The sequence below is a fragment of the Mirounga leonina genome, unplaced genomic scaffold (assembly GCF_011800145.1).
Source record: "Mirounga leonina isolate KUSES-001 unplaced genomic scaffold, KU_Mleo_1.0 Mir_101414, whole genome shotgun sequence".
In the NCBI taxonomy this organism is placed as follows: Eukaryota; Metazoa; Chordata; class Mammalia; order Carnivora; family Phocidae; genus Mirounga; species Mirounga leonina.
Window position 1 is genome coordinate 1,974,340 of NW_023270121.1, and position 65,792 is coordinate 2,040,131.

General features: G+C 45.2%; 2 protein-coding genes across 2 annotated transcripts; one reads left to right on the forward strand and one right to left on the reverse strand.

Moving 5' to 3' along the window:
* The first annotated feature begins 8,176 nt into the window (after nt 1-8,176).
* On the forward strand, nt 8,177-23,068 carry TAF7L (TATA-box binding protein associated factor 7 like). The gene is made up of 12 exons (XM_035016587.1): nt 8,177-8,264; nt 9,083-9,161; nt 10,508-10,641; nt 11,308-11,434; nt 11,681-11,736; nt 14,824-14,865; nt 15,666-15,813; nt 16,152-16,265; nt 16,692-16,964; nt 17,161-17,273; nt 18,448-18,507; nt 22,276-23,068. Exons 1-12 carry the CDS (start codon nt 8,199-8,201, stop codon nt 22,315-22,317), a joined length of 1,254 nt encoding a protein of 417 aa, XP_034872478.1. The 5' UTR covers nt 8,177-8,198; the 3' UTR covers nt 22,318-23,068.
* A 6,338-nt stretch (nt 23,069-29,406) lies between these two features.
* On the reverse strand, nt 29,407-58,925 carry DRP2 (dystrophin related protein 2). Its single transcript, XM_035024184.1, has 23 exons — nt 58,889-58,925; nt 56,979-57,155; nt 52,785-52,948; nt 51,050-51,206; nt 49,104-49,224; nt 47,621-47,889; nt 47,107-47,253; nt 46,594-46,672; nt 44,881-44,941; nt 44,508-44,569; nt 43,406-43,480; nt 42,572-42,773; nt 42,264-42,349; nt 40,494-40,651; nt 40,004-40,170; nt 37,496-37,607; nt 35,972-36,108; nt 35,607-35,672; nt 35,287-35,352; nt 34,290-34,433; nt 32,476-32,713; nt 30,552-30,672; nt 29,407-30,228 (listed from the first exon to the last, which is right to left on the reverse strand). The coding sequence occupies exons 2-23, from the start codon at nt 57,093-57,095 to the stop codon at nt 30,104-30,106; spliced, it is 2,874 nt and encodes a 957-aa protein (XP_034880075.1). The 5' UTR covers nt 57,096-57,155; nt 58,889-58,925; the 3' UTR covers nt 29,407-30,103.
* Nucleotides 58,926-65,792: the final 6,867 nt, after the last annotated feature.

The window sequence follows — 65,792 nt, forward strand, 5'->3', positions numbered from 1 at the left end:
ATGGGGTAACTAGGTGATGGACATTAAGTAGGGCATGCAATGTAATGAGCACTGGGTATTATATAAGACTGATGAATCACTGACCTCTACCTCTGAAACCAATAATACATTATATGTTAATTAATTGAATTTAAATTTAAAAATAAATAAAATAAAAACTAAAAAAAAAAAGAAAAATTCCCTAGAGGAGAGAGTTTTGAGCAAGATTTGGGCTAGCAGAAGAAAGAGTCAGTGAAACTGGAGATAGATCAATCCAGATTATCCACTCTCAGGAGCAGGAAGAAAAAAGAATGAAGAAAAATTAATAGAGCCTAAGGAACTAGTGGGACACTATCAAACATATTAACATATAAATAATGGGATTTCCAGAGGGAGAGAAGAGAGAAAGGGGGGAATAAAGAATATTTGAAGAAAGTATAGCTGATACCTTCTCAAATTTGATGAAATACATGAATCTACAGGCCAAGAAGCTAACAAACTCCAAGCAGGATAAACTCAAGGGACCCACACAGATACATTATAGTCAGATGGTCAAAAGCCAAAGCCAAAGAGATAATTTTGAAAGCATAAAGAAAGAAGTGACTCATGATGTACACGACAGACTCAATATGATTAACATTCTATTTCTCTTCAGAAATCATGGAGGCCAGAAGGCAATGGGGTCACATATTCAAAGTGTTGAAAAAAAAAACTTGTCAAGCAAGAATTCTGTATCTGTCAAACTACACTTCAGAAATTAAGTAGAAATTAAGACATTCCCAGATAAACAAAAAACTGAATTTGTTACTAATAGACCTGCCCTACAAGAAATGCTACAGAGTCCTTCAGGCTGAAATGAAAGGACATTAGACAGTAACTCAAAGCCATATGATAAAATAATGAACAAAACAAAGGTAGCTACAGAGGCAAATGCAAAAGCCAGTATTATCGTATTTTTGGTTTGTAACTCCTCTTTTCATCTTCTACAGTATTTAAAAGACAAACACAGAACAATAATTATAAGTCTATGTTATTGAGCACACAATTTATAAAGGTGTAATTTGTGACATTGAGAACATAAAGGGTAGGACAGAGCTATAAATAGAATTTTTTATACAATTGAAGTCGAGTTGGTATCAATTAAAATTAGATTTTTATAACTTTAAGATGTTATATGTATTCCCCATGGTAACCACTAAGGAAATATCTATAGAAGGAAGGGAAGGGAACCAAAATGTGTCACTACAAAAAAGGAACTAAACACAAAGGGAAATCAGAGACAAAAAAAAAAAACCACCCTATAAGTCATGTAGAAAACAAATAGCAAGATGTCAGAAGTCCTTCCTTATTAGAATTTACTTTAAATGCAAATGGATTAAATTCTTCAATCAAAAGGCAGAAAGATTGGCAGAATAAATAACTATTGGGCAAAAGAAGAAATCACAAGGAAAATTAGAAAATAACTTGAGACCAATGAAAATGAAAACACAACATAATAAAACTTATGGGATGTAGCAGAAGCAGTGCTAAGAGGGAAAGTTTTAGCTAAAAACACATTTAGAAACATCTTAAATCAACAACCTTACTTTACACTTTAAAGAACAAGAAAAAGAAGAACAAACTAAACCTAAAGCTAATAGAGGGAAGAAAATATTAAAGATTAGAGCAAAGATAAATAAAATAGAGAATAGAAAAACAATGGAGAAAATCAATGAAACCAAAAGTAGATTTTTTGAAGTTATCAACAAAATTGAAAAATCTTTATCTAGACTAAGACAAAAAAGAAGACTTAAATCAATAACACCAGAAAAGAAGCTGGGGACATTACTGTCGATTTTACAGAAATAAAAAGGATTACAAGAGAATGCTATTAACAATTATATATCAGCAAGTTGGAGAGCCTAGATGAAATGGAAAGATTCCTAGAAACACACAGCTGCTGAAACTGAATTATAAAGAAATAGAAAATCTCAACAGATTTATTACCAATAAGGAGATGAAGTCAGTATCAAAAACCTCCCAACAAAGAAAAACTCTCAATCAGATGGCCTCACTGATTAATTCTACCAAACATTAAACATATTAACTCCTACATTTTTCAAACTATTCCAAAATATACGAGGAGAAAATACTTCCCAACTCATTGTATGAGTAAGTGAAAGAATCCAGATACAAAAGGACAAATATTATGACTCTACTTATATGAGGTACCTAGAGTAGGCAAATTCATAGAAGCAGAAAGTGGAATAGAAGTTACTAGGGGCTGGAGGGAGCAGAAAATGGGGGAATAACTGTACATCTAATTGTGTAGGGGAAGTCTTTGTAAACATCAACACAGTCAAGGGACCTGGGATTACATTACGTATTGGCTCCACCATTTACTACATGTGTGACATGGGTCAAGTTAATTAACCTTTCCAAATCTCAGTTTATCTGGAAAAAAACCCCAGGTTCATAGTCACACCAAACTCACAGAGCAATTGTGGGGGTTAGATGAAATAATACATACAAAGTGCTTAGTAAGGAGCTTAGCATCTAATAAGTGCTCAATGAATGTTAGCTATTATTAACCTTAGAGTGGTTTCTGGCACATAACTGAATACGTTTCTGTTGAAGGAATACATGCAACTGCATACTTGTTATAATGATGAAATTGATCAAAGTCACAGTTGGGGGAGAGGATGGGGTCCAGAATAACTTATTGGAAAGACAGCAACATGACAGAACAGAGCCCAGAAATATATTCTGTATCTATTTGACAATATGATAATATGCATATGACAGGTTTTTTATCTGTACATCAGTGCTACTTCTTGGATCAGCTCTCTTCCAGCAAGATGAACCACAATTTTCATGCCCTTTTCCTTCTTGCACATTTCATCCCCTTCTTCCTTAAGAAGGGGCTGGAAATCTGGCAATAGAGGAAAAATTACATACATGTATGCCTGTATCTTAAGGGTAATTTTTGCCTCCTTCCATGAAACTCTTAGCATATTTTAAGCATCTAATAAATGTTTAAAATCTAGTCTGGCACGTGAGATTTCCAACTAACATTTGTTGGATGATTGAATTTATATGTGAGCAGTTACTATGTTCCCTTCCTATAGGGATGTTCCCCATAACACTTGTCAGAGTACTATTTTTATTTATCTACTATTTATATCTGACTCTCCTCTTTTAATGTTTTTAAAGTGATTAAAGTGATCTCTACACCCAAGTGGGGCTTGAACTCAGGACTCCCAAGATCAAGAGTCACACACTCTACTGACTGAGCCAGCCAGGCACCTCTCTGATTCTCTCTCTTTTTAAAAAAATATTTTATTTATTTATTTGACAGAAAGAGATCACAAGCAGGGGGAGCTGCAGGCAGAGGGAGAGGGAGAAGCAGGCTCCCCGCAGAGCCGAGAGCCCTACATGGGGCTATCCGTCCTAGGTCCCTGGGGTCATGACCTCAGCCCAAGGCAGAGGCTTAACTGACTGAGCCACCCAGGCGCCCCTCTCTGATTCTCTTTTTAAAAAAGTTTTGAGGGGTGCCTGGCTGGCTCAGTCAGTAGACTCTTGATCTCAGGGTCTTGAGTTTGAGCCCCACAATGGGTGTAGAGATTACTTTAAAAAATAAAAAATAAAAAGCTGGGGCACCTGGGTGGCTCGTGTTGGGCCCGTGTTGGGCCCCTGCTGCTCAGCAGAGAGTCTGCTTCTCCCTCTGCCTGCTGCTCCTGCGTGTGCTCTCTCTCTCTGTCAAATAAATAAATAAAATCTTTAAAAAATAATAAAAAAAAAACGTTTTGAAGCAGCCGTCAGTGTTACTGCACAAGATAAAAATAATTAGGGGATTGGGAGAGAATATGGTTATTTATTTATTTTTTTAAAGATTTTATTTATTTATTTGACAGAGAGAGACACAGCGAGAGAGGGAACACCAGCAGGGAGAGTGGAAGAGGGAGAAGCAGACCCCCCGCTGAGCAGGGAGCCCGATGCGGGGCTCGATCCCAGGACCCTGGGATCATGACCTGCACCGAAGGCAGACGCTAAACGACTGAGCCACCCAGGCGCCCCAGAGAGGATATGGTTATTTAAGATAACAGAAAGATCAGCATATGCCAATAAAGTTCACAGTGGTTCGAGGTGGATTGTAAAATTGGTTCTGAGCTTCCCTAGCAGCTATCACAAGGCAAGTTAATTACATAATTCACATGGTCTATATGATTCAAAACACAATTACTCAGCTATTTCAGTTACCAAAAAAGGAATTTTTCCTTTGAATTATTTTTTTTTAGATTTTATTTATTTACTTGACACACACAGAGAGCGAGAGAGAGAGGGAGCGAGAGAGCACACAAGCAAGGGGAGCCGCAGGCTGAGGCCAAGGGAGAAGCGCGCTCCCGCTGGGCAGGGAGCCCTAGGTGGCGCTGAGCACGCAGGACGCCGGGATCATGACCTGAGGTAGACGCCTAACCCACTGAACCACCCAGGCGCCCCCCTCCTTTGAATTATTAAAGAAATACTGTGCGATATAAATGCCTTCAAGAATATAGTACACTACATGAAAAATGAGTTTCATTGGTCTATTTTGTATTACAAGCCTTGATATAAAGATCAGTGGATGGATTCTAAAAGGGACCAAAACAATTTTGTCTAGGTCTGAAACTTCGGATAATTTAGCTTCACTGAATGAAAATCTTACCCAGAAGAAATGACTGTACAATAATGAGTCTTCCAAAAATATTTATCCCATATGATTAAGTTTAGATATGTATTAGGCAGTAGAGATTTCACCGCCATCTTCTTTAACAGGCACCGTTAATGTCCCTTAATATTATCCCTATGTCTTTAAGGAGGATACCTTTGACATCATTTTATGAAAGTTCTGGAACCTTCAGGGTCACATGACTAAGTCGGAAGCCATTTTACAACCTCAAGGAGTAGACCATGGAGCACCCTGAGGGACTGCCTCCGGATCCGTTAGAAAATGATTCCACACCGAGAGTTTCAACATCAGAAGTAACCAGCTCGCAAGATCCCCAAATTTCTGTCGACAACGGGGCGGAAACCGTCGGCGTCCAGGGCGCCGAAAATGCCAGGTACCAAGTCACCCAAACTGCTGCCGACCATGTCATCCAAGCGGATGCCGACAGCAGCACCCAGGCTGGTGCCACAGCTCCTCCGGAAAACTTACCAGAAGGGAAAGGTAAGGGGCTTTATTTATTTATTTATTTACTTACTTACTTACTTACTTACTTACTTACTTATCCTCACAGGTTAAGGATATTTGGGGGGAGAAAACTGCTAAAAGTTTATTTGAACTGAGACTCCCTTTAGGAGAAATAAGCCGTGTCACTGGTGTCCCTGTCTGAAAGATGTACAGTGGTGACTCTCTTGAGGAGAAGAGAGTGGCTAATTAGGTGAGAGTAGTTTGGGCGCGGATTCCAGTTATTTAATGGCTTTGCGCGGTGGCGTATTTGTCACCAGGCGAGGTCGTCTCGCCAAGGAACAAATCGGTCCAACCTAACGGCTTCGAGGAGCAAGCCAATGTACCCGCCCCTTTTACAAATACCACTGTGTACCGCTAAGACTCCCGCGGCCGCCCCGAAGGTCGCCTCCCTGTAAAAGGAGTTTGTTTGGAAGCTTTGCTCAGCAAGGCCCCCGCCGCGCTCAGCGCCTTTCAAGCCCCCCCGCCCTGGCACGCGGTGAACTGGCCGCCTCCACGAGGCCACCCGCGGGTCCAGTCGGGCCGCGGCCCAGGAGGCGTGGCTAGGCGGGGAGGGGCGGCGCGCGCGGCTCCTACCTGTCGCCGCGCCGTCGGTCCGCAGCCCGCCTCCACGCCCGCTGCCCGTGAGCCCACTCACGCCCTCGCCGGAACCCGCCCCCACCCCCAACCCAGAGAAGAGAGGCGGGTCCCCCCCCCGCCCCCCTCCCCGCGCGCAGCCTTTCCGGTCCTGGCGCGAGTCAGCGGAGCTGCGGGTGAGTCGGGGCCGGCAGAGGGTTCCCCAGCCGGGTCAGCGCCCAGCTCCCGCGCGCCGCACTTCCCTCCCCAGCCCGCCTGGACGGCGAGGCGCGAAGGCTCGGGACCCTGGGCCCCGCGGGAGGTTTTCCAGGGAAATTGGATCGGGGCCTAGGAGCTGGACTCTTCCTTGGAAGCTGAGTGCCCCTGGGATAAGGATGGGGTGGTCATTGCCTCCAAATTGCAGCCAGCGGCTATGAACTTGAGAAAATACCAATTTACGCTTGTGCTGACTTGTGCTGCCTGGAGCATGCTGTTAGGCACCCTCCAGCTAGCTGTAATTCTAATTCCAATTCTGATTTCGCTGAAACGAGATGGAGCTGGGGATGAATGGTGGAGAGCGGTCCTGTTAGTTTACTTATCGAAGAGTGCTTGTCTGAAAAAAAAAAAAATGGATGCCTTTTCTTAAAAGATATACGATACACCGGGTTCATTGGGTAAATGAAAGTAAAAGGTAACAAATTTTACAAATAATTAAAACTCCTTTCACCTAGGGTCGTCCACCTTCTCTGAAATAGTTTGGATTCTTACATTCTTTCTCTAAGAGAGGAGTTGCCAGAAAGGCATTGAAATGAACAAAATGCCCTAGTCTTAGTTCTGCTGAAAACTCTAAAAGTTACTTCTGACCTGATAAAATCTTGCTTAGCAGCTAGTTCTTCAAATAATCTGTATTTCTGCCCCCAACCTTGTATTCGCTACTTTTCGTTCTGTTAGGCAGTGTGCCCAGCCCCAAGATTTTTATTTAATTTATTTTAATTAATTTTTTCCTTATGTTCACAGTTTCTTTCTCTCTCTCTCTCTCTCTCTCTGTGTGTGTGTGTGTGTATATATATATATATATAACTATATAAGCAGGAAGAGAAGAATTGACTATCACAAATAATCAATCTCTCTCTCATCCTGGGTGTCTCCTTTTCCACGGCTGACCTCTCTTTTGCTTTCAGTGCCTTTCTGGTAGTTTCCGAAGTCATACTAAAGGACTGGTGAATGATTTCACCATAATAGGATCTCAGACTCACTTGCATGTGTTTTTAAAAATGGTTCCAATGCTTTAAAGTGAGATTCATATGGTTTACTGTGTATTGGGAGTATTGGGAGCTGTGCTTAACTGGAGATTTTAATCTAATTTAAGGTATAATATTTTATAACTTGGTGTATAGCATAATGTCCTTAGAGCATAGGAAGACCTTATCAGGTTTCATATATGTATATTGCTTTCTTTCCACCTTTTGAGAAAAAATTTCCTCAGAAGTGTGAGCCCAACATGTAAGTCACTTACAGATATATCCCAAATAGATGGAAAGTAAAATTAAAAATTAAGATGAACGTTGATGAGATTATTCACTTTACAGAAGTTTTTTTTTTTTTTTTTTTTTTTTTAATAAAGCGATCCATCTTAAGATTCCTTTAAATAACTTTTAGGGGCATTTCAAGTAAGTGGTGGTTATGAGGATTAAATGAAATAATAGACCTAATGCACTCAGTGAAGTGCCTGGCATATAGAATGTACACAGTAAATGATAGTAATGAATTGATTAATTGGGTTTTCTGATCTTTCATATGACCCCTTCAAGAAAGTGTCTATTCCGTGAACTTAAGTGTACTCATATAGATGGCCTAGCCATAAGAACTGGACTCCTAACTTTTCTCCAAGATAGCCCAGAGCCGTTGATGCTGACTTTAGAGTTGTAAAAGCTACCTGCTCTCCCATGGGCTTAATTCCTACCAATCCATTAAGGTGAATGAAATATTAAAAATTATGCTCTTTCCTTCAAATCATCATAGAACATTTCTGCCCGTGGTTTTGGTTGATTTTGGCCTTTGGTTGGCACTCTTCCCTCAGAGGCATGTAGTTTGCTTCGGTAGCCACCACTGAGTTGATGAATTGTGGTCCTTTACCTAAGAGTCTAAGAATATCATTAAGAAGACTAAATCATGTTTCATAACAACTATTACTTCATTTGTTATCATGTAATTTGGACTATCCTTGGAAAGTCTGCATATATTAGAGGGGAGATAAGGTGACTTTTAGAAATAATCACATTATGTCAAATAAGATACTTCAGAGCTGTGCACACATCATTCCAGTGAGGGTTATGGGCAAGATCTTGTATAATGTAACCAGTGCTACCAGAAGTGGTCAGCAGAGGGAGCAAGATGAGTTTTTGGTCACTTTCTGTCGATTTTGTTTTTGCTTTCATGAACTCAAAAACAAGAGATGAGTGAAAGCCAGGATGAACCTCCTCACGAACTTGAGAACCAGTTTATATTGCGTCTGCCTCCGGTAAGAAACCCTTGTATCTCAGACCAAATATCTTCAGTGCATATGTATTAGCTCTGCTTGGATTCTGTGGTATTTCTATTTAAGGTATGCTATAAAAACTAAGGACATTTGTTTCCCAGGAATCACATTCTATTCAACAGTCCTATCCTAGTGTGTACTCTTTTAGCAGAATTTCTTTCATCCTGTACATGCTGCCTATCATGTGGGCTGATTTCCTGGCAAACGGCTGTGACAGTGAGGGATTCAGTCACTTACCAGAGGTGCTAACAGCCTGTTCACTGGACAGCCAAGATAAGACTCTTTTAAAATCCTGTCACCTCCAAAGGGGCAGTGAGAAGGACCATCACTATTTCCTCAAATTTATCACCATGCCAGGCTGTTGAAGCTCATCTTAACATTGTGTTAGGATCTATTCTCCCTTTGATACCTGGATTCAAGTCGTATTTAGTCTAAGAAAGCTATATTAAAGACGGGTTTCAGAAAGATATTTTCCCAATTAGGGCTACTTAATATACCCAGTAAACTGCAGCTAAGCCTTTCCTTAGCAACTACAACTGAAGGGCAGCCATGAAAGGCAGGAATGTAGAGCTAGAAGAAGGCATTAACTGTAGCTACTAAGAAACAACACTGAGACTAGAGTCAGCCTCATCCTAACTTGTCTTACACAGTGCACGGTATGCCATGGTGCATGGCATTGTTCTTAACATTTGGCAGGTTTAAGGCTTTATTTAAGGGAGGACTGTCTGTGACATATCTCTTCTATTAGTTGCCAAGTAGACAATTCATCCTTCTGATTTTTCAACCTCCCTTCTTTTTAGGAACATGCATCTACTGTCAGGAAGATACTACATTCTAGAAGTGTTGCCATGAAGGATAAACTCAAAATTGACTTATCTTGTAAGTAGTGACTGTCCATTTACCATACATGGAACAGTAATTTATTCTGGGATTGCTATGTGCCAGACACTATACTAGATACTAAGGATATGACAAAGAACAGAATATGGTCTCTGCCTCGATAGACTCTAAGAAGTCTTAAGAAGCTTTAAGTCACTTTCATAGCTTCTTACTGAGGAAAGGAAGTAGAAATTATGTAATTTGAGGTAATTATTATAGTGTGTATAAGGAAAAACATGGGGGCCAACTGTGCCATTTGTCTACTGCTGTTTGGCTTTGTGATTTCTAACTGTCCAGGGGAATGACAAATGAATGCTGTTCTTTCCTTGTTTATAAAAGTGACATATCTTTCTCTCTTTTAAATAATATTTATTAGGTGTTTGTTTTAAGTACAGAGAAGTATATAAAGAAGAAAATTTAAAATGGTCTATAATACCATCACTCAGGTAGCCCTTATTAACATTTTTAAAAAGGTAATACAAGTTCATGGTTAGAAAATTCAAATAAAACAGAAGAGTTCAAAAAGAAGAGTGAACCTCTCCTTTGCAGTGCTCTAATGTTAATGCCAAAGATAACTAATAATAATTGTTTCTCCTTGTGTTTCCTTACAGACAAAATTTTTATGCACAATACCAACATTTAAATCATCTATATCTTTAAAGTTACTTTAAAGAATTAAAGACACAAAAAGAATCATGTCCAACATCATTCTGCATTTTTTCTTTTTCACTTACTATTAGAAGATTTCACTTGAATCTTCTTGTGTTAAAGGACATTCATGTTTGAGACATCTGGGCAGGAGTCAGGGTTGTCAGTATATGAATATATATATATATATATATATATATATATATATATATATATATATATATATTCCTACCGTATATGGATATTGTGTAGACTAATATCTTTGTGAAGGTAACTAGAGATTGTAACTTCAGATTTACTAGCACCATTCTGGGATCAACCCTTCCTTCACTCAACCCTTCACTCGACATACCCATGTGCAATGATTTAAGTGAGTGCTTCTGATGGTGTCAAAATGAATGGGTTTGAATGGAGTTTGCCCTTCAGGAGGAGAATGAAGCACTTACCACTTCATCTGCATTTAGTTCACAGTGATTACGAAGAAACTTAGCTACTTTTGATCAAGTAGCATAAACATAGACCCTGCCTTCTTTTCTCTGGGAAGTTACTAATTACATACACAATTCTAGCATTATGAGAAATAGTAGGGTTCGCTGAAAGACTAGTCTGCCCCACGTAAGTCTTCATTACTCAAGCTCTAGGAAGCTTAAGAATGCATTGGGAAGAAGTCAACTTTGATTTTTCCTACCTCTCTTCAGCTGATGGACGTCATGCAGTTGTTCAGGTAGACGATGTCTCACTAGCTGCAAAGGTGGTTGATTTGCCATGCGTTATTGGAAGCCTGAAAAGTCTTGATAAAAAAACTTTTTATAAAACAGCAGATATTTCTCAGGTATGGACGAGTTTTCTTAATCTACTAGCTCTTACATCGTTCAAGGAATCCCTTTCTCCCTACTTTTCTCTTTCTTTCAGTGCTCCTTCCCACTTGGTGAACGGCTGCTTATCATTTCTAATTCCAGCTCAATTGCACAGGAATACAATGTCGTGTTCTGGTTTGGTGTTTGAGCCATAACTTTTGACTACTTAATTTTATCCAAATAGCTTTTAGATAATAAAGGTTTATGTTTGCCATTTATAATGATTTTCATCTGAAAAAATGAGGATCTGGGATCTTTTGAACTTTTTGCTAAAGCAAGATGCTGTGAACTCTGGAGATTATATTTGTTCTTTTCATCATCTTGTTGTTGATTTCTTGTCTGTCTTCTAAATCAAAATGCTAAGATGTATTTGTTTTGAACATATTTCCTCTGCAGTGGTAAGCATTTGAGCTAAAACAAACAAACAAATAAAAAGAAAACCCAGAATCCATATACAATGCTGCCGAGACAGACAGAGAGAATGAATATATATGTATATTAATACTTGGTTTTCTGGAAATGCCAAGTAACATTCTCCTTACTTCTGTGCTCCAGGATTTCTGGTAGTAAAAATGATCACAATTCATTACTAACCCAAGATTTGTGGCTGTAATCAACTTCTTTATCTTTGTTAAATGTAGATGCTTATGTGCACTACTGATGGTGATCTCCACTCTTCTCCGGAAGAACCAGTTACCTCTACTGATCTTAAAGTAATCAGGAAAAATGAAAAAAAGAGACAGAAACAATACGTCTGGAAGCATGGCAGTAAGTCACCAGCCCCTTGCTCATTCTGGCTGACTACATTTATCTGCTGAATCCTAATTACTCATGAGCCAGGGACCTGTTACCACACTTAGGTGTTTGGTTCGTTAGGCATCCAGACACTCTTAAAGGAACAGGTCATGTCATGAGCTAGTGGCTTATAGCGTGACCTTTCTCTTTATCAAATTCAGATAGATGTGTGACTACCAACAGTCATATATACATTTCACCATGTTGAATTTATTTTAGTTACTCCACCACTTAAGAATGTCAGAAAGAAAAGGTTCCGCAAAACAACAAAAAAGGTTAGTTGCATGCTACTTCTGTGTCTACTGGGTGGATTGGAAGAGGATTATGAGTGGGGAGGAAAGGGAGACAGTCAGTTGGGGATTAATTTGTTCATTCCTTTATATGTTCAGTATGTTATTGTGAGCTAAATGCCAGGCACTGTGTGGTAGCAGTTGGGATTCTATAGTGAACAAAAACCAGACCTGATCATTTAGGGATCTGGATGTGTCATGAATTTGAAACTTCTGCTAATGCTTTCAGTTTTCAATTGCAAGACCTAGTTTTACGGTGAACCCATCTAGAACCTGAGAATTGAGAACTGTGGTTATATTCCTAACCTTACCTCAGACTTGTAGAACCTTGGGCAAGCTACAGGATTACTGTGGCTTGGCTTCTTCTTTTTTAAATTAACTTTTGATTTTGAAATAATTGTAGGTTCACATGCAGTTGTAAGAAATAAAAGAGAGATACCATGTACCCTTTATCCAGTTTTCATCATTGTGACTTTTTGCAAAACTATGGTACATTATCACAAATAGGAAATTGATATTATACAATTCACCAATCTTATTAAAATTTCTCCAGTTTTACTTGTACTTGTGTTTGTGTGTGTGTGTGTATGTTTAGTTTTGTGCAGTTTTATCCCATATGTATGTTCGTGTATCTGCCTACACAATCAAAATACTGTGCAGTTCTGTTACCACAAGGATCCCTCATCTCACCCATTTTTTAAAGATTTATTTATTTATTTTAGAGAGAGAGAATGAACGGGGGAAGGGGCAGAGGGAGAGAATCTTCAAGCAGACCCACCGCTGAGTGTGGAGCCCAATGCGGGGCTTGATCTCAAGACCCTGAGATCATGACCCGAGCTGAAACCAAGAGTCAGACGCTCAACCGACTGAGCGACCCAGGCGCCGCATTGCCCTTTCATAGTCACACTCATCTCCCTCCTACCCCACTCCCACAGTCTGTAACCCCTGGCAATCACTGTTGTGTTCTCCATCTCTGTAATGTCATCTTCAGAATGTCATATAGATGGAGTCATACAATGTGTAACATTTAATACTGGCTCCCCCCCCCCCAACTAAACATAATTCCCTTAAGATCCATGCAAGTTGTTGCATGGATCAGTAGTTCGTTCCTGTCAATGCTGAGTAGTATTCCATCGTACGGATGTACCACAGCTTGTTGAACTGTTCACCCATTGGAGGACATTTGAGTTGTTTGCAGTTTTTTACTATTATAAATAAAGTTGCAAGCAGGTTTTTGTGTGAACATAAATATTTGTATCTTTGGGATAAATGCCCAGGAGTGCAATTGCTGGGTCCTCTGGTACTTGAATGTTTAGTTTTATTTTGTTTTCAGAAGGGGGAGGGGCAGAAGGAGAGGGTGAGTGAGAATCTTTTTTTTTTTAAGATTTATTAGAGAGAGCACGGGCGGGGGGAGGGGGGAGGAGCAGAGGGAGAGGGAGAGATGCAAGCAGGCTCCTCACTAAGTGTGGAGCCTGATGCTGGGCTCCATCCCCCGACCCATGAGATCACAACCTGAGCCGAAACCAAGAGTCGGATGCTCAGCTGACTGCGCCACCCAGGCACCCTGAGAGAGAGAATCTTAAGCAGGTTCCGTGCCCGGTGCAGAGCCCGACCGTGGGCCTTGATCTCACAACCCTGAGATCCTGATCTGAGCCGAAATCAAGAGTCAGACGCTTAACCGACTGAGCCACCCAGGTGCCCCTTGAATGCTGAGTTTTATAAGAAACTACCATACTGTTTCCAAAGTGGCTTTAACATTGTACATTCCCACCAGCAGTGTAGGTGTGATCCAGCTACTCTACATTCTCATCAGAATTAGGTGTCTGTCACTATTTTTTTATTTTAGCCATTCTGATAGATGTAGTGATCTAATTGTGGTATTAATTTGTATTTCCCTGATAGTTAATGGTGTCAAATATCTTCTCATATGTTTTTTTGCCATCCATATAGTTCACTTTAGTGAAATGTCTGTTCATGCCTTTTGCCCATTTTCTAAATGGATTTGTTATTATTGAGTTTTAAGAGTTCTTTTAATATTCCAAATACTAGTCTTGTCTGTAGAAATTTGTAGATATTTGCAAATATTTTCTCCTAGTCTATAGTTTGTCTTTTCATCTTCTCCACAGGGTCTTTCAAAGAGCAAAAGTTTTTTGTTTGGTTAAGTCCAAAGTATTGATTTTTCCTTTTAAGGATCTTCCCTTTGCGTCAGGTTTAAGAACTCTTTGCCTAGCCCAGATCCTGAAGATTTTCTATTTCTTTTTTTCTAAAGTTTAACATTTTACATTTAAGCCTGCAATCCATTTTTGAGCTAATTTTTGAAGGTTTTTTAAATTTATTTGAGAGAGATAGAGAGATTGAGAGAATGAGTGAGGGGAGGGGCAGAGGGAGAAGCAGACTCCCCACTGAGCAGGACCCTGGGATCATGACCTGAGCTGAAGGCAGATGCTTAACCGACTGAGCCACCCAGACACCCCTAGTTCAAGGTTCATTTTTTTCCTTGCATTTTGCATGTCTAGTTCCTCCCACACCATTTGTTAAAAAGACTATCCTTCCGCCATTGTATTGCTTTTGCACCTTGTCAAAAATCACTTGAGCATATTTGTGCATGTCTGTTTCTGGGTTCCCTATTCTGTTCCATTGATCTATATGTTGATCCTTCTTCTGATATCACAGTGGAGCTATATAAGTCTTGAAATCAGCAAGACTGTTCTTTATTTTTCTTTGTCAAGATTGTTGTAGCCATTCTAGAGCCTTTACCTTTCCACATAAATTTTAGAGTATGTTTGAAGTTTAGAAAAAGTTTTCTATGTCTATAGAAAACCTTGTTGGAATTTTGGTAGGAATTGCATTAAACCTATATAGAGATCAATTTGGGGAGAATTGACAGCTTTATTGCGTTGATTCTCTCACTCTATGAACACAGTTGCCTTGGCTTTTCTACTGTCAGTCAACAGCATGTACTGAGTGCTTACTAAATATAAAACTAAGTTAAGAATAATTTTACAATTCTTTAAGCTTTAGTGAAGGAGAACAATCGTAATATAACTTCATTGTTTGTGTTTTATTTCGTAGCTCACTGATTTCAAACAAATTGAAGAAATCAGCTTTCCGGAGGTAGAGCAATCATAATATAACTTTATTGTTGACCCTTGGTGGGTTTTATTTCATTGCTTATTACTTTCAAGCAAATCAAAGAAACCATAAAGGTTACTTTTAAGCCTGCCTTCTTATCTCTAACTGCTGCTGTCATGCACAGACACTGAATTTGATTCACTTAAAAATGGATTCATTGTTTAATATGTGATAACTCCTAGAGGAAAAGATACAATTTGGCTAGTGACTCTATATTCTAATCTGCTTTTTTTTTCCTCTGGTACTTATTTTAAAAGCCATTTCTTGGAAGCCAGGGTTCACTTTTACCAGCAGTTTTTTGCAATTGCTTATTCCCCCTCAAAGTTCTAATTTCTATTTGTGTCATGACAAATTGGTTGCTGTGGAGATAATTGTCTAAAATTGGATTTAAGGGAGAACATGTAGCTAAGACCCAGTTTTTATAGGAAAATCTTTAATAATAAAGATGTGGAGAAGTGAACCTTGGGAATTTGGATCTTTAGACCAAATTACTGTTAAATAACAAATAAGGAATTGTAGTTCTTTGCCAACATGGGCCAGGGCAAATAATTAATAACCGAGACCCAAGGGTTGTGCCTCTGAGAGAGGTCTTTAACACAGAGTTGCAGATTGAAAAGATTAAATGTCTCAAGTAATTTGTTTGAATGGGGAAAAAAATAAGCTTATCGTACAAAAACCTAGACCCTGGTCAAAGATTTCTTCGTAAATAGCATTATTTAAAGTTGAAATTTGGTTGTATGCATGTTGAAGAGGCCTAATTATTTGAATTCATTTGTACGTAGGTAAAGGACATTCCTGCAAAACACGGGGTGTTAAATGACCTTACTGTTATTCCCCCTTCCCCCACTTTGGTTCAGTACATCGAGTCTCCCGATGTGGAAAAGGAAGTGAAAAGACTTCTGTGTTCAGATGCTGAAGCTGTCAGTGCTCGTATCCTTTTATACTAAATATTTTCCATGTAGTCTCTTCCACCCCACGTGCACTTGCTGACCAAGCCCTCACTTCTGGTATTTGTGTGTGAATTGTGATGTGTGGAACTTAAGATTTTTTGGAGATGTTATTTCCTAGCTAGGAACAGTAAATTCACATGATAGAAATGTATTTACTTGTGTAACTCAGTATAAGGTACTTCTTCATACTAGGAATTCAGATACAAATGGCCTGAAGTTGGACTAAATTAAATAGCATTTTCAGCCAGAGAGCTTCTTCCCTTTCAACTGGGCCTTCTCCTTTCTTTCTGCTTGTTCCTTAACTGACCCACCTTTCAGGATGGGAAGTAATTGCTGAAGATGAAACCAAGGAAATAGAGAGTCAAGGCTCTATCCCAGGCTTTGCAATATCCTCAGGAATGAGTGACTATACACAGGATCGTGTCTCATCAGGTATGTCTATAAAAGCGAAACAAGAGCTTCAGAAAGCGCAGGTGTTGACTGTGTGAAAGGCCAGTCTCCATAGACTCACAGGCCAATCACAGAAAAAGGAGGCCTTTGCCCTTCTTTCCTCTTATTGGTCCCTCAGTGCTTCAGGGGTTTTAGATTGGTGTTCTAATCTCCCACCCATCCCTGGTATCCTAAATTCCTAGAGGCCCTTTGATACTCTAAATGTCTTGATCATTGAATATATGAATGAATGTTAGTGTTTTGCATTTCCTGTCATTGTTCTAGGAAGGGAATAATCTTCCGTCAAGAAAATTATTTATAAAATTCATCGGTTGAGTGAATTTGAGGGGAGGGAGTATAACTACAGCTAGAGTGGGAGTCATTTGAAGATTCATAGAGTTTTAACTTCCTCTTCCTTAAAACCAATAGATTATGGTATGCTTCGGGAGGTGTTCAGTGATTCTAGCAGTAACAGTGATGATGATGATGAGGATGATGATGAGGAGGAGGATGATGATGAGGATGATGACGAGGATGATGATGAGGATGAGGAGGATGAGGATGAAGAGGATGACTATGATGATGAGTACGAAGTTGAGGAAGAGGAGGAAGATTATTATGAAGAGGATCTGGAAAGGGAGCTACAAGCCAAGTTATTTGCATCTGGCCAGTATGAGGCAAAGGAAGGAGCCAGTTCAATAGGTAAGTTACAGAGGAAAAACCAAAGGGATGGGACAGAGTGGGTGGCAGTGCTGAAGATGGCCTCTAAACACGTGTCAGATGCAAGGCTAAGTTTGAGAAGTTATTGCTGAAATGTGTAGTGGAGTTTTAGTTGATTTTGATCTCGGTCCACTAGTTTAGGCTATGTTTAGATAAAATTTCTGTCTATCTCTGTTAGTCATGGATATTCAGAAGCAGATTCATTACATGGAGAAAAAGCTCCAAGTGATTCGATGCAAAGCACAAAGACAGAGGCATCTCATAATGAAAGTGGAAAACCTGATGCTCAAGGTAAATTCCTGTTGGCTGGGATAAAGATATCTTGAAATCTTACTTTCAAAATCCCATCTTTGTGTTTCTACTCATGTTATCTCTGTGCAGCATTCTTAATTCATTTGCACACCTAAAACAACCTCTTAGAAACCCCTAATAAAACAGCCCTATTCCTTTTACCTGAGTAATTTTGATCATCTCGCATAAGCAATTTTGGGAAGAGACCAGGAGACCTGAGATAATAATTACCGATACTGAGCATTTGTTAATGTGAAAGGCACATAAAGAGCTAACCATTTTCCACGTATCATCTCATTTCATCCTTGCATTCCTGAAACACAGGTACTGTCACTAGTCCTATTTGATAGGTAAGGAAATGGAAATTCAAAGAGGTTAAGTAACTTGCCAAGGACCACAGTAAGTGGTAAGACATAGATTGAATCCTGTTGTTTGTACCAAAATGTATTCATTGCAGTGAAAGAAAATTAACTAAATTCATTTTTAAATGTTATGATGCATGCCTTAACAAGAATAATTATCTTGCTTTATTTTTGTTAACACATATTTCAACCAAAGGAAAATGTATGTTTAGGCCATGTTTGCATCCTTTTTTATAGTGAGGGAAATTCTGAAGAATCTGGAAAATTCCTTGCCAGATTTCATTTTCTGGAGAGCTGTAGTCATCAAAATGGAGCAACGTGACACAGAACTATACCTCTTTAGAGTGTTGTCCTTTAGAATAACCAAGTAAGATGATAGATGTGGACACACTTTGGAAGATACAGCTGTATGGTATTATTAGGATGTTGCATGAAGTACTAGTTGGGAATAGTATTCTTCTGCCCTAGTGCAGGGAAATGAATGAGTCAGCATCACATTCCAAGCCAGCTTTTTAAATAGTTCACCACAGTCAAAGGATTTGTGCTAAAACTAAAGAAAGGTACGGTGAAGGCACTCCAACCATTTATTTTAGGGCAAGAAAAAAAATGCTGTGTGTAGGGTTATAAAATCCAATCAGATGGTTCTGTAGTTAGGGGGGTACAAGTTCTTAGACTCTAAATCCTTTAAAAAGAGTGCTCTTGTGTTACAACTGACCATTTTCTTATCAAATTATTTGCTGAACTCTTTGTCTCGCATGGTTCTCTTTTCCCTTGAGACTCAGCATTCATCATTTATACAATTTGTTTTCCAGAATCATTTAAAGTCTGTCCTGGAGCAGCTGAAGTTACAGGAAATACAAAAAAATGAGCAGGTGAGAAGCGTGTTTTCAAATCACCCGGGAAACATTTGATACAAAGACTTCCCCACCCCCACCCCCAGGGTCATTTCTGGCCGCTCCTGTCGCAGGAGTAGTAATGGCCATATCTTCTAAATGAAGGGTAGCAGGTTGGAACAAGGTGTTTGTGAAAATTCACTCATTCAACAGATATCGAATGTCTATTAAGTGAAAAGCACAAGATGTACAGACAGCGTTGAATAAGACAGAGCACTTGTCCTCATGGAGCTAACTGTCTAGCACAGAAGACTGGCAGTGAACAAATTAACAGACAGATCTAAACGTGCAAATCATGAAGAAGTGCTGTGAAGGAGAAAAAAAAAAAAAATCCGTGGTTCTATTTGAGTAAAAAGAGTCGTGCATTAAATTGAATTAAATTAAAATGATCGGCCTTTCTGAGGAAGTGGTATTTCAGCTTTGACCTACAGGATGAGTCCAGGTAAAGAGGGAATGGAGAGCCTCTTGGGTGAAGCATATGCCAGGTCCCATACTGGGGAAGAACCTGGCCTCTTGGAGGACCTCTGGAGTATTTAAAGCAAGGAAGAGAGTGACTTAACATGAGGTTGCCGAAGTAGGCAGAGGCCATAGCGTATGGTCCCTTGCAGGCCACGGTGAGGAGGATGGGTTCTCATGTGAAGTGTGGTGGGAAACCCATGAAGAGTTTTAAGCGGGAGAGTCACGTTTACACTTGATCCTAGCCAAAAGGCCGAGAAGCGATAGGAGGGTCACATTTAATTTAAGCTTTTTAAAGAACACCCTGATTATTATCAGGAGAATAGGTTATAGGGGGGAGGACTAGAAGCAGGGAGGCCACTTAGGAGGCTGTGTGGTGGTCTCTCATAAGAGGTGGTGACAACTTGAACTAAAGTGGTGGTGGTGGATTTGGAGAGAATATAATATTTTTTAACTGCAATAAAAAGGTTTCTATGACAGCTTTGTTGAGATATAACGCACATACCACACATTTGAACTGTACAGTTCAGTGGCTTTTAGTGTATTCACAGAATCATGCAGCCATCACCCCAATCAATTTTAGAACATTTTCATCACCCCAGAAAGAAACCTGTACTCACTAGCAGCCACTCCCCATTTCTTCCGGATTCCTCCCACCTGCCGGACCTAGGCAACCACAAATGTACTTTCTACTCATCTACTGTCCCTAGTCTGCTTATTTTATCTAAAGGGAAACACATACTATGTGGTCTTTTGTATCTGGTTCTTTCTCTTGGCGTAATGTTTTCAAATTTAATCCACGTTGTGGCATGTATCAGTAGTTTATTCCATTTTGTGGGTGAATAATATTCTAGTATTCCATGGTGTGTGTGTGTGTGTGTGTGTGTGCATACCATACCACACATACCATGTTTTGTTTATCCATTCATCCATTGATGGACAGTTGGGTGGTGTCCCCTTTTTAGCTATCATAAATAATGCTGCCACAAACATTCATATATGAGAGAATGTATTTTAAAAATAGAATTGATGGGACTTGGGTCAATTAGTGGGTGTTGAAGGAAGTGTTAAGGATGCATGCCAGATTTCTAACTTGAACAACTCTATTATTTAAAGCCACAAGAGAATGAGCAGAGTGCAAAGAGAAGAGGGTAACTTGGGATAAGTGAGGGTCAAGTAGCTGTACAGAAAATGTATGCTGACTTCAGCCCTAGAAAATTGAGGGTAACAGTTTTAAAGGAACCGGAGGTCATATGCTGATGGGCTTAGCATGAGGCTCTGAAGGTAGAGACACCATCCCTCATCCCCATTCCACATGCCAACAAGGTGAGGGGAATTCTTCCATATATTCCCTTCCCCTCAGCAGATCACTTAACCAAGTACTGCTTATAAACAACCATGTGAACAATTAGTGCCAAATTGCTTTAGCACCCACCAAACGTCTTTGTTTTCATTCACATAAATAGTATTGGGGAAGTGCTATTTTCAACGCAGAAATGTAGCTGTAAACTTTATTCACCCACAGTCCTTTATGTTAGTTCATTTAGTCAGCATAGATGGATGCCTGCCTTAAGCTAGGTTCTGCAGGGAGGTACAAAATGCTTGCCACCCAGTCTCTGCCTCCATCTGGGGAGAGATCCATGAGAGGGACAGGAATTTAAAGGAATGAGGGCTGGGGCGCCTGGGTGGCTCAGTTGGTTAAGTGACTGCCTTCGGCTCGGGTCATGATCCTGGAGTCCCGGGATCGAGTCCCGCATCGGGCTCCCTGCTCGGCAGGGAGTCTGCTTCTCCCTCTGACCCTCATTCTCTCTCTCTCTCAAATAAATAAAATCTTAAAAAAAATAAAATAAAAAAATAAAGGAATGAGGGCTCGCTTCTGTCCATAGAGATTAGGGAAAGACTTCATAGAGAAATGGTGTTTGGCTGGAGCCTTCAAAGGTGGGTGGGGTTTTAAGAAGGATATAGGGAAAGGAGGGCGTTCTCTACAGAAAGCACAGTGGCTCAGAGGGGCAGGCTAGAGTTGAGACTTTTGGCATAGGGCATAATGAGCCATCAAAGCTTTTCTATCCGGGGAGTAACTCAGGAAGACTTCTCTGCCAGCAGTAGGTAGGAGAAATTAAGAGTGGGGAGAGACTAGAGGAAGATCCAAGTGACAGAAGGAATCAGAGCTTAACAATTGATTGGATTTACGGGGCAAAAAGGAGAACAAAGAGGAGTCCAAAGCCTGAGCACCTGGAAAATGGTATGGCACTAACAGAAGACACCAGAAAGGGGATTATTAGGGGGCGTTGTGGGGGGTTGGTGGAGAAGGTGATGAGCTAAATTGGAAGCACGGTGCATTGGAAGCACTTTTGAAAATGGGAGAGCAGAGGTTGGCTCATGCAGAGAAATGATCATTGAAGCTGTGGGGATAGATGAATTAGCCAGGGCGACTGTTTAGCAAGAAGTCTGAACCTGGGGGTGGTGAGAGAAAGAGCCCACAAAGGGGAAAGAACTGGAACAGTCAGTGGTTGTAATCATGTCAGCATTTGAGTGTAAAGAGCCTCCAAATTACCGTAGGGAGCAATTCTAGTAATTCGGTAGGTGATGTGCAGCATAGAATCATTTTATAATGTTCCGTTCCTTTCATTTCACAGAATGAAAATCTACACTTGGTATGGAGTAACCTAAATTGAGTAACACTCAGAAACAATCTTTGCCTCAAAGATAGTATACCTCTCTTAATGTTATTGGTCACTTTGCCATTTCAAGTAAAAAAAAAAAAAAAATTTAAATCCTATGCCACGAAAGGTTCAGGACTTCTGACTTAGAACGACCGCAAACAACTAGAACATCATCAGGCTCCTGACTGGTCGGGTCTCTGGCTCAGTTTCTCAGTGTCTCATAACATGGCAAGAAGCAGCAGCTGAGACTAGTTTAAGAGTCAGCGTGTTCAGGGAGACAAAAGGCTATCCCAGCTGCTTTATTTTCTGACTCTTTGAATATGGCTACAGTGATCCCCCTGTACACTCTTCCCAGAAGCCCAGAGTCTTAACAGCAAGCATATTTCATTTTTAAGCAGATTCAACTTTAAAGCTTCCTTTTATAAGTCTGGCGCAATAAAAACCGCACTCAGCATTGTACATGCATTCTCAACCACGTGCTGTGCTTTGGAACATTGCAAGACTAAGATAACCTTATAAATACCAAGTCACAGTAGTTTTTTTTGGTTCCTACAAGTAAATTCTAGATCAAGTAATGGAACTTAAGATTTCAGATGACTTTTTCACGTTTTCCCGCCTCTCCCTACAGCTCGTTTCCCTACGGGAACAACTGAAATATTTTTTGAAGTGAGAGAGCATTCAGCCTGGCCCACGAGCCTGGGATTCACTGTCTAGACCGCTGAAGACTGGATGAATTGTACGTGTTTCTGCCCCTTTTGTTGCCTTATGTTGAGTCATTTGTATTTGTTTATCTGAATCTGTTTGCTAGTCAAATTTGGAGTTTAGCAGGTTGCGTAGAAAGGGACAGAATATAAAAAAGTAGTAGACCTAAAAACCCAACTCAGTATGGAAATTTGCGTCTCTTTATCAATTTGAGAATTGCTTATATTGCTTCTGTTCTGTTGGTGCCATCAAATGATTCAGCCACGCTTGCCAAAGCAGATAGTCCCGCTTGAAGGCCACACAGCTGGTTTGCATATGTTTCCAGTTCCCTTCTCCTGTTAATTTTAAATATTTCCTAAGACAGAATGAATAATTTCTACCAAAGGCTAGGACCTGCCACAGTGAATTGAGTGCCTACCTCGCAGCAGTTAACGCTAGGTTTCGTCCTGTCTCTGTTAAGGTAATAGGAGCTGCTTTCCTGCTCAGGGATGATTTCTTGCTGCTGCTATCTTTGTTCTGTTGCATTTTTAGGATTGTGTCTGGTTATTACTTGCCAGCTAAGAGAATAGTTAGAGCAGAGATGAAATTCTGAGCTGTTATCCTTATTCTGAGCCTCTTCATCCTAACCCCTGCCAGAAAAGGTTAGGAAAAATCAGATGCCTATGAAGCCTCCCTTAAAAACCCTGGGTGGGTTTGTTTTCTGCTGTATTGTTAAAGTTTTCTGGTTTGTGTTCTTTAAGCAATAAATGAATTTCTCATTTTAAATGGATTGCTGTCACTTTATGAAACTGCTCCCATGAGGAGTGCACTCCTATCCAAAAGGAAACTGGAGAGACAGGCAATAAACTCTACCATTAGGAAATGACAGAAGATGGTGTCCGTACTGGGGCATCCTTCTAAAGAGCCCTTGGGATAACTCCTAATGAACCAAGCAAATCATCTCCTATCAACCATCTAACACTGGAATTTCGAGAAGGAGTATAGAGAAGTGATAAGAATGGCAGCTCCCGTATTCGCGTCAAAGTACGTTGTAGTGGAAAGAACACAAGGTTGGAGTCCTGGCTCTGCCATTCACCTTGGGCAAGTCCCTCCACCCCTTAGAGCCTCTGTTATTTTCTCATCTGGAAATCAAGGGTGATAATGCTTATGACCAAGAGGCATCTGGGGGTTTTCTGGAGGTCGTTCAGCTAGACCCAGGTCTGGTCCCAATTGATGGAGTCAGTGCTGCTCTAGGAAATGTACTCCCAAGTTTTCTGTGCCACTTTTAGTGCTCCCGTTCCAAGTTGAAGTTAATAAGCCAGGGGCGGTGAAGAGCAGGTCAGTGTGTATGGGCAGGGCCCGCGGAGGAGGATGGAAGACGGAAGGAATGCTGGGGGCAAATGCAGGGAAGAAGTGGGACTAAGGGGGCTAGACATGTTAAGGGCAAATGAAATGAAGTTAAGATTAGGAGAGAAGTTAGAGGACAGCTTAAAAACCAAGATGATATAAAAACGTTTTTTTTTCAGGGGCGCCTGGGTGGCTCAGTCGGTTGTGCGTCTGACTCTTGGTTTCCGCTCAGGTCATGGTCTCAGGGTCATGGGATTGAGCCCCACGTCAGGCTCCATGCTGAGTGTGGAGCCTACTTGGGATTCTCTCTCTGCCCCTTTCCCTGTGCTCTCGCAGTCTCTCTCTCTCACTGTCGATTTTTTTTTTTTTTTTTCAGAAACCCAGGCTTTAAAAGATGAGAAGGAGAGTGGGGGAAAGGAATTGAGTGTCAGAGGCAGAAGGTGTGGGGGAAGAAGCAAGGTTTGCAAAGAAGACAGGCCTTCCCAGATGAAGGAAGGCAGGGGACTGGAGCAGAAACAGATAGCCCCCTGGGGACATGGCTGGAGAGACTGAGGCTAGCGAGGTGGCACCTAGAGGTGAGAGAGGTAGAAGCGCCCTAGTTCAGCATCTTGTCCGATACTACAGCCCAAGAGCAGCCAGGACTGTGCTGCCGAGAGGCAGGATGGAAGGGAAGACAGCAGCCAAGGGGCACGGGCAAATCCACGCTTCGGCAGTGACCTTCCATTCCCTTTGCTGCCGCATCTCACTGTAACCCAGGGTAACTGCTTCACCACTGCCCTCCAGTCCCCCAAGGCTTACTGCCGCCCTGACTCCCCACCTTACCCCCCTCCCCGCCCCCACACACGTGATACCTCATGAGGTGTTCTTTTTCTACAGTCCCGTGATTCTGAATTCTGCATGGTACAGACCTGCGCTGGCCAATATGGTATCCACCAGCCACATGCAGGCTTCAAGGCCTTGGCGTTTGGCTAGCTCGAACTGAGACATGCAGTGAGTGTAAAATACACTCTGGGTTTCTGCAGGGGGGCTGCTCCGGGCTGGGGCCCTGCCGTCCTTGCACTATTAACACAGGCCACGTAGGCGAGGCTCCACTGCAGGCTGCCCCTGGCCTTGGCAGAATGCCCCGTGATCCTCCCGCAACACAGGAAGATAGGCCGTCTCATGAGAAGTCGCTGCAAGACCATTTCTCACTCACCTCCCTATCTCGAGGGAAGCTTCTGGGAGGCTGTTTCTCATCGGCCTCCCTCATTCGGGTGAGGCACAGAGCTTTTGGCCTGCCACACCACCCGCAAAGGGTGCAGGGTAAAGGCCATAAAACTGCTTAGCGGCAGTGTGGAATTGGCCACTCAGCAATAGGATGTCCCACCATTCATGTTGCGTGTCCTTGGGCCCCTTCTGTTGCGGCGTCATCCCGTGGGACGAGGAATGCAGGGAGGTGATACCATTGCTGATCTTGCTTTTGCTGTCTATATGAGTAATAAATTGTCGGGATATATGTGGGTTTCTTACTTTGTTTTGTTTTGGTTTTTTTCCAGCTGAATCTGTCAGCCTGCTTGGCAATTTCTAAGACTTAGTAAAAAAAAAAAAAAAAAAAAAAAAAAGGATTACAGAGTATCTTAATAATTGTTTTATACCAATAACACGTGGAAATGATGTTTTGGATATACTGGGTTAAATGTTAAAATGAATTTCACCTGTTTATTTTTTTTTAAAATTTGGCTGCTAGAAAATTTGTGTACATGGCTCGCATTATATTTCTCTTGGGCAGTGCTTTTATAGATTGGTGAGAAAAAAACTGGTGGTGGGGAAGAGGGACTCACAGGGTTTTATTTTGCCAGAAAATGGCATTTTAAAAAAACTATGTTCATAGTTTTATTCCCATAGTTACAGGGACATTTTAACACTCCAAATATATGTAAATACCCATAATGAAGGACAGACCTTTAAATTGAATAAATGTAACTCTATGGAAACTCACTGCATTGTCCTGATTTTTCTCATATTGCTTCAGGCTGGTGAAAAATCCCTCAGATTGTTGAGGATGGTATTTAAGTACTGTTGGTGTAGAGAGCTCCACCTAGGAGGGGATAACTGGCTAATTTGTGTGGGACCTTGAGAGGCAACCAATCCAGGTAACAATAGTGGATGGGGCTAGTGCAGGCGGGTTTCTTTTTTCTTTTCTTTTATCTTCTTTCCTTCCTTCCTTCTTTCTCTCTCTCTCTCTCTCTTTCTTGTCCAGCAGGTGTTGAACTCATCTGGTAGCCTATGTTTTTTAGTATTCCTGTGGCTTCTTGGCCCACGCTCTCTTCCCACACCCAAATAAGGGAAGGGTGTGGAATATCAAAGTATAACTGGAAGAACCAAAGTAAACAAGTACAAATTTATTATTTTCAAAGCAGAATTCCAGGGAAAGGGGAAAAGCACCACGGTGAGTGGCAATCAAAGTTAACCAGTTTGTTCCCAGCCCCGCCCCTTTGTCCCAAACTTTTCTAGACTTGTGTGCTACCCTCGCCACCTCCCTGTCCCCTGGATCCCTTCCCCAGCTTCCATTGCTTCCATTCCCGAGACCAGTTCTTGCAGCCAGCGAGCAGCAGAGCAGGCTCCACTCTGGCCTCAATACTGCCCTGGGGACAGCAAGGACATTCAGCAGGTCTCCCCCAAATGCAGCAGCTGTGGGAGGAGATGGAGGCAGGGAGCTGAGCCCTGGCCTTGAGGCTTTCCCTCTCCCGCAGCCGCAGCCGGTGGTGGTAAAAGAGTAAGGAGCTGAAGTATTCCTTTGTTCCCAGGGCAAGATTTCGGCAGGGAGGCCTAGAGATAGAGCTGCCCAGCTGAGCAGCTAAGCTGCCACGACCCTAGGGCAGGGCCCCCAGGCTCTCTCCCGGGACTGTTTATCTTAAGGCAGCTTACTTTTCTGGACTAGCTGTCACCCATGTCAAGGGAACTTTAGTGAGATTCTTGGCCTGAAACCGTGTCAGAGGCCATGAGCCGGCCACTGAGAATGCGTGCTGAAGGAATGTTCTGGCATGAAGCTGGACATGGATGGAGCCCAGATCCCAAACACACACCTCAGGCAGCATGGGTATTCCTTAAAATTAACCTGGAGGGGAAAACCTCTCCCAGCACAGGCCTCTGCCTGACCTCCGGGTTTCTCATTACTGTGGCCTGCCAGCCCAGTTCCTGGAGCCCAAGAAACTCAACAGCTTTCTCTACAGGGACATATTTCCAAAGTTTGGGCCTTGAAGGAAATGGGCGCTTGAGAGCCTTGATCTCAGCCTTGCCATCCTGGAGGGAAGGGCACGTGTCCTCCCGGGGAAGGGCCCCCCTCAGGGAACCGCACAGCAGACAGCTTGGTGTTCTGCAGCCAGTCAGCCTTTTCTGACAAGTTCCCAGTCAACATGACTCCACTCTGCCCTCATTCGGAGCAGAGGCCCCCTCGTAACGGCTTTCTTGGCCTCTGTCAGATTCCATCGAGAATCAGGCGCCTCTCGATTCTACCTATTCCCTGATACTATTTGACAACCACCCCGGCAAACACTCACATTCCTTCGCATGGATGCTGATCTCACAAATCAGAGGTTTTCTTTAGGCTGCCTCCCCGGAAACCCCCTTTACCACTCCTCCAGCACAGGGCCATAAATTAATGCAGCATCCCAAAAGATACCTCTAGGAGACACGATACAGGACAGATGCCTCACAACCTGCCACACATCTCAGTAAATCTCACCCTGATTTGGATTCACGGTGCCCAAGGATCCATTTACCTCACTGTGGGCAGACGGCCCACACATGTTGCAGCGACTGTCACTGGACCCTTGAGTGACATACCTCGGGCATACACACAGGTACACACGGGACCACACACAGAGTGTCAGCGGCTCCACTAGTGAGAATTCAACTCTTACCCTGCTGCTTCGGTCCACCCACAGCACAAATCCTACATAGCAAGATCTACGTCTTCCCTACCATGCCTAGCCCACTGCGGCTGCCACAGGCCCTCAGCAGCCCAAGATCTCTTGGGTGAGGTGCGGGGGGGGGGGGGGGGGCGTATAGAAAGGGTTTTCTAGGACTTCCCTGGTAAAAGATTGTTTCATAACATCTGCCCTCCTAAGGCTTGGGCAGGATATGCTTCAAAGACCCTGAGCTCCCTGACCTTTAGCACATTTCTTCTATCCCATTCCTGCCCACAAAATAGGCCCCTACAAATATGGCCTCCTTCCGCCACACCCACACCCACCCCCAACCCCCCACCCCCGCCATGGACAGATGCCCATGGTCTGTGTCTGATGCCTGCCTACTACCTGTTCACCATACATCCAGATACCCAGTCCTCCCATCCAGACACCTCATGAACACTGAGGCAGATGTCATGGTTAGGTCTGATACCCCAGACCTGTGGCCTAGTGCTCCCTGGCCATTCGAGAAGGAAGCAATCCTAGGCTTCTGGACCCAAGCTACTGCCCTCCCTCCCCTGCAGCAGAGAAATCTAACTTCCCAGCAGTTCTACCCATGGACGGATGCACTACTTGATTATAACAGAGCACCCCACCTATCTCACACCCTCCTGACCTTGGTGGCAGCCACTGCTTTCTTTAAGACCCTGAGGCAGACTTAGGACCTGGAAGGGGCTGGAGGGTGTTCTCTGTGTCTTAGCCTGGCAAAGGCCAACAAAAGCCCATCTGTTCCTTCTTGTCTGCATGGGATGAGTAGAGCTTGCCTTTGTTCTGTTTTGGCACCTGAACCGTTGTTTAGGGGAAGCCCAGGAAAAGTTCATCCAAGGCTCAGGTCTCAAGGGAACAAGATTTGGAACGAGTGAAGAGAACAGAGTGACTCTTCCCGTTAGATCCCACTGTGGCCACAGGCTTCTCTTGCTTTGGTCTGGAGGACAGCTCACCCCAAACATGAATGGAGAGACATCCTAGGGGAGCGGCCAGGTTGCATGTCTCTGTCCAGCCAGAGGCTGGGGCTAACAAAGAGCAAGGCAGAACATTAATACTTTAAGAGGTATTAGAATTTAATGTGTGAGTGAGGCCAGGGGAGTACCGCTGTACAGTACCTCTCTGCAGGACAGATATGTATGTATATAAACTTAGGCAAATTAAATCAGCTGCAGGGCTCTGGGTTATAAAGCTTCTTTTGCAGAAAGCTGCCTAAGTGGGCTCTGACTCTGTTCAAATTCCCCAAGCCCACTCCCCCCGCGCCCCACCCCCACCCCCTGCTATCTACTCTGAACGGTTTCTGGATAAAGGGATTATGGTCTAGGCAGCCTAGCAAGAGTTAGTTTACTTTGAGGATCGGGTTCACCTTCCAGAGTTGGAAAGAACAGTTTTATGCAAAGGAAGGCCTTGCTGTTGTCTGGGTGGGAAGTGGCCAGCTTCCTGATTTGTGGCCAGCTGTTCCTGGGAAGGGACCACTATTTAGGGCTGCCGCTTGCATCTGCCTTGTGATTAGCTGGGGACAATCAGCCGCCTCATCTGATTCCGCCTGAAAGAAACAAGGGCCACAGCCTGCAAGAGTGTTGGGCAGTCACACTCCTCCAGGCTAGTGAGTGGCTTCCCCTTCCTCACCCAAGGAGAGCAAGACCCCCTTGCTGAGCAAGCAGCTGCCCCTGCCCCAGGGCTGTGAGGGCAGACCCGGAAGAGCGAAGGGTGGCTTCGGCTGGATTTCCGGAGCAATTTCTGGTGTCTCAGGAGGCTGAGGCCTTCAGGAAGGAGGAGGGTCGGGGTGGGGGGTGGGGTGGGAACTAAGCCCATAAGTATCTCTTTAATGTTTCCAAATGTATGGTGTAAGTAAGAATCAGAATGAACTTAAGCAGGGGCGGCCAAGGCCTGAGGCAGAAGGAACTGAAGATATTCAAAGGGGAAACAACATCTAGGGAGCATCAGGATGGCTAGAGACGCCGTCAAACTAAAGTAATAGGACACATGCTGCCCAGACATTTTCAGGGGCACTTTTTTTTGGGGGGGGGTTGTGTCTTGGGGATACCCTTCTGCCTCCCTGAGTTGGGCCAGAGAGTAGGGCTAACCCCTGTGGGTTCCTAATGCTGGAACCGTGGGGTCATGCGGCTTCCTTATCTCCATAATGCCATGGAGAAGGGAAAGGGGCCAATGGGCACTGCTTAGTTCTGCAAGGCAGCTTCTCTGCTCCCCATCTGCCTGCACCGCGACAGAAACATACGTAAGGGACTGGTCTCAAACTTGAGGATTAAAGGGCACGTTTCTAGAGTTGGGGGAATCATGCCTCTCCTTCTCCCAGCCCTGAAGCATCCACTTCACACATGGGCAGATCCTTGCTGCTGCCCCGAGCCCAGATAACTCTGGCTGAGGAATGTGGGCCCGGGAGGGACCAGAAAGGTTGGGTGAAGGCGTGAAGGAAGACTTGGACCAGAACCGGGAGAGGACTGTGGATTATAGGATGGGGATCTGGCTCCATCAAGAGGCCAACAGGGGGTTGGCAGTCCCATCAGAGCTTTGCACACCGGGGAAGGCGTGTCGGAGCTTCTCCATAATGTCCTCCAAGCACAGGCTGACATCGTGGCTCTTGGACCCCACATCATCTAAGTTGGAAAAGAGAGATTTGGGGAGAGAACTAGGGATTCCCTGCTGAGGCCAAGGGGCTGAGGCGGGAGGCTGCCCGCTGAAGGACGAAACCCCACAGCGTTTGTGTCTTCCCAGCACAACGCCTAGAACATAGGAGGTGCTCAATATACACGTGTAGAATAAGCAAGCAAACGCTTCAGTCGATAAGCCAGTCATCCCTGACACTAAGCTCAAAGCCACGAGGGGAAACCCATGGTCCAGCCCTAGCAGGACCTTGGGCAGATCTGGGGCAGGATGAAGCCATGGAGGAAGGGGCTGGGAGGGGCCAGGGGGAACTTACCTGCAGCTTCAGTATCTGGAGTGGTCTGTCCCTTCTCCTGGGGGTGACTGCCTTCTGACTGCTGCGGAGAGGAAGCTAGGGACGAGCCTGCAGAACCATTGCCATTTGATTCGGTGGGTGGCTGGCAAGAGGTAAGGCATGACTTAGGTGGCTTTGCTTTTCTGACCTCACTTTAACAGACTCCTGAGCTTAGAAGGGGTTTTAGAGACCTTGTGCCCATCCCTTTGCCCTGGGACTTTAAGAAGTTTTCAGTAGTGCCCCAAACAGTGGCTTCCCCTTTGAAGAAACTTCTTAGAATATTCAGTTACCAGTTACCCTTCTTCCTTCAACATGTGTCAAAGGCTCCCAGTTGCACCTAAAGGTCTCTTGCTGTCCATCTCAGCTATAATTAAGCTATTTAGAAACCGGATCTCCCTGAAAATATAGAGTTGCACACCTGATCCTCAGTTCATGATATATGTTAAGACCTTTAGGAATTCATCTAGAGGCTATCCCTCAGAGGATCTGGGGAAGAGGCATGGGGTGGTATTACTGGTACATATAGTGATTATACAGTTGACCCTTGAAAAATGTGGGGGTTAGGGGCACTGACCCCCCCCGTGCAGTCAAAAATCCACATATAATTTTGACTCCCCCAAAACTTAACTGCTAATAGCCTACCATCGACCAGAAGCCTTACTGGTAACATAAACACTAAACAAACATATAGTTTGTATGCATTATATACTACATTTTTACAATAAAGTCAGCAAAAGAAAATATTATTAAGAAAATCATAAGGGGCGCCTGGGTGGCTCAGTCAGTTGAGCGTCTGACTCTTGGTTTTGGCTCAGGTCATGATCTCAAGGTTGTGAGATCAAGCCCTGAGTTGGGCTCTGCGCTTAAGGGTCTCTCTCTCTCCCTCTCCTTCTGCCCATCTCCCTCACTTTCCCTCTAAAAAAAAAAAAAAAGAAAAAGAAAATCATAAGGAAGGGAAAATACATTTACAGTACTGTACAGTAAAAAATCCGCATATAGGGGCACCTGGGTGGCTCAGTCAGTTAAGCATCTACCTTCAGCTCAGGTCATGATCCTGGGGTCCTGCGATCCAGCCCCACATCCCCACATAGGGCTCCCTGCTCAGCAGGGAGTCTGCTTCTCCCTCTGCCTCTGCCCCTTCCCCCCCCTCGTGCATGCTCACGCAATCTCTTTCTCAAATAAATAAACAAAATCTTTTAAAAATCCACATATAAGTGGACCCACATGGTCCAAACCTGTGTTGTTCAAGGGTCAACTGTAATAGGTAACGTTTACAAAGTATTCCCTACATTCCTGGCATCGTGCTAAATTCTTTAAATACATTATCGCATCTTAGGTTCACAATTCCACGAAGTTGGGATGTTATTATCCCTGTTTTACAGATGAGGGAACTGGGGGTAAGTGAGGCCAAGTAACTTGCCTAACACCTGACAGTCAAGAATTGGCACAGTCACATTGGAACCCAGGGCTGTCCGACTCCAGAGCTACACCATGCCATATATACGACCCCTCAAGGAGGAAAGGGACAAACAGGAACGAAGAGCTCCCTTCCCGGCAAACATGGTTGTCTCCCCCAGCATGTCCAAACCTGCTTCTTTCCAGCAAACATCACGGTAGCGAAATCAATGTTTTGGATGATTCTTTGAGCTTCGTCCTCTCGATACCAGATTCAGATGGGTCGTGGGGAAGTGAGCACTCAGACTTGGCCAAGAGCACACCGGCCCCTTCCCGAGTCCCCTTCCCTAATCGTCGTCAGCCCAGTTCTCTTCAGAAAGTCATCCAACAACAGCCACCGCCAAGGAGCGCTTTCGTTCCTGCCCTTTGCTGCACTCCCCAGCTCCCCACGTCCAGGAGGTGGGGGGGGGGCAGTCAGCAGCTCTGGTCCTCCCCCCGACTCCAGCCTCACCTGCAGGAGCAGCTCCCTTAAGCGCTGCAGCTGAGACTCCAGTTGCTTGTTGTGGTCCTCGAGGATCTGCATGCGTGTCTCCAGGCGGCTCTTGTGCTGCCGAAGGATCCGGGCCTCGGCCAGGAGCTCCTCGTTGCGATGGTCCTGTGCTACCTCGGCAGAGCCCTCAGCCAGGGTGGGGGTCTCGGCAGCCTCCTCATGCTGCCACTTCAAGCGCTTCAGCTCTCCCTGGAGAATCCTGCCAAGGAGACAGGAGCCAAGACCTATGGCCCTAACAAAGTACTGACTGTCTGGGTCCCAGATGTCCCCTCCTACCTAGTGGTGTGCGGTCCCTTTGCTCTCCCAGCCCCACCCCCACCCCAGCCATGTTCGGGCTCGAATGGCCATATCCATTCTTCTCCAGCACACATGTCATTTACTCTGCCATCCTCGGGCCTCAGCAGAGAGAGCTGACATTTCATCTAACAAAGGTCTCAGGGCTTTGATGTGCTGCTTCAGGGATTAATTCTGACCTTAGAATCAGGCAGAAACATAGTCTGCAAATAAATGAGGCATTAGGGCCACAGGTTCACCTACTCCATGTTTAGATTTTTAGATTCCAGCGGAAGACAAACAAAAGATCACCCATCTTGCCTCTTCTCTCCACCTACCCTCCTCTTTGGCCCCCTTTGAACACCCCTGTGGAGTCATCAGGAAACAGAATCGCTCTCTCACCAGTGCTTCCCCCGGGCCTGCCCACTGCTGATCTAACGCAGTGCTTCTCAAACCATCCGTAGCAGAAAACCAGGGGAGGTGGGGGTTCAATCACTGTGGACCAATAAGTGGTCCAAATGCCTAGGGCCAGCACACAGCTCCCATCACACGTGACTTGCCACACAAGTTCAACAGCACGCAAATGGGTCTATGGCTGATTCCATGAAAAGTCCACTAATTATGTGCCTGGAACACACGGCCATGTCAAATTGCTCTAAAGGTTTCTAGAAGCTGACTTTCTATGTCTGTATTTATCTTGTCTTGAACCAGTTAGCGAACACTTGGCAGACCGGCCCTGTTCTAAGGACTTGCCACTCCAAGTAGCCTGGGGGCCAGCACATGGGCATCCCCTGGGAGCCGGTTAAAAATGCAGAACTCAGGCCCCACCCCAGACCTGTGGATCAAAATCTGCGTTTTACCCAGCTCCCCAAGTGACTTGTATGCACACTAAGGTCCGAGAAGCACTGGTCTGAGGAATCCTTTGGGTTTTATCGAATGCCTCCAAAGTGGCTTGGACCCTTTGACACAGGCCCCTACCAAAACCCGTACTTTATGGAGATTAATGTCATCCTCATAATCTTCACCTTCCCTCTTCCAGTCCTCACATACTCCATGCAATGTCACCCTTCTCTTGTTTTATTACTTTCAGTGAGTGATAAGTGCCTCTTTCCATTTCCAACACTGAAAGTTCCTCGAGGGCAGAGACATGCATTCTCTCTTCTGTATTCTCTGTGTTTGCACTCTCTCCGCTTGCATCTACTGGGTACTTGAAAATATTTGGGTTGGGTTAAAAGGATTCCAATTATGATTAGAATTGCTAGCATTTATTGAACCCTACGATAAGCCAGGTACTGGCTAATGTGTTTATATGCCTGATTTCACTGGAAATTCACAAGTGACCCTAGGAGGTAGATACTATTATCATCATCCTTATTTTATAGATGAGGAAATGGGGGATCACTGAGTAGAAGTCACATAGCTAGGATGTGGAAGTGTCAAGACTCGAAATTAAACTGTCTGACTCTCCCACCCGCACTGATCTGTGCCATCACCGCACCCACCGGTTCTCATCCTCTAAGTGGGCCAGGATCTTCTCTAGCTCCCCCTTGCTTTCTGTGGCCATGCTGCATGGAGCCTGCTGTCCAAAGGCTGGCTCCCGGTCTGTGATGGGGCTGGAGTGCCGCAGCAGGTACTGGTCCTCATCTCTGCGCGGGTGTGGGGAGACAAGAGGAGGTGGCCAGGCAGTGAACCAAGAAACATCTCAGGGCAGGAGTTCTCAGCTCCCAGCTCAGGCCCCAGGAGACATAGGCTGGAAGATTCACTTCTAAGTCACATAGAGAGGGGAAGCCTATATATTCAGGTTTAAGAGGGATAAAGGTGTTTAAAGGTGGCAGAGGTCGTGGTTGAGGGTAGAGGAGGGAGTGTTTTCGGGATGCTGGGGCTTCTGGGTTCTACCTAAAGCCCCCTGGGAAACAATGAGCAAATCACTTCCCGGTGTGTGCTGTTCCCTGACCTCGTCCTCCTTCGCTTCCTCACCTCCCCCCGCCCAGGGGGCTCACTGCCTGTCTAAGTTCCATCGGGGCCAGCCTCATCCATTGGCCAGTAGCTCCTAAGCCCCCTGAGCTTGTCAGGGACCTCCCTAGGGATAAGGGGCCCCTTCTCTGAGCTACAGCACCAAGGAATCCCTCTGGTCACACTTCAGTCAAGTCCCTGGTGTCTCCCCAGGGTGTGGCACTGGACGGGGCTTTGGCACCTTGAGCAGAGATAATGGCTCATTTCTGCAACTTTAGATGAGGGCATATTCTCCTTCCTTCAGAGTTAGGCATGGAAGGACGGGGTCTTGCAAGAGGAAGGGACCTGGGCAGACAGTGGCTCAGTCAGTCGATAGAGGGCTTCTATTACTAAACACTGTGCCCAGAAAGCAGCCTTCCTTCCTTGGGGCCTCTGGGACCCTGGCCACCACACATCCCTCTCCCGGAGGATATCTCCTTCCCAAATGGTGGCAGAGGGATCCTAAGGAGAACTCTTTCTGGAAAATACGCAGCTGTGAAAACTTACATGCTGTCATCTGGGGACAGGCTGTCATTAAAGAAGGAACAATTCTGACTTTCCATCTCAGCAAGCCTGAGAAGAAAAAGCAGGAACAGAAGGGAAAGCAGGATGTGGGGGCTTGCTTTCATCTCAAGGACTCTAATCCCACAATAGGATCATTAGCTTTGGGGGGCTGCCCCAACCACCCTGGAGTGTTGGGCCTCGCTGGCTGCCACATACCCCACTGTGCACACCCCTCTGGTCTAGACGCCATTCTCTTTGCCCTGACTGAAGACCCCCTCCCCCTTAGACTCTTTAAAATCTCCCTCCCCCGAACCTGGTGGTACCTGCTGGCAAAATGCTCAATGCGGGAGTGTGTGTCGGCGTGTGGCAACATCGGGGAAGAAGCCAGCCTAGAAGAAAGCAGCGGACTCAGAGGACCAAGGAATGGGCAGCTGAGCAGTCTGTTTCCTTATCACCACCCCCCCCCCCCCCCCCCACTAAACTAGGCAGATGGCCAAGAGATGATGGGAACAGGATGCAGGGACTGGATTCTAATCTATTTCTCGGGCCAGCTCCCTAGTCAGGCCCAAGCTGACCCTCCCTGTTGCTAGTGGGGTTTGCCTCGGAATACTCCTCCGCCCCTACACAGTGCATCCCATCCCCAGCTCGGCAGGGCCCACAGCCCCTCTGCTCAGCCCCTGGTACTCACGTCTCACTGTAGTCAGCCTCCAGCACCGACTGCACAGGCAGATAACCTCGCTGAGGGTGTCTGCTGAAGTAATGCTTTGAGCGGAATTTGTTCTTTAAGGTCGTAGCAAAGTCCCTCATGTTCTCACTGGATGTGGTCTAGGGGGAGACAGGGCAGAGGGACTCATCTTAATGGCTTCGGGAGGCTGGGGAAGTGGGGATGCTCCCCTAGAGCAGGGAACATGACCAGTCATCTACTCTTGTTCATGCCCACCACTCTCCACTCCCAGAAAAAGGTCAAGAAGGATATGCTGCCAAACTGTGAACACTGGTTGCTTCTGGGAAGTTGGACTGGAGAGGTGGGGGCGAGGCTGAGGAGAGAGGGGGACTTTCGTTTTTGACTTTATACACCTCTAAGGAATTTGAATTTTTGCAGTAAGCATATATTTGTTAATTTCTAAAGGATCTTTATATAAATCCTAGGGGTGCAGAAGATGAGCAGGAGGTAGAGGATTATCAGTCTACCATCTCAAGCCAGTTTTCTCTGTATGTTTATTTTGAAATGATAATAGAAGAAAAATAAAGGCAAGCCCCCTGCTCCCACTGGGTGACACATCCAGTGAGAACATGAGGGACTTTTTTTTTTTTTTTTACCTCCAAGAGACTGATTAATTGATTTGAGCACAAACTTGACTAGCGGGAATGGAAGAAATGACAAAGTAGCCGGTGAAGACTAGGTTGCAGGAATGCTCAAAGCTATAGCCAGGAATCCCCCAAACTGGTGAAACTCTGCCCTTCATAGCTACCTGAGCCCGGGTTGGTCAGCATTCCTGAAATCCACTCACAGAATTTGTCCTTTGCTGTGTTCAGGACCCAAAACTCCAAGCTTAGCTCCCTGAGCGGACTCTACTCCCCAAGCTCTTTTATCCCTTTCTGCCCCACAGATACTCCCAAGTCCCAAGCATATTGCCAGCTCCCCCCAATGTTCTCTCCCACCCCACCTCCCCGCCTTCCAACGCGGTTCCCCATAATCCATCTCTCCAAATCGTCATCTCTTCTCCAATGAAAACCAAGTTAATTTGGGGACCCGGGTAAAGAGCATACTCTTTTTTTTTTTTTTTTTTTTACCTCCAAGAGACTGAGTAATTGATTAGAGCACAAACTTTGGAATTGACTAGGAGGGATGGAAGAAATGACAAAGTAGCAGGTGAAGACCAGGTTGATGGGAGCAATGCAGGAAGCTAGGCAGGAAAAATTAAAGTGAGCAATGGAAGGAAGGCCAGTTGCCTGGAACTGTCTTGCTCTCTCTACTTTTTTTTTCCTGAGACTTTGCTCTGCAGGAAAATAGTAAATGCCTTTTAAATGGCCATGAGTGTCCTGGGCTGCTATAGCCAGGAATCCCCCAAACTGGTGAATCACCAGGACTGCTGGGAGAATGCTCCCCAAAGGAGAACAGAATATAGCTAGTCCATGCTCGGCCAAGCGGATCAAGGGCCTAGAAGCTGACTGCTGCCTCCCCGTCCTGCTCCGCCCAGAGGCTCCGTACCGGTGTGTAATACTCCATGATGGGGTAGTGAAGCTTGTTGCCTTTGCTGGCCCTGCCTGTCAGGAAGCAGGTCTGGCAGATGTCCACGTTAAATTGTTTCAGACTCCGGTACCTTGGGGAGAGGAGAGGTGGTAGGACAGAGAATCCAGCGGACCGTAGTGACCTCCCCATTTCCCTAACTTCCAGATATACACACACGTTAGAAGGGGGCGAGGCATGGAGTCATAATGGGCTCAACCTCCCATACGTAACAGTGGCTGCATCCTCACTAGATGACTAGCCTTATTCTTTTTTTTTCTTTCTTTCTTTTACATTTTTTAAAAGATTTTATTTATTTATTTGACACACAGAGAGAGAGAGCACAAGCAGGGGGAGCGGCAGGCAAGGGAGAAGCCAGCTCCCCGCTGAGCAAGGAGCCCGTGCGGGGCCCGATCCCAGGACCCTGGGATCATGATCCGAGCCAAAGACAGACGTTTAACCGACTGAGCCACCCAGGCGCCCCGCAAATAGCTTTCTAAACGAAGATGTCTCCGAAGGGTCCCATCTCACAGGTAACACCATCTACGTTGGAGAAGTTACACTTCCAATACGAAGGCTCTTATTCTACCAGCCTTGGGCAAGTTGGCTAAGTTATTTCCAAAACTTGTTTATAATAATAACTCGGAGTGCCTGGGTGGCTCAGTCAGTTAAGCGTCCGACTCTTGATTTTGACTCAGGTCAGGATCTCGGGGTTGTGAGATTGAGCCCCGAGTCAGGCTCCGCTCTGGGCTCCGCTCAGGCGTCAGCCTGCTTAAAGATTCTCTCTCTCCCTCTCCCTCTCCCTCTGCCCCGCCCCCGCCACTGCTCATGTTCTCTCTCTAAAAAAAAAATAATAATAAATAAGTATAATAATAATTCTATTATTACTGAATATTGACTAGCCCTTCAGATCCAGGTCCAAAGCCTGGCTGAACTGCCCAGACCTAGTAGTACAGAAAGGTGAAATGCCTAGACTTACGGAAGTCAGAGGAGCCAACATCTAGTCCTGGATCTACACTCACCAACTGTGTGAACTTGGGCAAGTCACATGCCACCTGCGTGCCTCATTTGCTTATAAAAAGCAGGGCCTTTAGGGGCACCTGGGTGGCTCAGTCGTTAAGCGCCTGCCTTTGGCTCAGGTCATGATCCCAGGGTCCTGGGATCGAGCCCCACATCGGGCTCCCTGCTCCACGGGAAGCCTGCTTCTCCCTCTCCCACTCCCCCTGCTTGTGTTCCCTCTCTCACTGTGTCTCTCTCTGTCAAATAAATAAATAAAATCTTAAAAAAAAAAAAAAAAAAGCGGGGCCTTTGTAAAGAGAGTGCCTTCATGCTTTCAAAAGTTGAAAACTTGAGCATTTTATGATGAAAGCCAAATTCAGGGTAGTGGGAGGAGAAGGGGGATGTAACCAGGGAAACTTTAAATGTATTGCGATCGTGCTTTCTTTCTTCGCCTTGGTGGTGGGTGCACAATTCTGCGGGCTAGAGCTGGCTCAAACCAGCTCATGAGAGCCAGTTGTTAAAATTTCAGGGATTTTTTCCAAGCCAGTTGTTAAATACAACCATTACAAAAAATATATATAAACTCACAATTAAGTAAATGATATTAAAAACAAAGGTAACAATTACTCAGAACTCATCACCTCCTGATTATTTTTCTATTATCTATGCTCTTGAGGTTCAGTCTATCGTATCTGTAATGTGGAAATGCTGTCAACAGTATACAACCAGGGACGATGCCTGGGTGGCTCAGTCGGTTAAGCATTTGCCTTCAGCTCAGGTCATGATCTCAGGGTCCTGGGATGGAGTCCCACATCAGGCTCCTTGCTCAGCAGGGAGTCTGCTTCTCCCTCTGCCTGCTTCTCCCCTGCTTGTGCTCACTCCCTCTCTCTCTCTCACTCTCTCTCTGACAAATAATAAATAAAATCTTTAAAAAATAGTATCCAACCAATGCATCTCTTCTCAACCTCTTGTGGGTAGCTGGACATCAGCCACGGTGAGAGTATTTACGTCATGGAAATTAGCAAATACTACAAATCAGGTTTGGGTTTCTGTTTGTTTCTCTTGCTTTCTGGGGAGTCCCTTGTGAACCATTTGCCAGCATATCATTTGGTACAGAAGTGTTCTTATATGTCAGGATGCTGGGGCTTCTGGGTTCTACTTAACGTTCCCTGGGACACAATGAACAAACTACTTCCCTCTCTGTGCTGTTTCCCCACCCCCACCCCACCCCCTTTTCACTTTTCTATACATTCTTGGTAGGTCTGGACTACTTTGTAATATAGACGAAAAGAAAAGAAAGTATTTCACCATTGCCGATTTTTTTAAAACGTCGAACATTCTGCAGTGGAAAGGATTAAAACAACATAGAACAGTGTGCTGTAGATGAGCTGTAATTATATAATTACGGAATACGTTGTTTCATAATATGTGCTTCTATATGTAACGTGGCCCCTTTATTATTATCAGTCCAGCAGGTGTTGCCTTCCTTACCTGAAGCCCTTGATGGGGCACTGCCTACAGATAGAGCACTTGGTCTGATGCTTCACTTGCTCAGCAATGGTGACCCGATGCAGAACAGCTAGCCACACCATGGACTGGGGCTCCAAGTTGACCCACTCGAGGAACTGTGAAGCTTCAATGACTGGCTTCCCAGTGCTCTAGGGAAACAAGAAACCCAATGACAATGACTGAGGCCCTTGTCCCCAGATTGGCAGCCTGCAGAGGGGCAGGAGAGCCAGCAAGACCTGGGCTGGCCTATGGCCTATTCTACAGAGGTGTCCACCTTCTGCTAGTTGAGCTGGCATCACTCCCCGCCCCCGCAGGACTCTGGCCTTAAAAGCCCAGAGAACCTTCTGCTTTGTTATTCCATCTGAGCAAACTCCCGTACATCTGAGTAGTTCAGATCGGAAACCTCACTCTTAGTTCTCCCTCCCTTCCTCCCACCCTCCCTCTCATCATCCTTCCCCAGTTCCATACTCACAAAACGGAAGCAACTACGGACACTGGGCTCCACATTGCTGCCCCCAAAGGCTGCCACTTCCCCCAGCTGACGGGGCACCTGAATGGCCTCGTGAAGCAGGACGCCGAGGTGGCGCTGGTCACACTGGCTGCCTGAGTTGGCTACTTGGCTGAAGAGGTCTGTGGGCCACACCATAAGTCATGGCCCACCCCGAAGCAGGAATGGCCAGAGAATGGTGTAAGGAGAAGGAGCAGAAAAGGAAGACAGGGAAAGAGCACATCGACTTAGCTAATGACTTTCGAAACTGGAATACTTAAAGGTCCATCCCTGACCTTCTAGAAGCCCATGAGTTCTAAAAAGAGCATTCTCTGAGTTCAGAGAGAAAAAGACACAGAGAGAGGGAGAGAGAGGGCACATCAGAAACAGAGGGAGAGAGAGAGAGATGTAGACAGAGAGCAGGTTGCATGTGAGACCAATGCCAGACACAGATATGACACTGCTGGGAAAACAGACTCAAGAAGCAAGATGAAGGGGCATGGGGTTTAGGGGTGCCTGAACATGAGTCCCCTCCTGCTCATGTAGCTCACGGAGCCTGACACTGCAGTAAGCTCTCAACTCTCCACTCAAATGGAAAGAAACACTGGCACGGATAATCCGCAGACAGGAGATGATCATCTAAGAATTACCTCTAAGTGATTGTGGAATAGACTATGGTACTTATATTTGAATCGGGGCTCTATCTGCCCTGTGCGAACTACCCCCATCCTACCCCAACCTTAGAAAAGCTCCTTCAAAGGTTCTTGTCTGTTTCATACATCGCCTATGGCTTAGAAAATACTCAGAAGTAGAAGGCAGATGGCCTGAGTTTTAGTTCTGGATCCATTACTGACTAGCTTGGAGGACCTTGGGTAAGTGAGGAACCTCTCTCTGCTGCAGTTCCCTTACTTGTAAACTTAGGAGAAATAATCCCTGCCCAGTCCTTCTCAAAGGGATGTTGGGAGAAATCAATAATATCATTGCTATGACCTTGCTTTGCTCTGTCTCCTTCCCTGCAAAGCTTTCCCAGACCCCTGTCATCCCTCTTCTGTGATCTGATATAGCACATACCCTTTGCCATTCAGATTATTCTAATTAGCACTTTCAAAAATGCTTTCTGTGGACTTCCATCACCACCTCTGGACCGTCAACAACTTGAGCAGGGACCGTGTCTACTTGCACCTTGTACTCACCGCACTTAGCACAGAAAAGCACAAAATGCTGTAGAGAAGATGGAGGATGGAGGGAAAAGCAAAGGTACTAGAAACCAGAGAGGTTAAAAACTACAGGCGTACCTACTATTCACCTCCCAATAATAATCCCGATGGGGATTAGTGTGCGCCCCCTGCCCGCCCCGTGCAATCACATGGGAAGTCTCCAGTAGAATGTGTGACATGGCTTGAGCTTCAGACTGGGAGAGGGCTAAGCCCGATAGGCCACAGGAGAAGGGCACTAGGAAGTCGGACCCTTGGATACCCCAGGATGCCAACTCAGAACTTGGTCAACTAATTACATTAGATAAGAAGAAGCCAACCCCCTTGGAGTGACACTGGAAATAGTAACAGGCCTTAGACCCATCTTAGCCTTTGGCTGTTGTGCGTTCTTTGCATAGCCTGGACCACCATTATAATGTAGCCCGAGTTGTACTCTGCTGACTAGTCATAAGACCTACCTTCTGCTTATTTTCACCCTTCCTCCTCCCACTACACCTCTCCCTCCACCCAACTCCACTCCAGACTTTGGAGCTGTACTCACACTGCAATTTTTCCTTCACTTCCGTGCCACACAGGCATGCAATGCCGGTCTTAAAGGACAATGCCCGCATCTTCCCACTGCGACCACTAGGTTTAAGAGAAGAGACTGAGAACATGACTATACGGAACGAGTTAACATCTTGGCATTAATTCCCCTCACAGAGTTGATCCCAGCAGGGCTCTGTGCCAACCATGCCCCAAGCTGAACTAAGTCTGAGTCCACTGTGGGAGCAAGCCCTTCTCACCATGCCCACTTCTGATGTCCCATTGGATTTCATCCTGGAGGCTTCCAGGGGTACAAGCCCTCACCTATCAAAAACATTGAGGAGCCAGTTGAGGCTCATGTCCACACAGAGTGGCACGTTGACCAGGATGCCTCTTTCTTCCTCCAGCCGTTCATATAAGGCCGTCAGGCAGTGAATGACCTCTACCACATCCATCACATGCTCACTGGCCTGCAGATCATGCTCATTGAAGATCTCCAGGGCTGTGGTTAAAGTTACCAGGTCCACTGGGAAGGAAAAGAGACAGGGGGAAAGGATAGCCAAAAGTAGAACTCCAAGACTAGTCAAGGAGTTAACACACCACCATCACCAAATTTGACTCCATCTCCAGACCCACCATTTTTAAGTAGGATACAAGATTGCCCTTCACCAAGACCCTTATCCCAAAGAGGGGGATGGCAGCGAAAGGCCCCCTAAATTAACCTAAAATGTGTATATACCCCTACATTCTTTGACATCAGTTTCAAGAAGATGGTAGGAGGTGAGTAAATTCACCTCCTTTGTTGTATGAACTCCTAAGGGGTCAAGTCCCATTTCCAGGCGCCTTCCATTGTCCCCAAACCCCAGACTTGTTTCCAAAATAACCATAATCCTCCTCCTCCTTGTCCCTTCCCTGCCCAACATGGAGAGTCAAGCAACTATTTTGTGGCCAGAAGTATCCCAGTCCAAGGTTTGGAGCCATCAGGGGTGCCTGGAAAGAGCAGGTACCCACAGCCAGCATCTCCCAGCCTTTGGAGAATTCCCACCAAGCCAATCAACACCCCGGGCCTGAGGTGGGATAAAAATGGAGAACAGGAAACAGATGAGGAAGAGTGGGAGTGGGGGTGAAGGTCATGGAGAGATGTGAGGGGAAACTTACAACGCAGTGCCTTCTGGACTCTGCGTAGCTTCATGGCAGTGCGGTAAGCTGAAAACTTAATGTTGTTCAGATCAGCTGCAAAGAATGGAAAGAGCCACACTCAGATCGGGGAAATGCACATTAAAACCACCAGAAGATACCGTATCACACCCACCAGCTTGGCAAGAGATTAAAGTCTGACAATAGCAGGTGTCAGAAAAGACGTGGATAAATGAGGAGGGCTGGTGGAAGCATGAACTGATACAATCACCTCAGAAAACAACTTGGCATTACCTCTTAAAATTGAACAGTCATGTATCCTGCAACCTGCTGGCTGTGTATCCCTACAGCAGTGATTTTCAAACATTTATTGACTAAGACACATGGTAAGAAATTCATTTGGCATCACGGTCCAATATGGACACCCATGTGTGCATGTATAAATAACTGAACGAAACATTTCAGGAAACAGTGCCTTGCTAGATTTGGTAAAGTAAAAACATAACAAATACCGAGCAAATAGGACTCTTGCTAAGGATCTGTTGCACTTTCAAATTTCCTAGTCTATTCACGATGCACTGAAATGATGTTAGACCTGTAGACTGAAAGACATGCACAGAACGTGTCTTCAAGAGCTCTTTAACAGCACTGTCCTTTATGAGTTCCAAATGATAAACAACCCAAAAGTCCATCAACAGTAGACTGGATGAAGAAACTGTGGTATATATAATGGAACATTCTATGGCAGGGAGAATGAATGAACAATATTTACATGCATCAACATGGACAATATTTGCAACCTAATGATGACTCTCTCTTAGTAGCCAACACTAAGGCACATGAAAGTCACACTCATCATAGCCTGGACAGTGTCTTTCAAAGCAGAGCTTGTTCACATCTCTAAGCTTAAGTCCCTAATGTGATAGTAAAATGGTCCAGGAGGAATGTAGAGCCTCTAGTTGAGGGTGGGGGTGCAGAGGGGAAAGGAAGGAAGGCTGCTGGAGAAACGAGAAGGCACTCACTTCTGCCCCCACCTGCTTGTTGAATGGATTTCCCTTCTGTTCTTATAGGAAAAAGACAGCTGTATAGATCTCCACCCTATACAGGAATCCCGAATTCTTACCCAGGGTTTGGTATAATTCTGTCATCTTGGGATGGTCCCAGCAAGTGGTCTGAGCCTGGTGGCTACAAACAGAAGCATCAATAATACCAGGGTCCATGCCACCCCCCCACGCCCCCACACACATGTGTGCATCACTCAGTGATAGGTTGGATGCAAGGAGCTTCAGGATCCCAGGGTGAACCATGAAGATCCCAAAGCACAAGCGTTCACCTTTACCCAGGTAGAATCTTGAGCTCTTGAGATGAGTAGGAGGAAAAACTGGACTGGATGGAGGAATTCCAACAGATAAGGAGGGACAGGGAGAAAAAAAGACAGGCAAGGGAGGGGGGGTGGGCAGGTGAATGACCCGCTTCTAATTCAGATGGTCACTCACTTGATGTAGTAGGGAACTTTATTGGGTGAAATTGCTCTTTCCCAGGGAACCTGCACAGAGGCTGATAAAAGAGAAGAGAGAGAAAGAAGTTGGCCACTTATGCTCTTCAGACCCCTGGGGACTCCCCTGCTCTATCCTCCTGAGCAGGCGGTCAAGCCCAAAAGGGGATTCCTGACTCGCCCTGCCAGCTCTTAACAGCCCCTGAAGGTGGGACAAAAACTGATGAACGCACTTCTCTCCCTGATGTTAGGGCAAGGGAAGAAGAAATTGTCACTGATACCCTCATGTTTCAGCCACCCTGACGAACTCTTCCTTGAGCAGCCTGCCATTTCTACCCTTTCGGCTGTTGTGGATATGAAGGGGACCCTCAAGCCCCTTCCCCCACAAGGTCAAGCTTCTCGGTCCTGTGGGGCAATAGGGAATGGTATTGCCCATTTCTCTCTGGCGAGGAATTCTGGAAAAGGATGCCCTTCTCTGCTCCATGTCTTTATCTTCCAGATGTTTGAGGAGAGGCTTCATGACTTGGCCAACCTCACCGCAGTTTCCCTGGGTATAAGAGCCCACGGGAGGTACAGCTACATGCCAGTGATCATAAGAGCAAGAGTTCTACCCGCCATTAATGTTTATTGAGTTCCTACTATGAGCCAGAGACTCTGCTAAGTGCTTTGTGTACATAGCTGATTTTCATATCCGGACATTCTCACCATCTCCACTGCCGCCACTCCGACTTGGGTCACCATAATCCCTCACCTGGATGATTACAATATGCTCCCTAACAGGTCTTCCTGCTCCCGCTCTTGCCCCCCAACACTCTGACTCTGTCAGCTCGTGTCATCTTTCTGCCCAAACCCCTCCAAAGGCTCTCCATTCCATTTAGAGTTAAATCCCAAGGTCTGACCATGCCCTACAAGGGTCCTCGGTGCTCTGGTCTCCTACCCTTTGATCTCCCATTTTCTCCTCTCCTTCTTACTTGTACACTAGCCTCCTTCTTGTTCCTCAGGCATGCCCCTGCCTTAAGGTCCTAGAAGCTGCTGTTCCCTCTGCCTGGTGTGCTCTGACCTCAGCTATCCACGGGGCTCATGGCCTCATCTCCTTGAGGGTGCTACTCAATTGCCCTGCTCTCAGTGAGGTCTTTCCTGACCATCCTATTGAAAATTGCAATGCCTCCCTCATCAAGTCCAGCACTGCCTTTTCATGCTTTCCCTGCTTTACCTTCTACCACAGCACTGGTCACCAGTTTACCTTATATATATTGTACTTATTTGTTTACGTTCTGGCTTCCCCTACTAGTGGATAAGCTCAGCAAGTCTAAAGGCTTTTGTCTGTTTCATTCACTGAGGCGGCTTCAGTGCCTGAAACACTACTGGGCCCACATCAGATCCTCAATCAGTGTTGAAAAAATGAAGCTATTTGACTTCCGTAACCCTGTGAGTTAGGTAATATTTTCTCCTCTTTTTATATATGGGGAAGATTGATGGCCAGAAAGGTTAAGCTATTTTTTTCAAGCTTGCCCAACTATGAAGTCAAGGAGCAGTGACTCAGACCCTGGCCTCTCCGACGTGAGAGCCTGTCCTTTCAACCGCTGCTTTATCCTTACTGCTTCTTGGATGCCATGATATCCTGGGCTCCCACCAGGTCCCCAAGGGACGAGAGCAGACTCTCTTGGAAGGTATCTGAGGTTCTGCTAAGTGAAGTCTAGTTTGTCTCACGTACAGGACAGGAAGTGTTGTGACCCAGGCCCGAAGTCCCGGTGGGCATCCTGGAGCTGCTTAAGCCTCTCACCAACTGACACCTGTGGAAAGAGGCAGAAAGTCAGTGAATTCATTCCAGATATTTAGTGTGGGATTTCCAGGTGCCTCTGGAAATCTTTGTGAAGTCCTTTACAGGCTAGCTCCTCCCACAGCTGCCCAACTCCTAGCCCTTCCACATCACTCCCAAGGGTCAGAGAAAAGCATCCTTAATTCCAGGCCATAGTCACTCTTCATCTGCCCCTGTCCACCCTGAATGCCTACATTTAGACAGGTCCCTCTCAGATCTTCATTTTTCAATTACTCCCTGCAGCCTAGAGGTTGAGAAGACTGTTCCCTGGCCTGAAATTCTCTGCTATTCTTTTCCCATGTAGGTCCCACTTTAATGCCCCTTCACTTTCTTTTGGCATGAAGATTTCCCCCAAGCCTAGTTATATCAAAGCTCTTCCCTATGGCTCACTCCAGGCTTCTCTTCTACCTGTAGCTGTTTCCACCGGACATTGATCTGCTCCAGGGCTCGGGAATTCTCCATTGACAAGTGTACATCAGAAATGGCGAGTTGGTGGGCCAGATCATTCACCAATTTCACTCCATCTTTCATGGGGGAGAACTCTTCTTTGAACAGCTACAGAACCAGAACCCAAGTCCCACAGCAAACAGAGAGTGGGAAAGAGGAACCATTAGTCATTCACCTCAACTCCTCCCTCTTCACGACCAAGAGCACGACACAGGTGCTTGCTATTAAGCCATTTGGATTCAGGTGTGGGGGGCCACTGTCCTTATTCTCTTCCTTTCCCACTCTCAGAAAACGCCAGGGGAAGAGAAGACAGTGGGAGGACAGAGGAGACTCCAGCTAAACCAGCCGCCAAAGCCAGCACATAAACTGGGAAAGCTCAGTTACAGTCTGGGCCAACAGTGAAGCTTCAGTAGCAGGGACTGGGAGGAGTGTCAGGTCTCAGGGTGGGCCATAGCCAGGTTAGGTGCCTGCATACCTTAATAGCCTGGATGTGCTCAGGGAGTGAATCAATGAAGAGATCCCCAATGGGCTCCCATGTGGCTCGGACTCCCTCAGCCTGGGTCAGAGTATTGCTTAATTCCTCCATTGCCCCTTGGATCTCCAACAGCTGCTCCAGAGTGCGCTCAATATGGCGGTGCTGGTCCACACAGCGGGCTGTCAGCTTCTCCCATAGTTCACTGGCCACTGTTGCCTGCTTCCACACAAAGCGGCTAAGGTTCTGGATCCGCTGTCTGGGAGAGGTATCTGTAAGAGCAAGCAGGAAGCCAGGTCAGGCCAACCTGGCAGGGGCAGCCCAGGGAAAGACAGGGACAAAGATAGACCTTTGTAAAATGTGTGTGTGTGTGTGTGTGTGTGTTTAGCACTATGCGATTTATCACACGTGTAGGTTCATGGATCCCCCACCACAGTCAAGAGACCATATTGTTACTTTTGCCCTACTATGAGGATTTCCTCATATTCTCAAAAAATGGGCAAGGTAAAGTATTTTAAGAGGTGCCGTGAGGTAAATCATCCAGAGTCCTATTCACATGACGCTAGAGCACTATTTTGCTTTAGTGTCTGCTGCCCACTTCCATCCAAAGGAAGGAGGCATTTTATGCCCAGGAGAGGTTAGCATAACTTGCCTAGCTTTTCCACCGAGGCACCTAAATTGGGGGTTTCTTCTTCCTCCCCCAGATTTCCCCTCAGGAGTAGATTCAGACCCCCAAAACTCCAGGCTGGTCCTATCTGAGGCCCACTGGGCAGTAAATTGACTACTGGCCTCCTACTGAGGGGCTGAAAGTAAACTGAGCGAGTCAACAGCTTTACCAAAGGGCTCAATTAACAAAGGGTCCTTCCAGGCTATTCATAGCCAGTCTTGAAAGGCAAAGACTTCCTGGAGGAGAGGACCTGCTGAGCTACCTCTCAGACCGAATCACCATGAATCCCCCGATGTTACCTTATTTGAACCTAAACCTAGAGTGGCCTACTTCTACTGAGGAAAGGGACCAGAGTTCACCAGGGTCAGTAGCAAAGACCCATGATAAATTTTTCTCCTAGCTTTTTAGATTTTAGAAAGATTTTTTTTTTTAATTGATCAGAGCATCACTGCATGTCTCTCTATGTTGGAATGAAGCAGTACGTTTTTAAAGGACATACTACTACTACTTTTATTCACTGAGTCAGCTCAATGTGTTCGAGCCTTTTGTGTTTTTTCCTTTTTATATCTCATTAGAAGGCCACACATGATGCCCCACAGAGCCACATACAGCTTTGGGCCACACGTTGATCTCCCCTACTTCCAGGTTCTGTTCTCTTTGCTTTTGCCAGCAATGTGAATCTTGCTTCTTCCCAACTTTGGACCCCTAAGAGAAAATTAGCCTCCTAGATAACAGCTGAGAAAATGAGTTTGGGGAAGGCAGGAAGGTGTTTAGCAGTTCATAGCTAAGAAGAAAGCAAAAGAGAGGAAGACCACCCACCTTTGCTCTCAGAACGAGGTTCCTCTAATTCCTCAAATGGGTGCTGGGACAGGAAGGCCTGAGCTGACTCCAGCACAGAGTAGATATAGGGGCCCCGAGACTTGACATCTTCCATAAAGGCCTATGAAGTTTAGCAACATGGTCAGCAGGGAAGTAAAATCTTTCAATTGCTTTAAATTCCACTCTGCAATTGACAACCTTTCTTTTCGGTGCAACTTGATCCTTAAGCATTATCATGTATCTTCGGGCTACCCAGACAGAAAGGGGTGCAGTCCTCCCTATAGCCAGAAGAATGACTCTGACACTGGGACGTCTATTTAGTATGAAATGGGTCTGTTTATGCCACAAGGTAGAGAGAAATGTGGACATTTGGGGTGGGAATCTTGGTTCTCTGGAAGACCCAGAAAGTCCCCTGTAAGGGGCTTAGAGAAATCAAAACCAGATAAGCAGGATTTATATTATAATTTTTTTAAAGATTTTATTTATTTGTTTAACAGAGAGAGAGAGCACAAGCAGAGGGAGAGGCAGAGGGAGAGGGAGAAGCAGACTCCCCGTTGAGCAGGGAGCCCGACATGGGGCTCAACCCCAGGACCCCAGGATCATGACCTGAGCTGAAGGCAGATACTTAACCGACTGAGCCACCCAGGCACCCCTATATTATAATTTTAATTAATTTTTTTTGAAATATAGAGAAGAGTACACAAATCAAAAGCATACAGCTTGGGGAATTTCCATAAACTGCTTCCATATCTGTAATCAGTACTGAGATCAAGAAACAGAACTCTACCAGCATCCCAGAAGGCACACTCAATGACCCCTTCTGGCCACTATCTCATCCTTCCCCTTTAGGTAACCACTGTCCTGACTTGTAATACCACTGATTAGTTTGGTCCTTTTTGAAATTCATATAAATGGTATTATACATTACAGTACTCTTTTTGTATCTGTTTTTTTTTTTCACTAAACATACTTTGTTTTTTTAAAGATTTTATTTATTTATTTGACACAGAGAGACACAGCGAGAGAGGGAACACAAGCAAGGGGAGTGGGAAAGGGAGAAGCAGGCTTCCCACCGAGCAGGGAGCCCGATGCGGGGCTCGATCCCAGGACCCCGGGATCATGACCTGAGCCGAAGGCAGACGCTTAATGACTGAGCCACCCAGGCGCCCCTAAACATACTGTTTTTAAGAGTCATCTATGCTGTGGCATGGAGTTATAGTTTATTTTCTTGCTGTACTGTATTCCGTTCTGTATCCACCTTTTAAATTGAGATATAATCGAATATACAATTGTATAAATTTAAGGTATACAACATATTGATTTGATACATTTCTATTGCAATATGGTTGCCATTGTCCCCTTAGCTACACCTCTGTTGTATCACGTATTTCTTCTAGTGCATTCTGTATTCATTCTTAAGAAATATCTGTTGTTAGTTTCTGATTATAAGAGGTAATATATGTCACAGAAATCTTAGAAATTTCAGAAAAGTATGAAGAATAAAATTAAAAAGAACTCTAATTTCATCACCTAGCATTAACCATTGTGAACTTTTTGATATAGTTCCTTCTTATGTTTTTGTATATGTGTATACGTGCACACACATCTATGTAGATTTTTGTACAATTGAGATCCACCTGGATATAGCTCTGTATCCTATGTTTATGTTTTTTTCACTTAACATTATAGTATGCTCATTTTCCCACGTTCCCACTGAAAATCAGGGCAGGATTTTAAAGGGAGGCCAATTTCTGACGAAAGGGCTAAGGAGAAAAGGTTTGACTTACTCTGGTGGATTTTTATCCAAAAACCAGTAAAACTGGATCCAGCCTTCGTTACTTCAGGTGTCTAAGCAGAGGCTAGGTGCCCATCTGTCAGAATCCGGCAAAAAAGATCCCTTCCCAGCTGAGAGGCTACACACGGCAGCCTCTGTAACTCAAACCTACCGCATGTGTCTCCTTCTCCTGTTGCACCAGGGCCACGTCCCCTTGCAAGGGCAGCTGAGCTGACAATTCTTCATCTTTTTGGCTGAGCCAGTCAATAATCTCTTGGAGAGGGAGCTGAAGCTTTCCACTGTGGTCTGAGAAGGCCTCTAGGCGAGCGCTGCACACAAGGTGTAAGACCAGTGATTTTCAATCTTCTTTTTTTTTTTTTTTAAGTGGCAAAACATCTTTTCCCCCAAATACTTACGTGTTACTTTAATGCATAAAACAGATTAAAGAGGAGCTGCTCTGGTTGAAGTGGGAGGAGGCCCAGAGCCCTCCCTCCTCCTCACCCACAGAGGTTCCCAAGGCACCTTCACATGGAGTGCAGTACTAAAAACCAATGGGTAGGTCCATGAGCAGGAAGCATCAGTTAATTCAGTTGCATGCCCAGCATCAGGCTGGGAAGGGGAGGAAACTGAGCAAGGGCATTAGGGGAGACAGCTGTCTGGTTGCCGTTTTGCCTTGGAGGAACTCAAATCATGCCAAATTACTCACCAACAGAGGCTTCTCAGAGCCTGCCCTCTGAGCAGAAAAGGATACAGTAAGTAGAAAGGCTAAGTCAGGTAACTGAATGCGGGCACTCACATGTGTGAGGACGCACACAAATACACGCAGCCCAAGGGTCCCAAAAGATGACAGCACCATAGGCTAGAGATTTGACATATGGAAGGAGAAAAATGCGCACACTATAATCATCTCAGTATGCCTCCCTCCACAAATGAAACGTGAGCTGAGGACCAAGCGGTAGGAAGCTGGAGGCCAGCCTAGGTACAGCCATCAAGCCCATTCCCCGTAGCTGACAATAATAACTATTCATTGCCTCCCTACTACCTGGGCTAAGCCCTTACCTAAATGATTGCTTCCACTAATTCTCAGAGCAGCAACCTTATGAAGTAGGGAGGTTAAGTAATTGGCCCAAGGTCACACAGTTAAATAACTGGTAGAGCTATGATTTGAACTCCGGTTTATTTACTCCAGAGCCTGCATTCTTTCAACTTCTCTATGCCACCTCATTCCAGCCAAAGCCTACCAACAGGCAGGAGTTTGGGCTTTGATAATAGGGAGTGGAGAGGAAAAGTGTGAGGGGTAGGTTATGTAGAAGGGTAGGGAGAAGAGGGACAACTGATATAGGAATTGCTTTCATGCTCTTACTGATTTGCCCTCAGTTTGGGGAGGAATAGGTGGGCTGATAACCAATGGATGGGAGTAGAAGGCATAAAAGGACAGGAAAGAGAGCAGATAAGATCTACTGAGATGGAGGGCAATTACGAGAGGAAGAGGAGGAGGGAGTAGTCATATCCTTCATTTATACATCAGTGCTTTTAAGTTCAGAAAGCATTTTCCTATCTTATAAGAATCCTCACAACAGCACTGTGAGGTAGTTAGGACAGTTCCTTCACTTGTTTTTTTTCTTAAAAAAAAAAAGAAAGAAAACAAAAGTGAAATTCAGATAGCTCAAACCATGTATCCAAGGTGACACAACTACTTAAAATCCAAGGCTCAAATCTAAGTCTCCTGACTTCCGACCCAGGGTCCTTTCCAAAGTCCAGAGAAGGAAAGGGAGAAGTGGATGATGAGGCTGACGAGAGGGTGACACACAGGCTGAGAGGAGAATGACAAGTTGCAGCAGCAAAAGGAGCCCAACACTGTCCCAGCCAATTGCCTAAGGCTCCTGTTTCTAGGGGCCAGGCCTTACCGGAGGTTGTGAGACTTCTTTTTGATTTCATTCCAACACAGATTCATGGCTGGTGGTTCTAAGGGTCCAGCGGCACCAACAGACCCGTTGAAGAGCTTTGGGCTTAGGCAGGAACCCCCAGCACCATCCTGAGGAGGCGCAGGGGCGGTAGCAGCAGCTCTAACCTGGACAGAAACATAGACATCCTGCGATCCCCGGAGTGTGTCACACCGTGGTCTGCTCCAAGCCAAGGACGGGACAAATGTGAACAGGGGGAGAGAAAGGCTTGTCCCAGGGTGTGTTGGGGGGGGGGCAGGGTGAGATAAAGGAAGATTCTGTGGCTCTTTTCATTGCAAGGTCCTCTCTTGGCCCAGGTCAGTGACTGAACTGCTCACTATTATCATTATTACTCTTATTACTGTAAGTTCTGCCAAGACTACTTACTGCCCGGATGGGATTCTGGAAGTACTTGCTTTAGATAAGAGCTGCTCAGAATAGCCCAAACACTGGCAACCACAGCATTCAAGGTAAGCCGTAGGGTCATGCTTCAGTGTCCCACAGTTTACCCAACCTGCTAGAAAAGAAAGCTGATGGGCTGCCTCAGAGATTCAGGGAGACAGAGAGCAGACCAGCCAGAGAGAGCTACTGGTAATAGATGTCCGACTTCCCAAATGAATCTAGGCCTTCCTTGGTGTTCCCTCTCCCTCTTCCCCACCTGCATTTTCCACCAGTTAGGAAGCTTAGAAATAGTCCTAAAGAGCACTGTTCATCTTCCATGGGTGGAGAAAGAGCTAAAGCCACATTTTTGATCCTGATCTCCAAAGGACTCTGAACGGAGTCAGCAGCTAAAAGGACCAGCCATAGAGTCTGCCAAAGGCTCGCCTTGTGCCCTTAAGCTCAGAGCCTATCACTTGCTCGCCCTGCAGGGTATCATAAGGTTTAGGGGAATGAGGGTAGTGCCAAGTAGCCCTTAAGAAGCTAGCTACCTCTAGCACAGTGCCAGGACTGCCCAGCCAGGGGCAGAGGGGGATAGAGGGAAGGAAAGTATGGGGGAGGAAATCCCAGCCTGTGCCACTCAATCCCAGCCTGGGGAAACTCCCCTGCCCATCCGCCTATCTACCTGCTTGCCTTTTGCAGAGAGAACATGGTTCTGGGGGTGGCTGAGACTCTTCTAGTTTCCCTGTCCCCCAAAACCATACTTCCTTCCCACACAAGACCCTCCAGGCAATCTAGGAAACCAATCATCCCATTAAAACCACAGCTCACAGCCACATACTGAAAGGGAAGTGAGGGAGCAACCCAGCTCAAGGGCAAAGTTCTGAATTCAGTCACCCTGGGTCCCCATGAGCTGACCCTACCTGTGCTGCCTGGGGACTCCATTGCGGGATTCGGCAGCTCCATGATGATCCCTCAGCTCGTGTCCAGAATCAGTGTCTGGTGAGCCGCAGGCAGAGTCCCGACAGGCTCTAAGCAGGCTCCCTCAGGGGAGGCCAGCAGAGCTGAGCCAGGTCAGGAGGCGGGAGTTGTCACCCTGTTTGTTTACTGACCCCCCAGGAATCTGGAGGGGGCGGCTCTGTCAGGGCTCAGCCGGTGAATCAGAGCTTTGTCCCTGGGGAATTCCAGCTCGCTCCCAACTGGGCCCGCCACATGGGGGCCAGGAGGACCCTCCCAGGCTGGCAAGGATGGCGGGAGTGGGACTGGGCATTCCATGGTGCTGACGAGGGGCATGCACAGGGTAGTTTCTCTTGATCTGTTCTCCCTTTCCACGGAAGACACCAAGGACTCACTGCCTCCAGCCCCCCCCACCCCGAGATAGAAGAAAAGATCAGCCCACTTGGGTGACAAACCTCTGGTAAGCTATTTCCCCAAAGCCTGGCAGGAGGATGGGCTTGGAAATAAGCCTTGTCTTTAACTAAGTAAGTGTGTGCCCAGAGGCAGTGAGGAGTGGGTGTTGGCGCACCTGGGGACGGAGCCATGGGAAGGCAGGGTCAGGAAGTTGGACAGCAGAAGATTCGTCTAAGCCCACTGTGAAAACAAGGGGGTGCTCTGCCCTGCCTTTGGGAGGAAGAGCTGAGAGGAGGGAGAGTCATTTTCCACCCCCTAGACCTCTCCCTGCACTCTAAGGCTAGGGGGAAATAGATGGGTCTATGGGCATCCCCTTGGACCGCTGCCAGGAAGGGAGAGGGCAGAATGGAACCCAGCAGCTCTGAGGATCCAGTGCCCTGCTTGTGCTGCCCTGGGCCACAGGCCTGAAGGGCAGGGCCCCTCCTGGAAGTGACCCCTCTTCTCTTTCTCCAGCAGACTTGCCTGGGGGAAAGGTTAACATTCCCTAGCTAGGCCCCCACCCCTCGGCCCTGAGGGAAAACACTTCGTTTTTACCAAAAAAGGGTTCTGTTCCCATCCTCATTTATCTCCCACAGAGTCTTCTGGGCTTTCCACAGTTCCACATTGTTTCCATGCTGAGGCCCACCTACAGGAATAGTTGGAGCAGCTGCCTGACCCTTTCTGGGGGTCTGGGGTGGAGCCATTCTGGGTGGATGGGGGATGGCAGGTCAAGAGCAGGGAGGGGCTCTAGCTCCGGGTCACAGCTTTGCTTATGCTGGGATAATTGGGCTCAAGCCAGTCTCACAGAGTCCCCTAGACTGGGAATGCCCCAGAGCGCGAAATGGCTCCTTGTGACCCAGCAACAACCAAGTTTTCTTGTTTCTGAGAGAAGCGCCCACAATGAACTGGGCTCCACCCATATTAGGCTGTCATTCCCTTCAGACTTCTTAGTTTCCCAAATCCCCATTTGGCTCCCTTACTATACCCCCATCACCCTGTTCTCCCTTCCTAGTTCCCTCTTATATTCAAAAGCCCCCTTAGCAGAGCCAGGCACACAATAGGCAACTGATGAATAACAACATTTTTCGTTCCCTACCACTGGCCTTCTACTTCTGGCTTTTGTGGCCAAGATGTTTGCTTCTCACTCCAATCCCCAGAGGGCTCTCTCCTGATCTCTTGAAACTTTAAGACAAAGTCAGGGCCATTGGGAAGGAAGAGAAGAAACTGAACAGTGGCAGAGGAGAGGGGTTGGTCTCACTATTCTCAATCACAAAATGAAGCCCTCAGGTCCCTCTGCCGAGGTGGTGAAGCTTAGAGAGGGGTGGATGATGTGCAGGACAAGCGTTTTGGAAGGGCCCAGGCTTCTCCATCCCTTGACCCTATGTCAGTCCCACTCTGGGGAAGGGGTGGGTACACTGGGGGATGCTAAGCTGACACTGGCTTGAGAATATGTTAGAGGCAGCAATTTCTCTCTGGTTAGATGTGGGAAGACAGCTCAGGAAGACCTGGCTGTTATGCCTCTCTGGACCTTTCCCTCATTGTTCTCTGTAAAAATGGACTCCCCAGCACCAACATTCTCCATCCCTGCTGCCGTTCTCCCTCCCTTCCTCCTCCTTGTATATTCTGCTGCTGTCTGCACCCCCAGCAGTGACTCAGCACCACAGCGCATCTGTGAGATACTAGGAGACATAGTACTTTTTCACACCTTCATGGCCTCTGGACCCCAAAACATTGTAGAACAAGCCAAAACATGTTTATGCCTCCCCCTTGTCCAGTTAACTTCCCGTGGACCTCCCTCATTGTCAGGAAAGGGGGCTATCTTCTTGGGATTACTGCCTCTCATACGTCCTCTACCCACCCACCAACATACATAGGCAGGAACACATAGCACCATCATTCTACTACCAGGGAGGAGAGTGGAAAGGAGAGACAGGTACGAAGGTCAAGGGACTCGAAGTGGGGCTGAGCCGGGAGCTGTAAGACTAAAGACTTGAGAGGAAGAGCCAATGGAAGGAGAGAGAATATTCTGTAGGTGCAGAATATAAAGTATGCCATAAAGAAGCTAAGGCAAAGGAAGGTCCTGCCTTGTCCTAGGTCACACCCTGAAGGGTCCCTGTTCTGGGACCTCCCTTGGGAGGTTAACATGGAACTAGTCCCCCTCAGCCATGGGGGCCCTGCCCAACCCAACACATTTCCTTGCCCTATGCCCCCTATAAAAGGCTTCATGAGTGATAAGGGATGAGCCAGAAAGAGGTCCCATGCCCTCCAAAGGGTTTCATCTATATAGAGAGTGCTCCAGAGCCTTAGGAAGCATGGACACCCACAAGAACACACACAGATCCTGTGTCCACTCTTTCTCCACAGGACTTTGTCTTGCTCTCAGCCTCTTACCTGAGGCTGGGGGCAGGTGCTTCGGAGGCTGCTGCTGTGATGGAACTGGTCAGCTGCCCGCCATTCATGACATCGTGGGAGGGTATAAGGGCATCCCTGCATGACCATAGGTTGCATCAGAACCAAGGCTCATGTGGGGTGAGAATGGGCAGTGCACCGACTGTTGACCATAAGCACCTGGAAAAGTAACAAGGAGAGATTCAGAGTCAAGACCCAGAAAAGGCCTACGAGCCCAACACTTACCCAACAGTGCCTTGACAGGTTATGTAAATAAGTATTCAAAGCTTACTGGTCTACCCAGTAGTTTTTTTCCCAGGCCGCCATGTACCATAAGGGACTTTATTTAATTATTGACCAAAGAAGTATTTATTACTTATCTATTGTACTTTGTGCTAGAGACACCAAAATGATTTGCTGTCTGAGATCTCACAGCATAGAGAAGAGGGTGGGGGAGATCAGGGTGAGGGGAGGCAGTCATATAAGCCCATAACTATAATAAAATGCTTGTGTGGCAAGTGTTATAATCGATATTTGACCAGAAGGCTAGGGGAGCACAGACAGAGGAAGAGCTAACTCTGAGAATGTGCATAGATTTCAGAGAGATGGCATTTGAGATGAGTCTCAAAGGACAAGTAGATGTTTGCCTATGCAGAGAAGGGGAAAAAGGGAGAAGGGTGTTCCCAGAAGAGGAACCCACCTATGCAAAAGTGGACGTCACCCAAAAAAGCATAGCATGTTCAGAGCACAGTAAGTGCCATGTGGCTAGAGTTTAGGAGGCACAGAGTTGAAAAAGACACGGTGCCTGCCCCCGAGGAGTTCACATATAGAAAGAATAGACATGGGAAAAGTCAAGCCATGAAGTGCTACTTGCATTAATAATAGAAGTATTTATGGGATGGAGTGAAGGGATAGATGAGGTGAGTTCTACCTGCTCATATCAGGAAAAGTCTCCCTAGACGAAATACACTTGAGGTGAGCCATGAATGAGAAATCAAGATTGTCATTAGGCGGGGGAGATAAGACAAAGTAATAATAATAATAATGGTAATAATAATAATTCCAAACAGTACAAAATGAAATGTATGGCATGGGAAGCAGTAGACGAGGCTGGCCGTGGCCAGATCGGGTCATGCCTTGAATGATAAGCAGAGAATTCTGGGCTTTATTTCGTAGACAATAGGGAGGCACTGAAGATTTTAAGCAGAAAGGTGACTCGACCAGATTTGCCTTTCAGAAAGAGCCCTCTGGCTGCCTTGTGGAGTGATTCTCCCTGGGGAAGAACCCCTTGAGAAGCTGTTATAATTGGCAAGCAGTTGCAGTGAGGAGGGAGCAGAGAGCACGGCTTATGAGATACTTACCGAAGAGGTAAAATACATGGAGCTTGGTGATCAATTGAATGTGAAGGGTGAAGGAGGTGGAGGAGTGAAAAGTTTCTAATTTGGGAGCTGGGTGCATAATGTTGCCAACAGCAAGAGAGGGAAGACAGGGGAAGGAGCAAATTTGGTGTGGTAGGGGGTGAGGGCAGTGTGCCATAGTAAGCTATGCTTGAGACACATTCGGCTTTGGATGAGCTGAGAAAAGGAAGACATGAGTGAAAAAGTTAGATGTACAAATCAGTCAACAGTTTAGTGGATGTACACAAGTGGGATGAGAATGAGTAACAAAGACAATGCTTGCAAATGTTAAAAGTGGTATCTTTTAGTGTTGGGCATGCAAACCCTGATCCAAAGAGTAGGGAGTGTGAGCATCTTTGACTCCTGATGTTGATGATTAAAGAGCCACCATTTTTCGTTTCTATTTCAGTGGTTCCCAACAGTTTAGGTGTAAGGGCCCCTTAAGATTAAAAAAAAAAAAAGAATCGCATTTCACCCACTCATACCTACAATAGTAGCTGTACTTTCAGTACTTACAGAGCGAGAAAAAGCACTTAAACATTTAAAGATCTGTGGATTTCTTGCACTGAGTGCCCTTCCATCCTCCTCAGGGGTCCTTGGTTCAAGACTGGGGACAGCTACAGATCATAAAGATGCAAGAGTTTATGGTCTGAAGGACACTTTCTTGTACTCAAAGTCTCAAGAGATTACACAGCTCCATAGCTCCTCATGCCCAAAGAGATTCTCCAAAGAATGGCTGAACAGATGGCCCCCTCTTAACTGACACCAACATAAAATAATTAGTAATTCAGATAAAAACCAAGGTGTGTTATAAGCGTGAAGGCTACAAAAGGCTTGCCTTCAGACCTCTTTTTATATTAACATTTTTATTTTTGCTGATTACACAAGTCATGCATGTTCTTTATAGAAAAACTGGAAAACCCAAAAAAATCATAAGGATGAAAATTAAAATTACCTATAATACTACCACCCAGAAATAGCTACTACTAATAGGTATGAAGCCTTGCAGTAGTTTTTCTATGAAAAAAATATATGTCCATACATCTCCAATTGTCATCCTATGATATATATCATTTTGTATTGTGATTTTTTCACTTGCCATTTATATCATGATCATTTTAGAATGTCACTAACTATTCCTCTAAAACCTGATTTCTAATGGCTGTAACTGTGATAGAGCACTACGGTCGAGGCCATGGGCTCTGGCATCACACAGACCTAGAACCAGACCCACACTCTTCATCCTAATTGCAGTATGGCCTGGGATGAGTTAACCTCTCTGAGCTTCAGTGTTCTCATCTGCAAAATGGAGATGACAATGATACTGCCTTCAAAGAATTATTCTAATTATTAAAATTAATAATGAGTTTCAACAACTTACCATAGCGTCTGGCAATAGTATACTGCTCAATAAATGTTAGCTGGAATCATTGTTGTATACTACTCAGTTGAATGGATATACCATAATTTTAATGAGTAGACATACGTCACACTGCAATGAACAGCCTTGTACATATCTGTGATTCTTTTCTTATGATAATTTCCTAGAAGGGAGAATTCCTGGACCAAAGGGTATGAACCAATTTCAGGCTTGTGATGCATACTTCTAAATTGCCCTAGAAAAAATAGTTAGATCACTTTATACTAACACCAGCATTGTATGAGAGTGCCAGTTTCCCAACACACTTGCCAACAGTGAGTATTCTTATTTTTATTTTTATTTATTTTTATTTTTTAAGATTTTATTTATTTACTTGACAGAGAGAGACACAGCGAGAGAGAGAACACAAGCAGGGGGAGTGGGAGAGGGAGAAGCAGGCTTCCCACGGAACAGGGAGCCCAATGCGGGGCTCGGTCCCAGGACCCCAGGATCATGACCTGAGCTGAAGGCAGACGCCCAATGACTGAGCCACCCAGGTGCCCCGAATACAGTGAGTATTCTTATTTTTAAAATATCTTTGCCAATTTTATAAGAGAAGATGGCATCTTGAGGAGTTCTCTGTATTTTTTAATTACTAAAGATGCTTAACCCTACATTTTTAGTGACCAGTTGTGTTTCTTCTTTCATGAACTATCTCTGTCTCTTCCAAGGTTCACCTCTCTACAAATTATAACTTCCTTCCTTCTTATTCCTCTACTGACCTGATGTCAGGTTGATGCTTCACAAAACAAAAATAAAGCAAACAGGAGTCAGAGAATTCAGATCTTCTCATCCCAGTGCAGGTAGAGAAGGCATAAACCCCTTCTGGTCCTACCTTGATTATCCTCTGCTGTTTTCAGGCTTTGCCACTGACTGTGACGTCAAGTCATTTCACCTCTCTAGACCTTGGTTTGCTAGCCTGTAAAACGTTAATGTGTAAGAGTTGTCAAACATCAGAATACTAGTATTCCCTGTGTTTGTAGAGCCTGCCGTATTGTCTTTCTTGGTCCTCCGTGCAACCTGGTAAGGTTTGGCCCAGCCAGAATTATGATCCTATTTGAGAGACGAAGATGCTGAGACACAAGTGAGCCAGGCCTCCTGACCCCTGGCCAGTGCCCTTTTTTCTACAAAAGCATTCTTCCTTCTGCCTATTTATCTCCATGATGTCCCACATTACCACCTGTACATACTGATTCTCTTCCTCCCCCCCCCCCGCCCCCTGCTGAGCAGGAGCCTGATGCGGGGCTCGATCCCAGGACCCTGGGATTATGACCTGAGCCAAAGGCAGACGCTTAACTACTGAGCCACCCAGGCACCCCCCGATTCTCTCCCTATCCTTCCTTTTAATTTGCAGAGGCTGGGAGGAATTGGAGATGAATCTCAGTCCCCAGATGGCCAAGTGTAGGAGATAAGACATATTTTTAAGAAGTATAACTTAAGAGAAAAGATGATTCATACCTTATGTGGGACACAGAAACCATGCCATGAGAGGTCACAGAGGAGGAAGTGTTCATCTTAAATTGGAGGGATTTAGGATGTATTTATGGAAGAGATCCTTTTGAGCTAAGGTGAGAGAGAAGATTTGTACACATGGAGTAGTGCGAAGGATGCTTTCGGGGTGGAGCTAGCTCTTCGGTGCCCTCCCCTAGGGTTCCTGCTCGATACCAAGCTGTGGCTTTTTGCTACTAGGAATGTTCTTCCTGGTTTTCAAAGCCACACACAGGCCCTTCCAGAAAGATTCAGTGGGGGAGACATTATTTCTCTTAGGCAGAGATAGAAGCTTTAAAAACATTTGGGAAATACCAGGATTCTAACATGAAAGCAAAATTATTGGCTATTGGAGGACAAGGTCTATATCTGATATTTATTTCTATCTCACGTATTTTTTTTAAGATGGTGGCAAGTACACAGCAGGCACTCGGTGAATGTTTCCTGACTTGATTTATGGAATTGAACTCCAACTAGGTCAGTGTACAGGTCCTCAACTTTGTAGGTACAAAACCCAGAAGGAATGAAGAAAAACACTTTGGATACATGTATCTATTTGCATTTGTGTAAAGTGATGTATACAGAATGTTAGCATTTGAAGCAAGCCTTGAAACGGCAAAAAAAAAAAAAAATTGTAAACAACCTAAATTTCCATTACTAGGGGAGTAGTTAAATAAATACTGGTATAGGGGCACCTGGGTGGCTCAGTCGTTGAGCGTCTGCCTTCGGCTCAGGTCATGATCCCAGGGTCCTGGGATCAAGCCCCGCATCGGGCTCCCTGCTCAGCGGGAAGCCTGCTTCTCCCTCTCCCAATCCCCCTGCTTGTGTTCCCTCTCTCGCTGTCTCTCTTTCTCTGTGTCAAATAAATAAATAAAATCTTTTCTAAATAAATAAATACTGGTATATCCATACAATGGAATTCTATACAGAGGTTAAAAACACAATTAAGAACACTTTATGTATCTCTTAGGACATAATTTTAAGTAAAAAGAAAAGAAGAAAAAATAAGGTGGTTAGTTTACATTTGTGTAAAACCAAAAGGAAAGTATGTGCTTATCGATGCAAAACAATTACATGGGTTAAAATAAAAGCATACAAAAGAATCTGTTAATATTGATTGGCTTTGGAGAAGGGAGCCAAGTGACTACCAGACAGAGGTGGGAGAATTCCCTCCATTCTTTTGGGATTTTCTCTCTTTAAAACTGAGAAATATAATACACTTAACAAAGAGTGCATAAAACAGATGTGTAAAATATACTGAAATATCATAAAGCAAATTCCCATATAGTCACTGCTGGGGTTGAAAAATAGAATCATTACCCACACCCACAAAAGCCCTGTGCCATCCACAAGAGATGCAGTTTTTACTGAATATCCTTTTGTACCCTGTCAATATATTAGCTCTTTAACAGGCACTTCCTCCCTTCCTTCCCACTCCTCACTAACATGCCGTGGACGTCTTCAGCAGTTTTCTGTAAAAATTAGTGCAGCGGCTTTTCCACCGCCAAATAAATAATAACAGTTAAAACTTATTGTATCCCAGGCTTTTCATCATTAATCAGTCTATATAATCAAGTCACATCATCTTCACGACAACCCCATGAAGGGGTTGCTGTTGTCTTCATGGTGAGGATAGGAACACAGCGGAACAGAGGCAGTAAGTAACCGGTTCAAAGTGATAATTGTGAATTATGGGGTGAGGAGCTGGGATTTGTATCCGGGGCAGATGTGTCCCAGAACACAAGTTCTTCACTGTTTACATTATTCCGCCTCTGGAACTTCTAGAACCCAGGCCCTGAGGCACTGTAGTCACTGACCCCTAGCAAGCAGAGATTTTTTTTTTTTGGCTATGGGCTACCAGAGGGGAGCCCAAGCACTTGACTCAGTCATGCCGCACCCAGGCAAAGGCACAAGCAATTAAGAGGATGCAGTGAGTCTGGAGGTCTGGGGGGATCACCCAGCTGGCAAACCCTACATTTCAATGACTTTCCTAGGACATCCGAGAAGTAAAATTCTGGTCAACTCTCCTAGTCTCACCTCTGAGCTCCTCCCGTGCCTTTAGAACTCCCGTGCCTTTAGAACTTATATATATAGATATATATATATATATTTTTTTTAATGAACGAATAAAGTCTACCTAGAAACTAGAGAAGTCTAGGCACCTATCCTACAGAAATACTTGCAGAAATGGATGAGGATATCTGCTGCAGTATTGTCTGCAGTCGCAAAACTCTGCAATCAACTCAAGTGGTCTTTACCAGGGGACCGGATAAGTGGGCTACTGTCAAGAGACGCGGCACAGTGTGACAGTTAGGGATGTGGGCTCTGAGCCAGGACACCCAGGTTTGCATCCTGGCTCCACTACTTATCAGCACAGGTTGGGACAAGCCCCCCGACCTTACTGGGCGTCAGTCCCTGCATCCGTAAACCAGGGATAACGAAAAGACCTACCTCATAGCCTGGTTGCAAGGAGCTCATTCATGGTTTCTGACATCTAGTAAGTACTCACATCTTACCTATTACTACAGCCACTCATGAGATGAAATATTATGTAGCTGTTAAAAAGAGGTAGATCAGGCGCCTGGGTGGCTCAGTCGGTTAAGCATCTGCCTTTGGCTCAGGTCGTGATCCCAGGGTCCTGGAATCGAGCCCCACGTCGGGCTCCCTGCTCAGCGGGGAGTCTGCTTCTCCCTTTTCCTCTGTCTCTCCCTCTGCTTGTGCTCTCTTTGTCTCTCTCTCTCAAATGAATAGATAAAATCTCTAAAAAAGAAAGGTAGATCTATATACACTGATGTGAACAGATATTGAAGATATATATTTTAGATAAAAGAAAAGAAGTTCAGAATAATATGCCTGAGAGAACATCAATTATGCAAAAAGCTTTTGAAAAAAATCTACATGTGCATATGCATAGAAAGAAAGCCTGCAAGGAGACACAAAACCGCTCAGCAACATTATTTCTGGGGAGTTGTGTGAGGGGGATTCTCCCTTTGACTTTATACACTTCGTGTATGTGTATATATATATGTGTATGTGTGTGTGTGTATACACAAATATATGTATACATATATACATACACATACATTTATATGTATGTATTTTATAACAAGCATTTATTATTCTTGGGAGAAAAATAAATAAATAGGGAAGACTTTTAAATCATGAGAGGCTTGGCAAAGAACAAGGCAGTGGGAAGAAGACCCCCCTCCCACGTGCTACAGATTCCTCTCTCCAATCCAAGGTAACACTGGATGATGGCACCCCCTCTCACAGCACTGCCTTTCTACCTGACAGCATGGCACTAAGAGAGAAGACACACATCTCATTGGTACTGAACCTTGTTATGTGTTCCTAAAATAATTCTGGCAAGGTAGCCAAAAACTGAGGTTCTGCTTCAGATGCTCTCCCTTAATGAATAAATCATGGGGACTCGGATTGTCAAACTGGAAGGGATCTTAAAGATTATCTAGACCAACCCCCTCATTTATTTTTTAAGATTTTATTTCTTTATTGGACAGAGAGATAGAGAGAGCCAGAGAGCACAAGCAGGGGGAATGGCAGAGGGAGAGGGAGAAGCCCCGATGTGGGGCTCCATCCCAGGCCCCTGGGATCCTGACCTGAGTCCAAGGCAGACGCTTAACCGACTGAGCCACCCAGGCGCCCCCAACCCCCTCATTTACAAACAGAAAGAATGAAATGGGTTCCAGAAGTTAGTTGTCAAGCAATCTGGAGAAATGAAGTTTATTCTCCAGTGAAAAGAATCAGAGATGCATCCCCATGGGGAGCATTTTATTCTAAGGCCAATTAATGCAATACATCTGAAACCTCTATACACTGCTGGTGGGAGTATAAGTTAGTAAACCATTTTGGACAGCAATCTGACAATATCTCCCAAAGGTGAAGATTCTCATACCCTGTGATGGAACAATTCCTTTCTAGATATATACGCAAAAGCAACAGTCACCTAAGAATATCTATAAAAGACTGATCATAATAGCCCTAACTGTGAGCCAAAAACTGGAAACAGCCTAAATGTCCATAAACAGCAGAACGGATAAATAAATCATGGCATATTCATTAAATGGAATGCTATACAATGGTGAAAAAAATAAGTGACCTAGAGTCACATGTCACAACATGGATGATTCACAAATATAACAGTGAATTTTAAAAAATTGGACCAGAATATATCCCATTGATATAAATTTTTTTTATTCTTATGTTAATCCCCATACATTACATCATTAGTTTTAGATGAAGTGTTCCATGATTCATTGTTTGTGCACAACACCCAGTGCTCCATGCAGAATGTGCCCTCCTCAATACCCACCACCAGGCCAACCCATCCTCCCACCCGCCTCCCCTCTAGAACCCTGTTTGTTTTTCAGAGTCCATCGTCTCTCATGGTTCGTCTACCCCTCCGATTTCCCCCGCTTCATCCATTGATATAAATTTTTAAACCACACAAAGAAGTGGTATATGCTGTTTAAAGACACATACGTATGTAGTAAA

Bases quoted from the DNA above. Each gene is read 5' to 3' on its own strand.
- TAF7L (XM_035016587.1), top strand. From the start codon at position 8,199: ATGAGTGAAAGCCAGGATGAACCTCCTCACGAACTTGAGAACCAGTTT. The intron at 11,737-14,823 runs GTTAGTTGCATG...TTTATTTCGTAG, and splicing joins TCCGCAAAACAACAAAAAAG to CTCACTGATTTCAAACAAAT. The intron at 16,266-16,691 runs GTATGTCTATAA...TAAAACCAATAG, and splicing joins ACAGGATCGTGTCTCATCAG to ATTATGGTATGCTTCGGGAG.
- DRP2 (XM_035024184.1), bottom strand. From the start codon at position 57,095: ATGCAACCTATGGTCATGCAGGGATGCCCTTATACCCTCCCACGATGT. The intron at 35,673-35,971 runs GTGAGTACCAGG...GCTTTCTTCTAG, and splicing joins GAGGCTGACTACAGTGAGAC to GCTGGCTTCTTCCCCGATGT. The intron at 30,229-30,551 runs GTAAGTTCCCCC...TTTCCAACTTAG, and splicing joins TCCAGATACTGAAGCTGCAG to ATGATGTGGGGTCCAAGAGC.